Genomic DNA, 72,089 nt, shown 5'->3' on the forward strand with positions numbered 1-72,089 from the left:
CTTTTCCCATATAGGTCATTACGGAGTATTGAATAGAGTTCCCTGTGCTATACAGTAGGTTCTTATTAGTTATCTATTTTACATACGGTAGTGTGTGCATGTCAATGCCAATCTCCCAATTTATTCCGCCCCCCCCCTTCTCCCTGGTAACCATAAGATTGTTTTCTACACTTGTGACTCTATTTCAGTTTTGCAAATAAGTCCATTTGTACCACTTTTTTTTTAGATTCCACATATAAGCGATATCCTATTCAACAAAATACTAGCAAACTGAATCCAACAACACATTAAAAGGGTCATACACCATGATCAAGTGGTATTTATCCCAGGGACGCAAAGATTTTTCAGTATATGCAAATCGATCAGTGTGGTACGCCACATTAACAAACTAAATAAAAACCATATGACCGTCTCAATAGATGCAGAAAAAGCTTTTGACAAAATTCAACACTCATTTATGATAAAAACTCTCTAGAAAGTGGGCAGTGAAGGAACCTACCTAAACATAATAAAGGCCATATAGGACAAACCTACAGCTAACATCATACTTAATGGTGAAAAGCTGAAAGCATTTCCTCTAAGTTCAGGAACAAGACAAGAATGTCCATTCTCGCCACTTCTATTCAACATAGTTTTGGAAGTTCTAGCCACGGCAATCAGAGAAGAAAAAGAAATAAAAGGAATCCAAACGGAAAAAGAAGTAAAACTAGCACTGTTTGCAGATGACATGATACTATACATAGAGAATCCTGAAGACAATACCAGAAAACTACTAAAACACATCGGTGAATTTGGTAAAGCTGCAGGATACAAAATTAATGCGCAGAAATCTCTTGCATTCCTATACACTAACAACAAAAGGCCAGAAAGAGAAATTCAGGAAACAATCCCATTTACCATCACGTGAAAAAGAATAAAATACCTAGGAATAAACCTACCTAAGGAGACAAAAGACCTGTATGCAGAAAACTACAAGGTGCTGACGAAAGAAATCTTTTCCTTTTAAATGGAAACAGCCTATGCCACTGCCTGCTTGAGAACCCTCATTGATTAGAAAAGAAAACTTTTCTCTCTCCTGTCTTTCAAAAGCCATAGCAAGGCTAAATGAGGTGGGGGAGGGGTGCAGAAGGGAAAAAATGGGAATTTCAACACACTCTGCTTAGGAAAGCCTCTCTGCATCCTTTAATCTATTTGCCCTTAAACAGCAGGGGAAAACTATGCATTTACATGAGTAAACAGCTACTTTCATTTCAAATAGGGGTTTAATCTGTTTACTTAAAGGATTTAAAGCAAATAATTCAAAAAGTCTTCCAAGATGCCAGCCATCATTTCTTCCCTTTAAAGGAAAGACTGGGCAAATTTTGGAGTATGGGTGAAAATTAGTTTAATTAGGTAATTAAAGGGCAAACATTGCAGGATATGAATATTTAATACAGCACCAGGCTAGATCCCTTCCCATGAAGTGGACAGGCACTGAGTTTCCAAAACTCCTTGTTTCTCCCCTACACACATACACAACACACAACACACATACACACACGCACAAACATCTTATGCATCATACCCTAGGTGCTAAATGAACTATAGTAACTCCTGGGTTTTAGCATTTTTTTCACTTTGATGTAAATTAGGTATGTGTATGCAGAGAAGGATACAGAAAATATTTAGGTGAAAGGAGTGTCTCCTGTGATTAATATTCATGTCCAAAATGAGCAGCACGGACCACGTGGAGGAGTATTGCCATCTTTCTGAGTTATTTGCTTAATCCAGTGTTCAAGAGAAACACACGAGAGGATCCTTTTTCAGATCAGTTACTTTGTTATCTTTTCAAAATATGTTTTTTATAAGTAGAGTTGACATTCTCTGAATCTGTATAAATATTTAATATAGAGCAAATTCACAAGGGAAGTAGGAAGGCTGACTCACTGACCTACCTGTAAATAGGGCTCCTGTCTCTGTAACCCCACGTGGCGCTATGTGCAACCCAGAGCCTGGCTCAGAGGAAAGATGAGCAGATGTCCTAGGTGATGTAACAGTGTTGGGCCCCAGCCACCATGCTGTGAGGAAGCCCAGACACACGGAGGTGCTCCAAGGCGAGGAGTTTTGGAAACTGGGTGCCTGTCCACTTCGTGGGAAGGGATCTAGCCTGGTGCTGTATTAAATATTCATATCCTGCCGAGACTCTAGCCACCAGCCAACATCAACAGTCAGGCACCTGAGTGAGCGAGCTTTCAGGTGGTACCAGCCCCAGCCTTCAAGCCGCCTCAGCAGAGAAGAAATGACCACTGCCCAAACTGCAAATTCCTGAGCAAAACGTGTTGTCGTTTTAAGCCACGAAGTAGTGCATCATTTGTTATGCAGCCATAATAACTGGAACAGATTTTGTAACTCTTGAACCTCTTGACTGTGCTTGTTTCTCCACTTAGAATATACCTATGGGTGGCTGTGTTAGTGCTCCCCTTACCCCCACCAAAGGAGAACAGGTGGCACAAGACTGCTTTACCCTAGGCGTGTCCTAGATTCGCCCTTCGTACACCGTAAAACTCGGTAGAATCCTTAGGAAAAAATGTGCTTCCCATCGGCAACTCCTGTTAATAGAGTGGTTGGTGTTCTCAGTAAGCCAAACATATTTCCTCAAGGCTTAGATGTTGCAAACCAAAAGGATAAGCAGGATAAGAGAAAACTATTCCTATGCAGATAACCCTGATTTAGCAAAGGTCAATCCTTCATAAATCTGCGATGGGGGTTTTGTCCCTGCTCTGCCTCACAGCCCGGGAAGAATCCTGGAAGCCACCGGCTCAGGAGACAATGGGAGGCAGTGGGGTACCCATCCCCACCACCATCGTGCCCCTGACTCACAAGCACACATACCCAACCCTGCGTCCCCACAGCTGTTCAGCAAGGATTCTGTCTGATGCCAGTTCTTCCCATGGCCCCTATTGCCTGATGCCCTGAGTTTGGGGAACAGGAACAAGGGGTCAGGCATAGAGTGTCTGGGAGCTTTGAAATGGAAGTAGTTTTCTACAATAAAAGCTGAAGAGGATCCCAAGCACCGGTGTGTCCTTGGAACTCAGAACACACTTCCTTATGGAAACGAGCGAGTTATTTATAAGTAAACTTTTGGAGCACAATGAAGTCACAGGCTGGGGGCTTAGCTGCATCTCTCGCTCTCCCCTGGGAAGGTGAAGGATATCAAGCTTTTACATCACGTCGTATTTATTATATGATATCTTATCACACGTGTCAATGTAAGCTCCTTGAGGGGATGCTCATATGACAGCCATCTCTGTGTCCCCATAGATGCAAACGCTGGCCCTGGAACATAGCAGGTGCTCGACTAATGTTTAAGAAAGGAAGGAAGATGGCAATAGCTATGAGAGACCCAATGAAACCTATTAAACCCTTCCTGCATAGAAACTTCTACCAAGCAGAAGCTTCCAAACTATAAGCCAGTGGTGCATGTGTCACTTCGATAAGTGGCATCTTTGCAAAGTGGTGAGTGGGAGAGGTCCTGTCAGTCTCCAGTTTCCATCACGATCATGCTTTCCTCCAGCCAGGACCATGATCCCATGAAGAGCCCAACCCCAGTGGCAGCAAGGCTGGCACGTAGCTACAGAGCAGACATTAGAGCATTTACGTGGGTCCAGCTATTAAACTAATTTATAGTATCCAACAATTATTTCTTAAATTACCCATAAGCTCATCCTTTCCAGGAGAGCAAAATGATCTTACTTATAGTGTGTGTGTACGGTTGAAAGGTCGGGGTGGGGGGGACGGGGATGGTTGATGGAGAGAGGAGTGTAGAACCTAAAATTAAATTTTGACAACCTCACAATCCAGATGTTTCCCTCTGCATCCTTATTCCCAGGAGCAGAGGTCTTTGTTGTCAGGTCACACCCCTCAGCCCATCACTGATTCCAGCCACAACTTCAGGGCACAGCTCTGGGGATCCTCAGCCGGTGTGTACCTTCTGCTCTGGGGCTTCCCAGGAGCATACAGAGTGATAGAGGGTACTACAGTCCCCAGGGCAACCTTCGGCCGATGGAGAAGTGCTCCAGCCACCTGTCCTTCAGGCAGAAACCGGAGGCCCTGGTGGGGCTGAGCCGTGCTTGCTAACAACAGCCCCCCTGCTCAGGCACCCTCATTGGCTCTTCCTTCTGTCCTGCCTCAGTCTCCCCGGCCCTCCTGCCTGCTTCCTGGGATCACAGCCCAAATAACTCTCTGTACCCAAATCCTGGTGTCAGGCTCTACTTTCAGGTAACCAAACTAAGACCAGCCCTAAGTCTGAGAGGGTCAGAAAATGGCACCAAAATGAGAAACCATGAAACAAACAAGTGTGTACAAGAAAAATTATGAGTCTGTATCCAGCTCAGTCAGCTAACACTTTTCTGCGGAAATGTCCAAAGTATGTGGCATGAAAATGTTGATCAAAATCATCTTTACTCACATTATTGAGCATTTACTATGTGCCTTGCTGTACATCCACACATGGATGACCGCATTTCAGCCTCCCAACAACCCTAAAGAATATTTTATATTATGCTTCTTTGGGCAGTATTGACCTTCGGATCTTTTATTTACTATCTCATCAGGTCTGGCCCTGTAGTAGGCTCTACTCGGCACTCCACTAGTGTTTGGAGTCTTCCAAAGTGGGAGGAAGACCAGACCTCAGAACGCTCAGCTTCTAACTCAACTGGACAAGCTGCTCACACGACGGCAGATGGTGAAAGGCACTCAGGTTGGGTCCCAGCTCTGCACTTACTTACTATCTGTCCTCAGGCAAGATTTTTAGCCTCGCTACGCTTCAGTTTCCTTATATAAAAATGAGCATAACAATGGTATCTTCCCACTAGGAGGCTATGAGGATTAAATGAGCAAATGCATGAAAAGTTCTTAAAGGATCTGGCATGTAGCAAGAAAACGTTTTCCTAACTGTGTCATTTGGACCAAGAAGACCAGGGATGCCCTTTTAGCAATGAGATTCATAGCAGCAGGGCCTGGGGATCAAGCAGCCACAAGAATCCCACCGCCAGCTCCATGAGAGAAACTTTCAGAAGACACTGGGGATGCCCGTACCATGTAGAACTTCCCCAGGAACTGCATCAGCCTCTAGGGAGAGCACAGGTCCAGGGAGCGACGTTTACATCTTGTGCCTTGGAACACGGTGGGTTAAAGGAAGAAGTTTACAATTCAAGGACGACTCATCCATCTCACTACAAATAACTCAATTTCATTTCTTTTTATGGCTGAGTAATATTCCATTGTATATATGTGCCACATCTTCTTTAACCATTCATCTGTCGATGGACACGTAGGTTGCTTCCATGTCCTGGCTATTGTAAATAGTGTTGCAAGGAACATTGTGGCACATGACTCTTTTTGAATTATGGTTTTCTCAGGGTATATGCCCAGTAGTGGGACTGCTGGGTCATATGGTAGTTCTATTTTTAGTTTTTTAAGGAACCTCCATACTGTTCTCCATAGTGGCTGTATCAATTTACATTCCCACCAACAGTGCAAGAGGGTTCCCTTTTCTCCGCACCCTCTCCAGCATTTGTTGTTTGTAGATTTTCTGATGATGCCCATTCTAACTGGTGTGAGGTGATACCTCATTGTAGTTTTGATTTGTATTTCTCTAATAATTAGTGATGTTGAGCAGCTCTTCATGTGCTTCTTGGCCATCTGTATGTCTTCTTTGGAGAAATGTCTATTTAGGTCTTCTGCCCATTTTTGGATGGGGTTGTTTGTTTTTTTGATATTGAGCTGTGTGAGCTGCTTGTATATTTTAGAGTCTGTTATACAAAGTGAAGTAAGTCAGAAAGAGAAAAACAAATACCGTATGCTAACACATATGTGTGGAATCTAAAAAAAAAAAATGGTTCTGATGAAGCTAGGGGCAGGACAGGAATAAGGACACAGACATAGAGAATGGACTTGAGGACACAGGGAGGGGGAAAGTGAAGCTGGGATGAAGTGAGAGAGTGGCATGGACATATACACACTACCAAATGTAAAACAGATAGCTAGTGGGAAGCAGCTGCATAGCACAGGGAGATCAGCTCGGTGCTTTGTGACCACCTAGAGGGGTGGGATAGGGAGACGCAAGAGGGAGGGGATATGGGGATATATGTATACGTATAGCTGATTCACTTTGTTATACAGCAGAAATTAACACAACATTGTAAAGCAATTATACTCCAATAAAGATGTGAAAAAAAAAAAAGCACTAATCATCAACCAGTTAGGAAGTAGGTGTTCCCTCCTGAGAACAAGAAGTAAAAGACAAGGGGGCTGTAACAGATGGGGGCGAGCGCTTACATGGAGAGGTCACCCAGACTGAGGTGGCCAACTCCAGCTGTGTCCTCTCACGACAGGCAGAGAAGGCGGGTCCGTGGAGAGACACAGGGAACCAGAGCAGACACAGAGAGAAAAAACATGCCACATGGCTGCAGGAAAAGAGGCAGAGAGCCGAGATGGAGACAGAGACATAGAGACAGAGGAGGAGTAGCTGTTACGGCCCCTGCGAGTTTCCTAGTTCCATCTGGCTCTGCGGCTCCCCTTTTCCCTGAGCTGTCACTGTGTCCCTTCGATAAACTCCACTTGACATAAGAGCGCGTTTGTTCTGCTTGTGTTCTGTTCCTTACAACGAAAGAGCTGTGACAGGAACACTGCTGTAGAGCCAATGCTCATCCCGGGGCCAGACACAGTAGGATCTGGACAAATATTTCTGAACTGGATGAATTGAGTAAACGCATTCGATGGCCATACTTACTGACTAATCTGCGGCCTTCTTCAAGCTTCTAGAAACAAGGGCATTGCCCTTTTCAGTTTCTTACTTTGTTAGTATCACTATCATTTTTGGATACTAGGATGACAAAATAAAATGTTACAGTGCAAAAGGAGGAAGCATCTGATCCTAATTCATAAAGATGCATTTGGTAGAAGACAGACCATTCCAGCTCACTTACTATATTTAGTGCTCCCTCATCCCAGTGAAATTTTCTTTTGAACGAACTTGCCAAATATTTGACTCTCTAGGACTGTGTATAAAAAACACATTGGCAACACCTTCAAAGCTGAGGAACTACTGTTCCTGTTCAAGAAAATTCGCTCCGAAGGGATGGCTGCTTTCAGACAGGTAAATTCTCCTGACCCTTTCAGAAGCTAGAGAAGCTTTTATAAAGTGCCTAAGGAAAGTGGAAATCAAGGGCAGAGCCATCTTTCAGGAAAAGATTTGGGCTTCAACATGGTCTAGAGACACTTAGAAGTAAACGCCAATATGTTCCCCAGATTAATATATGTTCAACTGTGATTCATATAAAAGAGCAGAAAATCTCAAGTGACCAGGAATTTGTGGACTTCAGCTATTTCCTGAGTCCAACAGATGAAAAACCTCCACAACTGAGCTCTGGATCCTCGTCTTCTCTGGACAGCACCGCCTCGCTGTTGCTAAGGAGATCTCGGAAGGAGGAGATGTCAGCCCCCCCTGGACGGGGAGCTCAGCCCTCCCCTGATTTCAAGAGAAATCCCAGCATCGAAAGCCTTTTTATCTAAGTTCAAGCGATGACAATCACAACAATAATAACAGTAACAGTACTGATGAAAGGCTCATATAACACTTAACTACCTTGTTATGTGCTGCTGTCAGCCAGTCGACAGTGATTGGAATGCCTGGGACGCTCACCTGGGCTGGACCACTCTCACAGACATCGCCCCAACAAGAGCCACCCTCCTGGTTCTATCACACCTGCAACAACCACCAGGGAAGTTTTTTTGTTTGTTTGTGTTTTAAATAGGGATGCATATTTAAAGCAGTCTACTTTACTTTTTTTTTTAAGACAGGGGCCAAGTTGATTGAAACTTATTTATTTATTTGGCCACACAGCATGTGGGATCCTAGCTCCCCGACCAGGGATGGAACCCGTGTCCCCTGCAGTGGAAGCACAGATTCTTAACCACCGGACCGCCAGGCAAGTCCAAGGGAAGTTTGCAAAGACAAGGTTTATTACTCACAGATCCTGGGGGGTACGCGGTACATCCAGGGCCACTCAGTGAGGTCACAAGGAGAGAGAGAGGGAGCGAAAGAACAGACCTGGCATCCTGCCTTTATTGAGGTCAAGGGTGGAATGCCTAGGGTTTCGTGGGTACACTCTATTGGTGAATTTAAAAAATAAGAGCAGGGATTAAAGCACAGGAAGGGGAAATCAGGGCTTCAAGTGGTCACTTATCTGGGTCACCCAGGCTTCCTGAAAGGGGAGCTTCCTGGTGGGGGGGGGTCACATGCCTCCTTATCCAGCTGTGTAGCTGGCGATGTGGCTATTGCGATGGATGTCTTTCAAGGGGATTCCTTAGCAACCAAAAGTCTAATGTCAGGGGCTGAGTTTACGATCAAAAGAGCTCATTGCCAGGCACTTAGACTGCATATCTGCCAGGACTGACGGCTCTCACAAAACCTCCGTGAAAAACCACGGGAAACTTCCCCATTTCGTGGAGCTGCACAAGGAGAACCTCTTAGTCTAGGAAATGGAAGGAGGGGGTTCGGTGGGTTCACTTTACTTTAAGGGGCAGTTTGCACTGACCCCTCAGCTTCCTAATAACCAGCTTCCACACTGCGCCTCTTCCCTCAGCCTACAGATGATTCCATGCGACAGTAGCAGCTGAGGATCCACATCCGAGTCTCGGCTCCGGTGCCGATAACTCAGAGAGGCCACTGCAAGAAGCCAGACTCTGTCCTGCCAGCACGTGCTCCCAAGGTCCTCTCAAGTGGGCCTGACTTGGAACCTTCCGGAAAGGGAGAAGGCTCTTCTGGAGTTCAGGTCAGCTTGGTTGAACAGCTCCAAGGGCCATGGTGGCCTGCTCCAGGACGAATCCTTGGACGAAATGGTCCCAGCTCAGTGGGAATGAGCTGCATCCTTCTGGAACCAGCTGGAGGCCGCTCATGCTAAGGACCCAGCCCTGGGCTGCATTTGTGGGTAGAACCCGCTTCTTATCCTAGAGATCACTGACCGTTGGGGACCCTGTCTACTGCATAAAGGGCCTGCCTTCACTGGCTTGTCTGGGCCCTTTGGCATCATCCAGCTGGCCTGCCCTTGAGCTTGTCTTTGAGCCCAACTCACATCAGGCCTTGGACAAACCTGTAAAATGAACGGGAAAAACGCTGGGGGTTGGTGGGAAACAGTGGACACGGGGAAGTAGAGGCAAATGGCCGTGACACAAGACCTCACACGTGGCAAGAGCCCAGGAGACAGCACCAGCATTTAGGTGTCACCCCCGCGCTCAAACACCAGCCAGGGCTCTGCATTCAGCATAACGCTCTGCACCAAAGTCCCAGCGATTAAAGCTTAAATGGCCCCAGGTCGGGAGAGGTTTTCTAGACTAATCAGTTCTATGTCCTGGAGAGTCAACAGTGGTGCCCTTTTCCCTGTTCCCTGACGTAGCAATCACTGCAGCCTTCCTTCAATCCATAATGTTCTTCAACTTCAAACAGCTGGTTTATAAAATTGCAGCCAAGGTAGTTTTTCTCACCACTGAATGTCTCCCTCTTGCTCCGTTCTCCTCTCCTCCCTCACCTTGCTTCCTGTAAAGCATGGAACGGGGTCATGGGTGGGCGTGCGTATGGGGAGGGCAGGGGGACCTTGGCTTCCAGGAGCCCCGGACCAGTGCTGCCCGGTTCTCCCTTTGTCCCTTTTAAAACCCCTCCCGGACATGAGTGGAAGAGAAGGGATGGAGGGCTGTTGAGACCAGGCTTCTCTCTCCTGGAAACCCCAAGGCTTCCCCAGAGCCCAGCCCCCTGCGGCTTCCCCTTGCTGCTGTAACAGGTCTCTCCCCATCCTCCTGGTCTCCTCCTCAACCTCATCATCAGGGGCTGAGTTGTGTGCTCCCAAATCCATATGTTGAAGTCCTAACCCCCAGTACCGCAGAATGTGACCTTATTTGGAGATGGAGCCTTTTTTTTTTTGTCTGTGTTGGGCCTTCGTTGCCTCGTGCAGGCTTTCTCTAGTTGCGGTGAGCGGGGGCTACTCTTCGTTGAGGTGCACGGGCTTCTCACTGTGGTGGCTTCTCTTGTTGTGAAGCATGGGCTCTAGGCACGCGGGCTTCAGTAGTTGCAGTGATGGGCTCAGTAGTTGTGGCTCGCGGGCTCCAGAGCGCAGTCTCAGTAGTGAGGGTATAACGGACTTAGTTGCTCCGCGGCATGTGGGATCTTCCCAGACCAGGGCTCGAACCCATGTCCCTGGCATTGGCAGGCAGATTCTTAGCCACTGTGCCACCAGGGAAGTCCCTGGAGATGTAGCCTTTAAAGAGGTAATTAAGGTAGAATGAGGTCAGATGGGGGGCCCTAATCCAATCTGACTGGTGTCATAAGAAGAGGAAATTAGGACACAGACACAGAGACGACCATGTGGGGACACAGGGAGGAGACGGCCATCCGCAAGCCAAGGAAAGAGGCATCTGGAGAAACCAACCCTTCTGACACCTTGATATTGGACTTCCAGCCTCCAGACTGGGAGGGAATCAATTTCTGTTGTTTAACCTGCCCAGTCTGTGGCATTTTGTTACTGCAGCCAGAGCAAACTCACACACTCATAATTCTGACCTCGGATGGCTGAGGAGGAGATGGGTTTCCCCGAAACCAACCTATCCCGAGGCTGGTAAACAGCACTAAGAGCCCTTTCCCCGCTTAAAATGAGATGGAAATACAGAGTTAAAGACAGTTAGGGGCTTCTGGGATGTTCCGAAAGCACTAGCCCCTTGCTCTTCCCGCTGATTTGTTCTGCTCGGAATCAGGAGGGGGCGCCCCAGCCTCTACATGGGAAACCATTTACCCCAGAGAGAGTGGCAGGCGCAGAATTGTCGCTGGGAATCCAACCCTGCCACACCCATCAGCCCCAAGTAGATGAGAACACCTAGCGAAGCAGCCTTTCCTAAGGCATATTCCACAAGCTTCAAGAGAAATTTGAAGAATAGGTCAAATTATTCACATTCCTGTCCTTTCAAAACGCATCTTACTCCTACCTACTGGCCGCCTTCTCCTTCTTTCCTCCCCTACATGCAGAAAAATTCCTGGGAGCCTCTTGAACGCATTTGTGCATTTCACCTCAGTCCCTTTCCTGGGTAACTCATTCCATATGTATGTTGCCCTCTGTGAGAAGGAGCTCTGTCTGAGTTCTCTGTTTACTCTGAGTTTCCTAATTTTATGACCAATTTCCTAACAATAAGGTCAATTAGACCATGGGATCCTGTCCAAGGAGAGTGACAGAGTCCCGGTCAGGGTCCAGCCCAGCTTTGCCCAGACAAAGCACTGGGGAATTTGGTACAGAAGATGCAGTGGGGGTAGCCTGAGCCGGCCGGCTGCATGATCTAATTCTGCAGATATTTTTCCATCACTCAGTTCTATGATGCTGAGTAGATTCTCTACAATAAAATGACTGTTTTGCCATCTTCAACAAAAGCAAACTAAGCTGCTTCTTTTTCCATCGTGAGAATCTTACAAAGGAACAAATCACAGCTGATTAATAGATGCATTTTAACGATTACTGTGGGTCTTTTTTCATTATTGGGGTAATACCTGGCAAGGGCTTACTTCATGCTTCAAACTGATGGATTTCAGGAAAAAGGCAACATGAAGAATAAACCAATACAATTTTAATGGATCAGATGCCCATTTACCAAAAACCACAATTCTCGGATCCACGTTTCTATTAAAGCAGACTTTCATTTGGTGCTACGGATTTGACTAAACCCAGCATTTTTCTAAACCAGAGAAATCTTATGACCAGCAATAAATTTTCTCCAAGAGATCATTTTCCAATCAGTTCCATTACAGCAAACCTAGGCCATTACACTTACCTCCAAAACATAAAATTACATATATTAGCGTATACCAATGAATTTTTAATTTTTTGCCTGTTAGTTCAAACCACATGAAATATTTCTGCAACCGGATATTTTTATTGAGACCAAAGCATACATATTCCAAACAATGCATTTCTATTCAGATTCTTCTGAAGCCTAATCAAAAAAGTTTGTATTATCTGTTATCAATAAGTTATTATTCAAACCATCTTTTTACTTGATTCTACTCACTCTTTAATCCACTTGGCCAGCTTCTGCCATACCTTGCATATCTTTTCCACTGAGATTTCAGAGTATAGCTTATTGACATTGTCATTATTTCGTAGATTGTAAAATGTACAAGTCTCAGAATTTTGGAACTGGGCAAGGCTTAGGAAGAATTTCACTTTCAAAGACCACAAATTTAGGGTTTTCTCTTAGTTTTCTCTGATGGCATTTCTTTCAAGGATAATGGTCTCAACAACTCCTGGTGAGCTTTTTAGGGCAAAAAGCAATTTAACTGTAGTGAGAGGAAGCATATAAAAAGGCAAGTTAGAGATCATCCTTTGGACGAGTTGGACTTGACCAAGCTTTTAGAACACACGTACACAGGTTCCAAGCTGACACCTTGATCAGGTTGATTCTAGCCCTGACACCTCCTGTTCCAACAGCTTCCTTGAACTTGTCACTTCTGCCACGACTGAGGACAATACCTCAAAGACTCTGCTTTCAGCTCCTAACTTGCCCCATCTTGGCTTAAGGCTGGAATGTAGGCCCCTACATTCCTGGTAACAGCCATCTCATAACCCCAGCTCTCCTGCTTGAGTTCCAGCCGGGAGCAAGCCCAGCTGCTAGCCTCTCACTTTCCAGCCAGATGCAGTCCCTTCCCAGAATGCACCTTTGGCCTGGAGCTCCCCTCGCCCAACCCTAGTCACCAGTTTCAGGCCCAAATCAGAAGTAGAACAGAACCACCTAAATCAACTATTTTGGTTTTCTGGTCTTTAGGGCTTTTTTCTGTATCTTCTCCTCTTCTATATGTTTAATAGCTACTTGTCAAAATCTGTAAGACCTAATTGCAGACATATTCTGATTCTGCATGATTCCCTGACCTCTGGTCTGTGTCTCCTGGAAATGCAGAGTCCTGAGGGCTCAAGTTACGTGGTCCACCATGACCGCTGGTTGGCTGGTCCAGGCCTGGACTCTGCCCCAGCACCTCTTCCCAGCTGACAGCCCTTCACTGTCCATCCCTGTGGCGTTCAAACCACCACCCACCCACACACACGTCTGACTTGGAAGCCCTCTGCATAGCCCCAAAGTATCTGAGCTGGTATTTTTCAAGGCCCCATTCTACAAGACCACACTTTCAGACATGAGATCTCTCCCTTAGGGCACGAGAATTTGTGGCTACTAGAAAAATCACCTCAAATTACACTGATGGGGATTTTGGAGGGAAGAATGTTTTCATTACACGGCAGGTATGAATCTCCATGCATAAACTCAGATATGCTGGAAATACCTTTCCTTTATTTCTTTTAAATCCATCTAGTTTCTGAACCTGAGTCCCCTATCCCGCCTGACTGGCAATACATTTAATCTCAGACGTTCTTTCTTAGGACTTCCCCCATGAACCCCCAGACCCAGGTCAATACCAAGGCTTTGGGAAGAGAAGGGGACCAGATGAATTGTCCTCTCTTTGGTCATCTTCTCACAACAGGGCGTGGCTGACACACCATCATCCCTGAACTTGTGGTTCCTGAAGGTGTGAGGACTCTCAGAACAATGGGGTTTAGTGTCTGGGTCCCTGTCTCATTTGACAGCTCACTACCTTCTGCACATCTCCCAAGGAGAACCCAGAACCACCTTAGAAACTCACAGACCTCCTCCTTCTCTCCAGCCCTTGATTCAATTTAGCAAAAGAGAAAACCCTTTTTCTAGCCAACCCCACCCTCTTCAGCTGGTTGAGGTTTTTCAAGACAAAAACAAAAGCCTGGAAGCCCAAAGTCTGCCTCTGCTGGCCCTTAACTAGAGGCCCTGGAATTACGAGCCTCTGCCAGTTAGAAAGGTGGAGAAAAAAAAGGGGGACAGAAACATGAATTTATATCTCAAAGTATTATCCAACCTCTTTAGTGTTACTGAATTTAACAATATTTTATTGAAATATACATACATTTTTTATAGTCAATCCAGACAATCCTTGCAGGAGCCCAAAAGAAACATAAATAATCATTAAAATGCAAAATTTGGCTTCTTTACAGGAATGCAGCGCAGAACTAAATATGCTTTGTATCTGCCACTTAAATAGCTGGAAATAAGGAAAAGACATGGAGACTAATGCGGACTAAATAAATAAAGCCGTGCAGACAAAAAGTAACAAAACAGATTTCATTCTCTTTCAATAGGGATATTTTTCTGAAAGGATGACATGCAGAAAAGCTTTGTGGAAGAGCCCTCCGTAGGGTCCCAAAGGAACCCAATTTTGGGGAAAATCAAAAAGATTGCCCGAACGAGCCTGGAAGCAGAGTCTCCCAGAGCCTCCAGAAAGGAGCACAGTCAAGCCATCACCTTCACTTCAGCCTCGTAAGAACCTAAGCTGAAAATGTAGCCACCCCAGGCCTGGATGCTGTCCTAAAGAACCATGAGCTGGTAACAGGTGTCATTTTGAGCCTCTAAGTTTATGGCAATATGTCATGTAGCAATAAAATAGTCATTAAAGTCTTAATTCTGATGAAAGGAAAAATGGTAAAATTAAAAAGGAATTTTTAATAAAAATAAAAAGTTATCCTCTCTCCCACATCATTTTCTAAACAAATAAAAGAGGCATTGCTGTAAAAAAAAAAAAAAATCCAATCTTAATTGAGTTTAGCTTTCTTTAGAGACTTCACCATGAACATTCACTTTTTAGAGTCCTTTGGCCTTTGGAAGTATGTGTATTTTGACCAAAGTAATATAGCAATAAAAGTCAACATTCTGCCTTTTTTTTTTGCGCATGATTTTCTAAGCTTGTAAAGTGAAGGGTCACATTTGTATGAAGCAGCCTGGTACCACCCAGAGTAAGGTAGAGAACAGTTTAAATGGCCGACCCATGGGAATGGTTCTGCTGTTCCTGTAGGACCCTCCTTCTTCAGGCATCCCAGTTCAGAACTGTATGGCATCTCGTGCTTTAAATGTATGAATCCCTGTTGAAATGACACCCCAGTCTGTCTGGAAGTGGAAGTTCAAACCACAGCCTGCATTCCATCTACTGTTCTACCGGAAGCTGAATGAGAGAGCTCTGTGACCCGTCCACTTTGGTGAAGAGCATAGAAAACAGAAGAGAAATACCCTGGCCATGAATGTGTGTGCTTTGAAGAATTTTTCACCCAGAAAGGCTGCTGGGGTGGAGATGACAGCTCCAGCAGCGTAAGTCAGCTGCCCGTTTCCAGATGATCACCTTCTGTCCACGTATCCACCAGCTGCCGACTGGTAGGTAGTTTTGAGCTGCCCTGAAAGGAATCTCCCCCCAAGATCGAGAAATAAACACTGGTTTTCCTAGGATCTATATGTCACACAGATGGGAAGCAATATTGAAAATATATCTATGAAAAATGGCTTCCATACCTCCGGAGGCAATTCTAAAAGCTAAGACTTGGTTCTGTTATATAAGATGAGACAGCGCAATAAATCAACATGTGTGGTAAATTCAATATACTTATTGATATTCATGGGAATGTAAGGATGTGTCTTAAATAAATGAATGTCTCCTTTCATTTCTGGTTGCATGAGGGAAGGAAGGAAAGAGGGAGGGAGGGGTGGAAATTCGGGGATGGGAAGAGAAGGGGAGGGCGTGATTCCCTCCCAGCTCTGCTTCTAGGACATCTCCTGGACCAGGTAGGGTCCTTTCTCTGCAGGCCCTGTGCTCCCCGCTAGGCTGTGCTCCCCCACCTCTGCCCTTGTCCCACTTCATTTTTAACATTCGTCAAATTGTCCATTCACCCTGATGCGCTGTGAGGTGTGTGAGAACGAGAGGTTGGATTTGCACGGTCATCTTTGTGGGTCCAGGAGGAAAGCAGGATCTTCACCTGGCTTGGGTCCTCCCAGAAAGCAGGCCCTGGGGCAAGAATGTGCATGCAAGGAGTTTGTCTGGGAGGTGATCCCAGGAACTGGGGGTAGGGGAGGGATACAGGGAAATACAGGGCGAGGAAGAGCTCAAGCTATGACTGTCTTAAACTAGGGCTCAGTCCCCTGGGAGCCAAGGCAGAACATGTCTCCTGCCACCTGCGGGGCGAGGAAGCTGGGTACTCAGCCACACCTCCCTCCATCATTAGTCCCAGGCCCCTCCCGCAGGACACGGGTTCCAGCACAGCCAGCCCACCCTGCCACCAGGGCAGAGCCCAGGAGCACACGCTCTCATACGGGAAGGATGCTCTCTGGCTGAGGGAATATGGACCAGGCTCCAACAGCCTCAAGGGACATTTGTTGAAAGAATATAGTGTGAATGAGGAAAATTCTTTCTTGTATTCCAATTCACTTTTTAATATTACGGTCTGTTATGTTGTATAGGTCGCTTTGATATTTTTTCTTCATTTTCTTAACTGAGGTATCATATGATAAAGAGCCCCAATGTTAGATACCCAGCTCGACTTTAGTCCACATAAGCTCCAATGAACTCCTCCTTGGGTCAAAATACCAAACATTCCCATCACCCAGATAGGCTCCCACCCCTCTTTTCCTAGTCAACACCAAATCCACCCAGAAATAACCACCATTCTGACGTCTGTCATCATAGATGACTCTTGGCTCTTCTTAAAATTTCTGTAAAGGGGTTTATTCAACACATTCTCCTTGGTATCTGATTTCTTTCACTCCACACACTCCCTGGCTACATCTATGCTGTTGTGAGTTCCAGTTAGTTGTGTGTGTGTGTGTGTGTGTGCGCACATGTGTGCATCATTGCTGGGCAGTGTTCAGGCAACTCCATCTTGGAGTCAAAACTGAATAAATGAGTGAGTCCCTGAGTCACTTCCAACCCTATCTTCTGTGACGCCTCGTGACATGGTCCCAGCTCCTGGAAGCCCTGCCACAAGGAATCCTCACTCCCACTGCCCCACAGCTCGGTATCAGGGGACTTATACTGTCCTCCAGGTCCAAGGAGCATTCCACCAACCCCCGTGTGGGAGCGGCATCCACCCAGTGGCCTCCTTGGCATCTCCTGCCTTCAAGCCTGCGGGTGTCCATTTGGCTTCTGAAGTTGGCCTCACGGCCCATGAAATGATGAGCCCCACCCCTGGGCACTCTGTTTTGGTGTCTAAGGTCAATGACGTGGGGTGTAACAGCGGCCACCACTACAGAAACGTTACTCCTTAGTTCTGCTTCTTCTAAGTGAGCTCACGCCCTCCTTGCTCTTGAAAGATTCTTCCAGGTGGATGTGTGGAAAATCTGCCTCCATCAGTGAAATTACTGAAGGCTGATGGGAACAGGGAGGCAGGAGGTTGGGAAAAGAGAGCCCTGGGCTGGTGAGGATGAGGCAGGAAAGGACACCATGGACCACTCCATTCCTCCGGTCCCCCAGCCCTGTTTTGACGCACTGCAGATGTCTCAGACGTCTTGTCAGGGGCAAGGGATGCTAGAATGAGTTAACAACCAAACTAAAAAGCAAAGAATCTTGGGCTGGGAGAGAATGTCATGTAGGCTGTCCTGACTATAGGATTTAACCCTCCGAGTCACTTTAACAGACTTCCTTCCGTCTCCTTCCCACCCCCCCTCTGCCAGCTAAGGTTAAAGCTTGTTTAATTAGCTGACAGGGCACTTGTCAGAGGAGGGATCAGGGGAGTGGCGGCGCTGTGGAGGCCAGTGCGGGGCTGGCTTGATCCCGATCTTCGCACAGACCACGTGTTCTATCATCGCGGGGACTCACGGTGATCATCTGGTCCGAGTCACTTCACGTTTTATTGTTTCCTTATGATGATTATTCAGTTCATTGTACTTGAGAATATTAATGTTTTCTATTTTGTATGTATATTTTAATTCTTGGCTTTCATCTCTATATTTGGGTTTGTTTTAAAAGTGCAGTTTAAAAAAATTAAATCAACCAAAAATTTGCCAGACCTTTTAAATGTGGTCCCCGCTGCATTTTTGAAGTTGTGACTTTAAGGCTGAGAAATTTTTTCTGGGGAATGAGAGTTCATCTTGAAAGGGAACAAGGTGAGGCTCCAGATGGCAATCCACCAGGCAGGGGGCGGTGAGGCCGAGCCCGTGCTCAGATGGCGGCACACCCGTCTCCGCCTCAGAAACAAGCTGCTTCTGGTTAACCCCTTAGGCGAACAGACATCGGCTGGCTTCCACTTAGACAGTCACTGCAGCCCCGGGGCATGGATAGGGACCTGCTCCTGTTATCACCGCTTGATCAGGCAAGATACTAAAGCTAAGAGAGGTTAGGGGACTTGCTTGAGGTCACACAGCAGAAAAACAAAGGGTGTGGGAGGAGGCACCTTACCAGGTCTGGAATCCAGAGCTTCCAGTTCAGAGTTTGATAATCCATTCATTACTATCAGCCTCCTTCCTTTGAGAATATTAGTCCAGGGGAGTATTTGTACTGTCTAAATCACTAACTACAGGCTATGTGGACAGGTTTCCAAGACGTAAACCAGTACTGTGCTGTTTCCCCAGGAGTAATTCACAGTTTTCAGCGACCACTGATACCGGATATATGGACAGACATCTGCTGGACAGACTTCCCCCTTCCTCCACCACCTCATGCACTTAATCTGCCTTAGAGTCAGTTACTCCTGAAAATTTCTTTAATACTAAAGAGCTGCCCTCTTCCATCAGATGGGAAGTAACCCTTGCTCCAGCACCAGGGTTACTCAGCTTCCATTATCACCTGGCACACTGTTAGGTACGCAAATTCCTGGGTCCCATCCCAGCGCTATGGAATCAGAATTTCTGGGGGTGCTCTCCAGGCATCTGCATTTTAACCAGCTCTCCAGGTGACCCTGATGTCTGCTAAATTTTGAAACAGTACTTTGCACTCAGGAGGTGCTTTTTTCACATGTGGAAAGATGTGACCCCTCAGCTAGGAGGGCTCCTTACGTTTGGATACAAACTTCCCAGGCTAAGATATGGCCATGTTGAAATTCCCAGGTTGGATTAACACGGATGGAATAAAAATACAGAAATGGTATCAGGAATAATGAAAAGCATACAGCTTAAAATAATCGCTGGAATACTTGGGATTCTTGATAGAAATTACAGGAGGGAAAGAACTTTTGAAAAGCTAATAAGAACAAGAAGAGAATACTAAATTCTGGGGAAACACTGCAGAGAACTGAGATTTTTCAATAACATGCCGACTAACCTTAATTAATGTTCAAAGGGGCCACCAGCCCTCTCACGCCACTCACCCGCACCTTCGCCTTACAGTTCGTTAGCGCCTTTCCACCTGTGCTCTCAGGGTCTTTTCCCCTTTCTGGTAAAAATCTTTGGATAGACACAAACTATCAGCTACCACATTGAGATAAAATGCAATGTACTTTTTTTTAATACTCCATGTTTCATTTAAACATTTTAATGCCGTATGTGTAAGATAGAACCTCCAGAACCTCCAAGAACCTCCATGGTTCTTGGTTTTTATGTTATGAATCTTAATACTTACACAGCTATGTTTATCATTCTGCCAGTTTCTAAAGTACACAATCTTATTGCTTGTTTTAACATTGGGGCTGATTTTGGAAACATATGAAACTGAATTCATAAGAGGGAATTTCTCTGGCTGTCCTGGAATCTGCTGGATTCCACTTTCTCACTCTGCAATACTTCTCAAAATCATCTAGAAATAAAAAAAACTGAATGTATCTTAAAATTGGCAGTCCTGTTCTTGGTTTGGCTTTATCGCCAGGAATGGGGCAAAGAACATTTGCGCTGCAAACTGACTTCCCCAGACCCTGACTCCAGAGCGGGTTAGAAAAATTCTAAGCATCTCTTAACTCTAGAACACCAGTCTTGGACACAGGAGATCTGGTGACTGGTTCTGACTCTGCCACTCATTAGCTAACCCTTTGTGTCTTGTTCTCATCTGGAAAATGGGAATAATATAGGCTCTGAATACCTCGTGATTTTCTTGTGAAACTCAAATTATTTTTTAAATGACATAATGTGTATGAAAGCTCTATAGACTGAAATATTTCTCTGATTTCTGCAGGTGTTATCACTGTATTATTATTATTACTGTCATTATCATTACTACTACTACTATTCCTTCATCCAGGAGCACTCTCTGGAAGATATCTTTCTAGATATGAACTTACTTTTTTAGTATGAGATCAGAATTTGATACCTGGCGTCTATGATCTGTTCTTTATCGAGGAGTCTCTTCTTTTGACTGTTAAGGGAAGCAGGTGAGGAAGGCTATGTAGATGCCGCCACCATGTCAAGAGTATCCACAGTCCCGAGCATGCAGCCTGATTTTCACTGAAAGCTCATGACACCTGCCTATGGGGGCTTTCTCTGGCCACCAGAGTTCAGGGTAGACTGGACATCTGGGGACTTAATGCCCCAGGAATATCCTCACCTGATGACAGATGGAAATTGGAGGATAAATACCCCATTGCCCTTGCCCCTCAGGTGGGGACAAATCTCAGGTATGTCCTACACAGTCTCCCAAAAAGGTCTCCAGGGCTTCCCTGGTGGCGCAGTGCTTGAGAGTCCGCCTGCCGATGCAGGGGACACGGGTTCGTGCCCCGGTCCGGGAGGATCCCACATGCCGCGGAGCGGCTGGGCCCGTGAGCCATGGCCGCTGAGCCTGCGCGTCCAGAGCCTGTGCTCCGCCACGGGAGAGACCACAACAGTGAGAGGCCCGGGTACCGCAAAAAAAAAAAAAAAAAAAAAAAGTCTCCCGTGGGACTGAGCCCCAGGTGCCCACAGTGGTCACCTGTTCGTTACTGGACTGCCCACCTTCCTGTCCTGGCTCACTCCCCACCCGCACCCAGTGAACCTTGATTCGTAGAAGTTTCCAGTGGCTTGAAAGTACTGGTGAAAGTGAGACACCAGTCTAAACGGTAAGACTGATGTTCCCGGAGCACAGGTACCGAAGCACGTCTTATCCCGGCACTGATCTCAGCCCCTGACTCTGCTCAGCCCCGCTTCTCTGAGGTGAGGACAGAGCAGAGTCGGATCCCAGGCTTCCCGTTCCCTCCCTGCCAGCTCTCCTGCATCATCTTTGTCACTGCCGCCCCACTGTCATCTAAGTTCCTTCAAAGAGAATATAAAATTCTTAAGCATCTGTCACCACAGTCCCTTGCAGTAAGAAATGGAAGGTGTGGCTTCTTTGAAAGAAAAATGACAAGACAGCTTGTGGTGTCCCCCAAGGTGTTGGCAGATGGGAGACAGATTCACTCAGGGCCACAGATGGAAAAGCCTGTCTGCCTGGCCAACACTGTTTCTAATAAGTTGTAATCACTGTTGATGCTTTCAGGATGCAGTGCTCAGCCCGAAAACCAGTCCCCTTACAGCCCCGGTTTAGGTGGAGGCCCTGGGCCACCCGAGCAAACACCACGACAATGGAATCCCGCCCAACGTCGGGCAGCCAGCCTTTCATCTGTCCCTAGGAGTGACAAGGAGGCCTGGCTTCCTTCGGCTGGGGGTGGCAGCTGAGGACCTGGGGCTTGTTTGTAGAACTTACTTAGGAAACCGATACCCTCCAAAGTGCCCCTTCATTCCGAGGTCACTGGAGTCGGCACAGGTAAAAGGATTGCTCTGGTGGGGCTGGTCCCCACCATTGTCTGCACAAGCCCACGCTGAATGGGGTAACTTAACCCCCAAAGAGATAACCAACCGCTGTGTGTGTGCTCACATTCACAACTGGAAATTCCCATGAAGTACCGGGGTGGTTTTCCGGGACTTTTGTTTCACTAACGCTTTAGCAGCAGAATGTGAGGTAGTTCTGGACCAAAGAGGTGAGGCTGTAGAAGGAGATGTCCAGGGTCCCCTCTCCACCCCCCCCCGCCCCCATGTCCTTGTCCCAACCGGATCCACCAGGGGAGTCTGCGTGGAGGGGCCGCGTGGAGGGGCCACGTGAATGCAACGCTCACGTCTCCCAGATGCCTTTGTTCAATTGTGAATTCGACTTTAAATTCTCAGCATGTTTTCTTTAAAGAAAAACATCTTAGAAACCCCAAAGACCAGAGAGAAGGAATTTTGAGGCTGTGATGCATTTTGTGATTTCTGTTTGGGGATGGGGCAGGCCATGAAATGACCAACCCGACGTCTGACCCATGTCTTTGCTCTGCTCAGGACTTTGAGGGTTTCAGGCATCCACCCTCCAACACCACCACCACCAGCAGCCAGCCCAAAAGCCCAAAAGAATAAAACTCTCCTACTCTTCGCCTGGACATTCTCAGGCTGATTTTAGCCCCAATTCCCCTATATTAATAGAATCTCATTTACTATGTTTCGGAAATAGGGACATAGAAGAATGCAAAGGTTATTCATAATCTCACCATCCAAATAACCCTTGTTGACAATTAAAACTCTTTTAAAATAATATACCGTACACATGGTGAGACAATTCAAATATTATGGAAGGTAAAAATAACTTTAAATAAAATCAACATTCACCCCAAAGGTAACCACTGCTAACATTGCCTAGGGTTTCCTTCCAAACCGGAAACAGAAATGCATATAGGATCAAAACGTACGTGATGTATACAGGAAAAAAAAAATGAAGAATATAACATTCTCACTATTTTAATTCTTACCGTTTTCACTTAATTGGGTGAGTTTGCCACATCTACTGCCCATGGGTCTACCTCACTCTTTTTTCTTTTTTTTAGACTTTTTTTTTTTTTGGCTGTGCCACACCGCAGGCAGGATCCTAGTTCCCCGACCAGGGATCGAACCCATGCCTCCTGCAGTAGAAGCACAGAGTCTTAACCACTGGACCACCAAGGAAGTCCCTACCTCACTCTTTTTAATGGTCCATTCTAAGGATGCATCACAGCTGCCCTGTCCACTCCCGAATGAGATGCTGGGAAGAACTACATGAACGTAGGCAGGAGTCAGCCACTCCCCGCCTCAGCGTCCTCCTCTACAATGAGTGGATACATGGAAAGCACTTAAAAGGATGTAGGATGCGTAGTAAGCCATTACTATTATTAGCTATCAGCGTGGTTTCTCGTTAGAAAAATTTTAGATAAATATTAGCTATATTGTCAGTGCCCTTTCCAATTAGACTTTTAAGGTAAGTTTCCAAAATGCCGACAAAAAGTACACCAACGAGACAGCCCACCTTATAGTTTTGAATCAGACCCTTCAGAACATTTACAAAGGCTGAAACGTCTACGGCCCATGGTGGTGATGGAGTTATGTTTTCTAAAACACAAGAGAATTCCCCAAATGAAGCCACAGCTTGAGTTTTGCTTTATGAAACAGCAGACAATATCAAGGGACAAGTGACTGAGGAGAAATAGATAGGAACACCATAGCCAGTTGACAATGCAAGGAAAACTGTGGTGGGCAGAATGTAATTACCTGAGCTGGAACTTGGCCAGAGTGTCTATTTGCCCAGCAGAAGGAAATTAGACCAGATGTTTGGGGGAAAATATTTAGTTTTGGCCAACATTTCCCAAGATACTCTTTCCATCAGCAGCAAGGTCATTATATCCAGGCATTAAAAAGAACCATAGAAGGTTAAGGCTTAAAGGAACAAACCCTAAGACATCAGTTAGTTCAGCCTCTCATTCTACAAATGAGAGATGCACCGACCCCTCAAGTGACAAAGTCAGTTAGCAGACAATCCAGGGTCAGCTGAAATGTCTCAACGCCCAAACCAGCGTTCACTCCATCGCATTACACTGGCTTATTTGAATAGAGTCCTAGGATACCCATTAGTACTCAAAAACAGCAAGACATATGTGAACTGGAAATAATTGAAAGTTTTAAAATTAGGTCCTATTAGTCATGTCATACGAATATTTAAGGACCTCAGAGATCGGGACATTTTTATTGTTCTTGGAGGGGAATGATTTACTCTGCTTTGTGTCCTAGGGTTCCTCCCCTGAGGAGGAGGCGAAATGATGGGGTTCGAGGACTCCATCCTTCCCTGCCCCCCACTTTGACCTCAGCAATATTGCTTCTGCAACATTTTGTATGTTAAATGGTTGTACATAAAAGGTATTGATGTAAGTTTCCACTGCTAAAACAAAAAATGTTAGTGTCATTTTTTTTGGCACAAAAGCCCAATGCTGTATAATTTTTAACATTTTATTTGGGGATTTGGGTGATACAAGAAATGCAGCAGATGTCTAAGTACGCCAAGCTTTGAGAGAGTGGTTTCCCCCCACCCCATTTTTTTCATCACCAAAGGGACCCAGCACTTCTAAAAAGTCATTTGTTAGGCATCCACATGATTTATTTAGATCCAGCCAATAAGGAGAGAGACACCGGAAACTGACAAGCTTTTCACGTGAATGTACCGCTCTTATCTCCACAGTGTCGTTGGCACATGCAGCTGTTCAAAGTATGCCTTGGGACTTTTTTTTTTTTGGTAATAATTTCTTAAAGTCGGACAAAAAAGAAGATGGAAAAACTCTAGAGATCCATTGTAAAACTATATGACCGTACTTAACACTATCGAACTGTACAGATGTTGGGGGTTTTTTGGCAATTAAATTTTTCACGAAAATTTAAAAGGAGACGTGTGCCCTTCTTCAGTCCTTCCTCCTTCCTGTCAGCTGGAATGCAGATGCGATAGCTGATGCTCCAGCAGCCATCTTAGACCATGCAGTGGAAGCCACATGCTGAAGATGGTGGAGCATCAAGGGTCTGTGTAGAGAAACCTAGTCTCTGACATTAAGGGCACCATGCCAACCCTGCATGGCCTACTTCTGGATCTCTTTTATGTAATAGAAAAATAAATTTCTATTATGTATAATTAAAAAGAGATTGCCAAAGGAGGTATTTGCATCACATGTATCAAACATATCATGAAACTGAGGCTGTAGTCCCAAATCATTTTTATCTTATTTATTTTACTAGAATGTTCTAACTGGGCTATGATACAGAGCACTGCTTCTCAAAGTGTGGTCCTGGGACCAAGATCACAGCATCACCTGGGACTTGTTAGAAATGCCCCCAAGTGCCCAGACTTAGACCTGCTCAGTGCTGGGTCTGGTGAGCTGTATTTTAGCCATCTGTCCAGGGAATTCAGATTTCTAGGAACGAAAGAGAACCATTCATCTAGAGGTAACACTAAGTAGTCCTGTTTGTACAGTGCTAGGGCTAAGAGCAGGGGTCTTAGCCTGCTCCTAAACTCTTAAAACTCTTTAAAACTCTTTTAAAATAATATACCGTACACATGGTGAGACAATTCAAATATTATGGAAGGTAAAAATAACTTTAAATAAAATCAACATTCACCCCAAAGGTAACCACTGCTAACATTGCCTAGGGTTGGAATCTCTTGTCTACCACTTAATAGCTCTGAAGCCCAGAAAAGGAGCTTCGCCTCTTCAAGCCTCAATTTTCCCAACCATAAGATGGAGAAGAATGAAAAATACCTCTATCCTAAGGTTATTGAGAAGATGCAGTAGGGTAATTTGCATAAAGCTCTGAATCGGTAAGCATTTACTGCTAAATGCAAGGTCAGTAAGCATACCTTGTTACTGTTTCATGCCATGTGAAGTCTCATGGCCTGATCACAAACAAGTACGATAACCAAGTTGAAGAACAATAGGTGAATGTCGGGAATTTCTTTGGAGAAAAGGAATGAACAGAACGGAAATTGTGCTGAAGTCACTTGCCAAGAAAAAACAACAAATTGGAAAAACAATAACAGTATTACTACTAATAGAAAGCATTTGTTAAATGCTTACCACGTGCCAGATGCTGTTCTAACCACTTTGCACCTTGAACGCATTAAATCCCCCTAAGGACACTCTGAGGCATGTGCTATAATTATGTTTGTTTTACAGATGAGGAAACAGGAACAGAGAAGTTAAGCAATGAGGGCAAGGTCACACAGCCAGGCAGAGGTAAAGTCAGATTCCATCACAGGAATTTGGCTCTAAACCCCATGTTCTTAACCTTGGCCCTTGCATTCCCAGGTATATTTCTGCTTCTGTTCAGGTGTGGCATAAATAGAATGGTGGCCTCTAACCCAGGTTAGAATAAAGGGAAAGTTCAGTTTATCGGTTTTTATTGAGCACTTACCATATATGAGTGCCTTAGTCTGGAGCCTGCTAGAAGCATCTTGGAGACCAGGATTTGAGAATAGCTTGGGGGTGGGGGTGGGGTGGGGGAGGAGTTGTTCAGGGAACACCTACAGGGAAAGAGGGAGTAAATACAGGGAAGGGGAAGCAGGCTGCAAAGCCAGCTCTGAAGGTGGGCAGCTGGAACTCTGTCCCACAGGAGCAACCCTGCAAAACCCCCTCTGGGAATTATCCCACCCAAAGGGGAGAGAGAGCTGGCATATTTCAACCTAACTCCTGGGAGATATTGAATGAGGGCTGCCCCTGAGGGTATTAATCCTTTAACCACGTCCAACATCTTGACAGCTGCCCAAAAGCAGAGCGGATTTTCAAGATTTTTTTTTTTTAAAGCTCCAAGCTAAAGTTGTTTCTTTGCAAAGGAACCTTATCCAGGTCAGTAGTTTCACCCTGGAATCCTCGGAATTCTCAAGACTTCTTAAAACACAGATTTCTGGCCCCATCCCCAGAGTTTGGGACTGAATAGGTCTGGGTGGGACCTGATACTTTGCATTTCTAACAAATTTCAGGGGAGCATACTGCTGGTTGGAACACACTGGTTGGTCGCAGCCAGGAGGGATTGCCACAGGCTCCTGAGGAAGTCACTACAAATTGTGTGTCTTTGTGTTTGTGTAACGGGAATATTTGAAAAAGAAATTATAAATCACTCAAAGGCATACTTTAATCCTGGAACTTCAAGCTAAGTCATAGAAATGGGCATCTCTCCGCCCTCCACCAGCTGATCTTGGTCAGGCACAAGTGGGGACACCCGTCTTTTTTTGTGTCCCCAAGGAACACATTAATCCCCTCGGTTCTCATAGATATCTCTTACGGAACCTGAAATCATTCAATGTCTAAGTAAAACGATATGTTTGCATTTCAAAACTGATTGTTGTTTGTTTTCCTTTTTAGAGGAGAAATTGTAAACTGCTTGTTCACTTGCAAAGAGTCATCAAGCACTCATTCCAATGTTAGGTGATCCTGAAAGCCCCGCTTTTCTGAGAAACCAGCCCCTGAGCCCACGGCTTATGCAGACTCTGCTAAGATTACAGAGGACTCACGTAAAACCATAATCTATATTTTGATGAGACTGGAAATTATCAAAAAAAAATCTTATGGTTTGCTGAATAGTATACAGAGAAATCATCTTAAATTACCAATTTCCAGAATCAACAAGGTATCACTTTACTAATCTAAAAAAGCCCATCGAGTTTTAGTAACTTAATAAGTCACTGAGAGCTGCTCCTGGTGACTTGACTTCCTGGCTCAGAAATGAGGTTTGGTTAATGACACATCATCTCTCAAACTTGTCTACTGCTTGGCTTTGGATATCAGCCAAAGACCCAGAATTAAGAAGCTGTCATTCCTGAATAAAAGGTCACAATACAAAACATTTTATTTCATTATATGGACATTTTGAAACAATCGCTCAAGATTTGAAACCAATTAGAATAGTTCTATTGCCTCTGTATTATTTTTCTGCATTACTACTAAAAATGAAATTCCACACGTTACCAGTTGCTAAAAATCGAATACCAGCAATAAATATACTCAAGAAAGTAGAGAAATTTTTCCTCTCAATCCTCAGACTTTCTTGCAGGTTTATTTGAAGGCCACTTAAGACTGTTGACAGTTAAGGGCACTAAATGACTTTTTCCCTTTGACTAGATGAGCTTAGTTTAGCAATTACAATAACTTTTATTACTTCACATTGTTATTAGAAATATTGTGGCGCGTTATCCTATACCTAAAAGATTAATTATTGTTGATTTGAACAAAAATACATCATTCTTAACTGAAAGCTGTGCTGTTTTTTAATCCCTGAATTCTCATTTTAAAAGGCGGAAAAAGGGCTTCCCTGGTGGCGCAGTGGTTGAGAGTCCGCCTGCCGATGCAGGGGATACGGGTTCGTGCCCCGGTCTGGGAAGATCCCACATGCCACGGAGCGGCTGGGCCCGTGAGCCATGGCCGCTAAGCCTGCGTGTCCAGAGCCTGTGCTGCGCAACGGGTGAGGCCACAACAGTGAGAGGCCCGCATACCGCAAAAAAAAAAAAAAGGTGGAAAAAATCACAGCAGTTTGGTAATTTGCTTAATTTGATTTGACTCACTGTCCTTTAAAGCCAAACATAAGTTTTTCCCAAATGAAAGTTTTAGATCTATATTAAACCAGTGCTGTAATTTTATGAAATTACTCATATAGGTAAGAAATTTCCTTTTCATCAGATAAGCTCCACATTCCTGTATCTGATTTTCCTAAGATGCTCATAAAAATTAAAAACACTCCTTTTCTGAGAATACTTGGTTGCCCCAATGTCCTTGCTTATTTACAGAGAAATAGATTTTGTTTCAAAACTATAAATCTATGTAGCTATGTAAACAGAAGAAACTCACGGTCATCCTACACACTCATCTGATGCAAACGGATGGAACTAATAATGTGATATAATAAAAAATATCGTTTACCCTCAACAATGTTGCCTGCATAATGTTACCCCATTCCGGTATTCATTTAGTGTGCTTCAGTGCTAGTTTTCTACCACTGGCAGGAGGCTTCATGACAATGGACTGATTCTGTTTAGAACATGGTATGTGCTGTGTGTCAAGTTACTCTGGGACTCCCTGTAGGATAATGAAAGCTAAGCAGAAAGAACAAAAACAATCTTCTTAGATGGAAGCTTTGCTGTTGACATGCATGTGTTCATGGCGGTTTCTTAAGAGGTAACTTTACTTCCATGTAATTCTTCTGCATAAATATCACAGAAGAAGTATCTAAGGAAATTCCTAGACACTTGCTACCTGTCTATATAGAGCAATTTTGTCTTTCAGAACCTTGAAGAACTCTGTGATGGTCAGAATCCTCCCACTTACTACTGTGGAAGACAAAAGTGAATAGGACTATGTGAAAAATTAGACGTAGAACTTACTTCAGATCCAAGATCACAGAGCAAATAAGGAATACAAATCGATGCATTCAAAACATGATTATCTTTTAAAGTTGAATGCGCACTTGCTACGGAATCCAGAAATCCCAATCCTGAGTGTTTGCCCAAGGGAAATGAAAACTTATGCTCACACTAAAACCTATAAGCCAACAGTTATAGCAGCTTTACTCGTAATTGCCAAAAACTGGAGACAACCCAAATGCCCTTCAATGGACACATGGGTAAGTGGTGTGGTCCATGTATACCACAGGATGCTACTCAGCAGTAAAAGAAATGAACCGCTGATGTTCAGAATAGCATGGCCAGCCACAGTGACTTCCGGTGGGTGAAGAAGCCAGACTTAAAAGACTACGTACTGTACGATTCCGTTTAGTTTTCCACTTTCCATTTAGGAAGAGGTTAGAGTAAAGGCACAGACAATACCTCAACAGTCGCCCAGGGTTGGAGCGGAGGGAAGTATTGTCTACCACGAGGGGGACAGGGGAATGTTGGATGATGGTGGGATTGTGCTACGTGTGGATTGTGGTGAAGGTTACATGTTTACGCATTTGTCAAAACTCACAAAACTATACCCTAAAAGAGTGAATGTAACTGTATGTAAATTATACCTACGTTTCATAAGGCTTCATTTTTTTTTAAAGCAGTTTTAGGTTCAGAGGAAAACTGAGAGGAAGGTGCGGAGATTTCCCTACGTCCCTACACAGCCTCGCCTCCTTCACAGCCACTTCCCCATTAACAACATCCCCCCACCAGGGGGCACATTTGTGACAATGAAAGAACCTATACTGGCGCACCATTCTGGCCCAGAGTCCATAGTTTACATTAGCGTTGTACATTCTATGTTTGAACAAATTGATAATGACAAGTATCTACCATTATAGTATCACACAGAGTAGTTTCACTGCCCTAAGAAACCTCTATGCTCTGACTACATTTCTTAAAATTATTATTCTCCTCCAATGAAAAAAGTTTGCTTGCTCCAGGAAGCCCCCATGTGCCTTTCTGTTCCTCCTTAACCTTGGAGAATGTTGACAATCAGAGCATTTTCAAGGTTTTCATTCAATCACTACCCCTATTCTAGAACGTTTACAGAACCCATTCTAGACATTTATTAGAACAGGACCTATTTCCTCTGCAATATGTCTAAAAATGTCTAAAATATGTCCCGCCTTGCTCAGCATCTTCAACAAGAGAGAGCTGACCTCTCCCCAAAGCCCAAAGAGGAACCTGATTCATCTCAATGTGCCTGGAACCCCCAAGTTATTCCACGCACTGCTTTCCAGCCACAGCCTCTTCAACATGTCCTGCTGAATGTTGGAACCTACTCATGAGACTTTGTGCAGTCTTTCATCCAAGTAATTTCATGGTCTTCCAGCCACATCTCTTCATACTTTTTATGAAAGTATCTTGAGATGTCTTCAAATTCCTTCTTGACCTACTAATAAAATGTAGGTTCAAACACTGGCTTTCCTCCTTCTAGTGGAGTGATTTAGGCAACACACTTAACCGCTATGTACCTCAGTTTGATCATCACTAAAGTAAGGATACAAATAGTTTTTGTTTTGGGGTTTTTTTTTGTTTGTCTGTTTGGTTGGTTGGTTGGTTAGGTTTTTTTTTTTTGGCTATGCCATGCAGCATGCGGGATCTTAGTTCCCTGACTGGGGATAGAACCTACACCCCCTGCCGTGAAGCACAGAGCCTTAACCACTGGACCTCCAGGGAAGTCTCAAGAATGTCATAAGGTTTAACTGATAAAATCCACATAAAGCACTTAAAACAGGGCCTGATGTGTAGTAGTGATTGGGGAAGAGCTTCCTGATCTTTTACAAAAGGGAGAGAGGCCAGTTTAAACTGACCTGCTTGTAACGGCCCCGTGTTGACTCCTTGAATTTGCAAAACTGCCTTCTAAGAGCCCAGGGACCAAAGATCAGCCCATTTGCCTTTTTCATTCTTCCCTCACCTCTCTTCTTATCCGTGATCCCTCAAAAGTGGCCAAAACCAGTGGTTTTGTTTTCATGAGTCCTTAGTTCCAGGATGTAGATTGCCTGATTTCAGGGAATGAAACACATCAGGGGGTTAAAGATTTGGACTCCACACGTCTCTGATAACATTCGTTCCATGCTTTCCTGCCAAAGTCATGAGCAAACACACACAATAATGGTTACGAAACATAATGAAAAGAAAGAAAATATTCCTTCTGAATGGAGCAGATATATGAAAATACATTGAAGCCCTCTGTGCTATTAGAATTAATGTTCCTTGAAAAAGTAGGTTAAAATATAAATAAAATCTTTCAAATATTATATATATATTATATTATATATATATTATATATATATTATATATAATATATATTTTATATAATATATATATATATCTTAAAAAAAAAAAAGAGGGCCAAAGCCTATTCCTGAGAATGGATCAGCTGATTAGAGTTGAAATTTTTCCTTTTTTCCAAAAACCATGCCCACATGCATTCTCTAGTCAAGCTTTTATTTTTTTAAAGTGCAGTGAGACATTGGAGACACTTGTTAAATTATCAGAGTGCAAAAAAGTTGATAAACTTTTGTAACACCCCAAGATAAACTTGGGGTGTTATCTTGCATACCTCTAAATCAACAATTTCTAAGTGACTTGCCTTCATAAATTCTTTTTCAAAAGTGTGAAGTGTGGTTTTCTTTCATTTTCACACTTGTGTTTCTTTGATTTTCACACTGTTTATTCAAAGTATACAAGTACAATAAGAAGTACAAAAAGCCTAAAGAGATTTGGAAACAGACCCAAGGACTCCCCACAGGTACAGAACTTAACTGAAGGTGGAAGGCCTGTTAGAAGTTCTAGAACTATGTTGTCTATTATGGCAGCCACTGGCACATGGGTTACGTACATTTCAACTAACTAAAATTAAATAGAATGTAAAGTTCAGCCCCTCAGTCTCACTAGGCACACTTCAAGTGCTCGATATTCAGACAAGACGAATGGCTTCCACATGGGACAGCGAAAATACAGAGCATTTCCACCATCACAGAAAGTTCTTTTAGACAACACTGGTCAAGAAAGTGGTCTTCAGGGCATGTGCATTTGCAGGGCCTTTGGCATTGGGCAGTATGTATTTCACGGGGGATGGAGATGGTCAATTAATGCAGAGACTCAATTAAGAAGAGATCATTTATGAAAGTTTCCCTTACACCTAAGAATTAGGTATTGGAAAATGTGGTCGAATGTGGGTTCTTGATTAGATTTGTCAAGAAGACACAGGAGCCAAACTGAAAAGGCTTTTACTGGCCTATAGCAGGACAGTTTGGACACCAAAAGGAATAAGAGATGCATTGAATTGATACACATCAAATACAAAAAAATCACTGAGCACGTAATGTTAAAACAAAAATCAAAAAGAAACCTCACTGTTACGATTGGAAATTGCTAAGGCAAGACCTCATTACTTTGAAAATTGATAAGGCAATAAAGCAAGAATTATGCTGTCTTTCTTGTATTTCAAGGTAACCATATAGTTAATGAGAGAAAGTTCTCCTTCATAGGAGAATTCCAGCTGACAGACAGAATTAGGACATCAGTGTTTTGCAGCCCTGCATGAAATAACGGATCTAAGCAGTGTTGTGTTTGTAAATGTTTGACACGGGAAAGGGGGGAGGAAAGGCTTGCTTTGCCACATTGGCCAATTTCTGGGGTGTAAATACTGCACTGTGGCTGATTTCAAACTGCCAGCATGATGTCTCTCAACCACAGTTGGGAAGAGATGTGGCCAATCGGCTCTTGTGAACTGGTATGAGCCAGTGTAAAGAGGTCTGAGCCGGCAGACTACTGGGTCTAAGTAACAATCCTCAGTGGATGATGTTTGATAGAATATGATAAAGAACTTTTTGCGGAAGCATCTGGCTGACAACCCCTAACAAGCATTCTAAGCCTCATCTTGCAGGGACCACCCCAGGCCCCACCGCTGCAACCCTTAATCTAATCAAGCTTCCAGACTTACCTCCCAGTTTACAGGAAATACCAGGAATAGAGAAACAAATTACACATCACCACAAGGAAGAAACCAAATCCAGGAAGTAGGACATGCTCCAGCTCAAAAGCTCCAGTATATCTAACAACCATCAGGAAAAAAATAAAGAAGAAGGAGAAGAAGAAGAAGAAGAAAGAAGGAGAAGAAGAAGAAAACAGAAGAGAAAAGAAAGGGATAAACAGAGAAGGAGATGTTAATAAAAGATACGGGTTATAACCAGATATAATGCAATATGTGATTCAAAGAAATCAACTGAGTAACAAATTGCTGAATTTTAGTATGAATGGATACTAGATGATATTAGAAATTATTGTTAACATTTTAGGTTTAATGCTGGTGTGATAATTAGATTTTTGAAAAGCCCTTATCAATTAAAGATGTATATATACTGAAGTATTTATGGGTGAAATTATATGACATGTGAGATTTGCTCTAAAATACTCCAATAAAAATAAAATATGGAGGAGGGAAAAAAAGTTGAAACATACTGGCCAATGATGATAATTTTTAAAGATGGATTATGGATACATGTGGGTTCAATATACTAGCTAATTTTGTGTGTGTTTCCAAGACCATTAAAAATAATTTAAATAAACTTTCCTATTAAACATTGGAAAGATAAAACAAAAAATGTTTTCAGAATAAGAAGTAAGTTTGGCATTCTCTATATGGTGAGACAGGTTATGGGGGTGGTAATTACCTCCTTTGTATTTTTTTGCATTTTCCAAGATGTCTGTAATAAACATTTATTACTCTTGAATCAGGCACTTCCAAATACATTTAATATTTTAAATCCAAGGGGAAAAAATCGGTTTGGCGGATGAGCTATTTAATGGCAAATATCTCTTCCAACTAAAAAATGATTAATGATGTTAATGTGATAAACAAACAAAAATTATTTAGATCTTCCCAAATTTTCTTCTAAGACATTCCGGCATTTGATGAGGAAATCCATGGTGTTTTAGTTTCTAATTTTCTAAAACGTTGGGGAAATACAATGATCCAAAAGTCACTATTTATAATAGTTTCCTAATGTTTCCAAGACCAACATGGCTCCCTCTGAGAGCAGTGCGCAAGGCCGCCAGGTGGAAAGACCAGGACCCTGACCTTTGTGCTCCAGCAGATTCATGCCCTCTCCACAACTTCCACTTCCTTCTCCATCTTCCCCTGTTCCCTCCAGTGTTTCTCCTTCCATTCTCAACTTGACTCTGTGGAACCACTGGATTGGATTGGGAGAACGGGTTCAAATCCCAGCTTGGCCGCTAAGAAAACCCTGGGCTGCAGCAAACTGAGTGCGTTCAACTCCGATACGTTCTCTTGCCAACATTTGCTGAGCTACAGAAATGCTGCTGGCGAGTACTTTGCATTCTGATGGTATGGGAGACTTAAGGTTTCCCAATCATGAAGGTACAAAATTTAAATCTTGAGGCATTAGGTAAGATTATACCATGAATGAATGCATGAATATAGGGACACTAGGGAACTATTTGGTAATTTACAAATCATGTAAATTATGTCACACATGAATTATAAATTATGAAATGGTTTCCTGTTAACTGAAGATTTAGCATTGCTCCCAGAAAAACTTACCTTCCTCCATCGGAATGATTTTCTCCCTGCAGACCCTGGCTAATGTTTTATATCATTTGCTACCCACCTGCACTGTCTGGGCGTCTGTGTGTGCATCACTAATGACTCTAGAAGCATTGCTTATGCCCGGCAACAAGTATGGGTTCAATTAAATAGCAGTAACTGGTTTTGTGGTGTAGCTAAGAGAAATTAAAACTTTAAAAATATGCCAAGGCAAACATTTTCATAAGCGAATGCAGACACATCTTTGTAGTGGTGAAAATAGCACAGAATAAATTAAAACAGTCCTCATAAATCAAGTGAGCTGGTTCCAGATTTGATGATGGTATTTACTAAGCAGAAATTGCATTTGCGTTAACTTATCCACCCATCACAATGAGGTCTGGGCGGTGGGTATGAATCTTCACATGCCAACAGGTGTGCAAGAAATATGCGTTTTGTGCCCAAGCGGTAAGAAAAAGCCTGACTTCCTTTGCAGAACAGGAAAAAGCACACACACACGCAAATTAATATCTCAGTAAATTAGCCTTCTATATTAGCCCTCCAAGGTTTAAAGTCATTTCTCGACACCTTTCACTGTGCTGGATTGTACCTGCCAGATTTAACGTAACAACCCACGGCTGAAAGAGAGGCAGGAACTGCTGTAATCATGGGTCATCCTTATGCCTGGGAGTGAAGGGGATTTTAGTGTTTTGTGTAACACTTTATGTAAAACTCAAGATCTGTTCAACAAACATTTATGAGCACCTACTACTTACACACCATGTTCGGTACTGGGTAAAACTAGTGAGCAATAAACTATACTAATAAAAGTCATCATTTGCATAAGTCTTTATAATTTACAAAGAGATTTTGGGTTGTTTTGGGGTTTGTTTTTACTTTTTACAAAGAATTTTTATTTAGATTTATGTACATGTTTACCATTTTATATTTTATTATTTCTTTCTACATATTAAATTATCTTAAAATTATTTTCTTAATTCTTGAATAGTATAGTTTATGGTACACTGTGCCTAACAGGATGTTTGGGGGCCATATAGATAGCAATTCCTTCTAATTTTCTAAAATGTTGGGGAAATACAATGACCCAAAAGAAAATACAAAAGAAAAATTAAATAAAATTATTTACATGAAAAGAAAAAAACTAGTGAGCTACACAGACCTATTCCTGCCCTAAAGGATGGAGCCAATGGCCTTGTGGGCAACAGACCAGAGGATGAATATTTAACTTCAAATTCTGCTAAGTGCTGGGGGCGAGGAGGGACCAGTGTGCCAGGATAGAGGAAAAACGGGGTGGAAATGCACCTCGGAAAGAGTGTTCAGGGAAGCCCCCCCTCAAGGGAGAGACATTTAGGTGGAAGTTGAGAAGGAGGCAGCTGACCCAGGTATGAAGGGAACAGCATTGGAGACAAGGGAACAACATTGGAGACAGGGGAACAGCACATGAGCTGGTAAACAGCACAGAAGATGGATGTGCTCAAATGGCAGAAAGAAGCCTGGCGCAGTTGGAGAGCAGTGACAAAACAGAGAGGGGATGTGGGGAGGTCTCAGGGGCAGCCAGAGCCCGTTCACAAGTCACCAGGGCTTTAGGGTGAGATTGGGGTTTTACTGTAAGGGAACAAGCAGCCACTGATACATCCCAAACAGGGTGACATGATCCGACCTGTGCTTCTAGAAGCCCACTCTGGTTGTTTAGATGGACAGTAGATCAAGCAGGGTCAGGACACCAGCAGGAAGCCCAGGCTGGTGGCAGTGGACCAGGCAAGGGAGAGGCAGGCCTGGCCTGGAGAGCTGGGGCGGCGTTGGAGGGCAGGAGACGGGTCTGAGAAGCGGCAACAGGATGGTGGGACTTGCCCATTAACTGGAGGCGGGGATGAGGGAGAGGGGGATGAACGACGGCTTGTTTTCTATGGCAAACTTTATGAATTTCCACGTCCTCTGTAGCCAAAACCTGGAAGCAACTCAAACGTCCATCAATAAGAGAATGTCTATTTATGTAGTTTTATATGCATTAGGAAAATAGCATATTTATCCAATAGAACACTACTCAACGATAAAAAGAAATGAGCTTCTGCTCAGCTCAACACGGATGGGTCTGAAGACCATTCCACTGAACAAAAGAAGCCAGGCACAGAGGACACATATCTGTGCCCCCATGTCTATGAGGTTCTAGAAAAGGCAAAATTAGCCCACGGTGCAGAAATCACAAGAGTGGTTGCTCCTTGGGTGTGGATGGAAGGGAGGTCCCTGGGAGGATGTTCTGTAGCTCATTAGGCGTGTAGGCAACACAGGTGTCCGCCTCTGTCACGTTGACAGAAGCGTGCCTTTAACACGTGCGCGTTGCATCGTGTGTGAATGATACCTCAATAAAAAGAGATTATTTTAAAAACATAAAAGAATGCTTATTAGATTTTTTGCTATGCAGAAGCTAAAAAAGATTCAAAGTAAAAAGTAAAACTAATCAAAATAGCTATTGTCATTTCTCCTCCTTGGTAATTTAACATCAATAATTAAAATAATACATGTGGGCGGAAAAAAACCTTGTCCTTCTATATCCTAAGTCTCACCTGTTTCTATAAAGTGTGCAAGGCCAGTCTTGTGGTCTAAATTTTACAAGATTCAGAGATGGCAAGTGAGCTGCTCAGGATACTGAGATGTGCTCACACCTGGCCCCGCGTATGGAGGTACAACCTTTCAAGGTAGCAGGTGTTGAAGGTGGGGGAACCCAGGTTCCCATAGATGAAGTGAGCTTGTAGTGAAGAGGTTGAGGGGTGATCCCTTCTTCAGCCTCAACCCCAAGGCATCCTAGAGCGGCATCCTTTACCTGTCTTTCCTGCCCCCTCCCCAGCTGGTGAAGGCTGGGCGTGGACAATTCCAAGGAGTGGGAAAAAGGAGTGGAAAGGGTCTGGGCTTTCAGGGAGGTGCAGCTGCTGATGTAAAGAGGCGTGCATGTGATGCCTGGCTGGGCAGCGTCTGGCGCCTGTGTTGTACGTTCCCTCCCCTCCCCCTTCCCACTTCACTTCCCAAATCAATGCCGACATCACATCCTGGTCTCTGAGTCTGCCCCTTGGGAGCCCAAACTTAAACATCCTTAAATTGTCCAAGCTCGTTACAATTCCAAAGTCAATCTTTTATTGGTCCTAAATACAGTGTGGTCCATAATACAATAAAGTCATAGAAAGAGAGCAGAGTAAAGGAAAGAGTGCGGTCGTTCCGTAAAGGCTGGGGTAACACCGGTTACCTGTACAAATGCCCACGAAAGGTGGACCACAGCCCGGAGCTCAGCGTTAGAGGAGACAAATGCTGCTATGACGTTCCTGGTCACCAGAAATATTTTTTTTAAGAAAACCAACTAGCAGCTCTGGAGAAAAACATTTTTTTCTGCCAGGAACAAGGAGTTTCTCCTGCTGAGCGCCATAAAAGGGAGCCTGTGTGGACAGAGCCCAAGCCTTGGCCAGCACGCAGGGCCAGCTGTGTCCACCGCAGCCCTCAATCACCCAGGCAGAACGCCACGCGGGGCCCCCGGCTCCCCACCACCCAGAGCCAGGGAGTCTCACCGCGTGACCGTCCAATGCAAGCCCAGCTAGGGAGAGATGGTAGGCTCACACAAGTGGTGGTTTTCAAACTGGGTTCCCTTTGTCCACCTGGGGAGGCCATGGTGTGGCTGATACCATGAGCCAGCAGAGCTCTTCTGCCAGCAGCTCTGCCTAGATCAGTTTGTGTGTTAGGTGTGACATCATGTCCCATTGGAAGAAAGGACTGTGTCAGTTAGAAATTCGTGACCAGGACCAATATGCAGGAGGCGTCCCCGTCCTTCTCAGCCTCGCTTTGGGTGAATTAGGCAGCTCAGTTCAAGGCTGTGCCCTGTGGAGGCACCTGGAGAAAGCACCTCAGAACATAGAGACCCAGCCCTGGCCCCTCCCCTGGCGTGTCCTCAGTGGTTTCACCCCAGGACCTGGCAGAGAGACCGACCCCCCAGCACCTGGACGTGGCTGTTTCCAACAAGCAGTAAGATTCCTGGAGTCACCTAGAAACACGCTCTGCAGATGAGTCCCTCTGAGAAGCCCCTAAATACTCCCAAGAACCCCGGGGACACACTTTACGAGAAGCCACGAGGCCAGCAGAACCCACCTGCACCGTGTGTCTGTCCTGCTGCGTCACGGCCCAGGTGGGACCCTCTCCAGGCACCTGTGTCCCCTGGGCTCTGAACTTCTCCTCCCTGACTCCACACGTCACTTCTCTTCTTCCACCCAAACTTCTGAGCTCTGTGAAGCTCCTCTCTAAGGCACGATTCCCTCTTATCCACAGCCCTTCACCCATCGCCCCCGCTGGTCCTCTGGAACCTGGCTCCTGCTTACAGGTGAACTTTCCCTGGAGCCCTCCCGAGGACTGTGCACCCATGAGCCTCATCTATCTGAGAGTCAGGAAGCAAGAGCAGCCATCTCTTTCCCAAGCATCATGTCTAAGACCTGACTGCTCCCACTTTGCGCCCATACTGCTCCTTCCGGACTCCCTGTCCCTGGTTGAAGACCCTGGCAGCACCTAGCTATACGCTCTCAGCCAACTGGGGCAGTTTCCGTCCCAGCTGAAGGCTTCCTGCCCCTTTCTTGAGAATACACTCCAGCCAGCGGACTACCTTGACCTTACAGCGCAGGACAGGTGCAGGCAGTAGACGCCCCACAGCAAGGCACAGCCAATGACCCATGAGAGTGGGGCCCTCACCCCTTGGTGAGCCCAGGCTCGAGCCTCAGTGCAACCCATTCATTAGTGGACCCTTCACTTCTCTCCCTGCTCCTCCTGGTGTCCCTGGGAACATCCCCCAAATGAGCCACCTGAACCCGGCTCCTTGACTCAGGGTCTGCTTCTAGGGAACCCCCCAAAATGGATGGGGCAGCTCCCACACTTCACCCAGCCCTACACTGGTCTTCCCGCTACCCACCCAGGCCCCTGCACGAAGGACTTTGTACTGAACCCTCTGTCCCTCCTTCTGCCCATGGCCCGCGTCCCCTTGGTGACACTGCATCACTGGGACCACAAGCCCTACCTTGCACCCTCAGATGCTGGGCCGCCCTCTCCATCCCCCTTGGACATGCTTTCCCCGGCTTCCCTGGGATCTTGGCATCCCGAGATGACATGAAATTCACCTTCACGCTCACACTCTCACCAGATCCCTTTTCCTCTCCACTTTCTCACTGGGCCACACCCACTTGGCTTTTCTCCTTCCTCGCTGAGATTTCAGCATACCCAACCCAAGCAGGGCTTCCTCCCTGGCCCCTGTAACCTCACAGCCCGTCCCGTCCACCACACCTGCTCCTTTACACTGTGGGTGCTCAGCTGTCCATCAATCCACCTCCCACCAGCTGGACCCAAACCCAGGCTGCGGCCCTGCTGACAAAGTGACACCATCCAGCAGGCTGGGACCACTATTAATTCACGGCGTCCAGCCTCAACCCAGCCCTCGATGCTGCCCAGGGATGCCTTTATGTTTCTCTACTTGACTCACTTCCTGTAAATAATTGGCTGGTTTGGAAGTTCTCCTCTCCACTCAATCCCAGGACACCACCGCCCACCTCTCTCCCAGCAGGTAGCAAGCCCTTCAGAGAAAAAGAGCCTTCAGATGCAAACCTGCCAACTTCCTGTCCCAACACAGCTGTCCGCAGCAGCCCTCTCATCCCAGCATTTCACAGCGTCTTCCGAGCACCTTTTAGGAAACAGGCATGTCCAGATCCTCCTCCAGGCCGGCTCTCCCTCCTTTTTGTCCCAGCACCGAACCCTGGACAGCTCCACCCACGTGGTCCACGCGCCTCCAGCTCAACGGACGCAGAGTGAACTGATTATCCTTCCACCCCAACTTGACTCCATCTGCCCTGTAGCCAAAACCGGAAACTCAGGAGTGATCTTTGATCTCACTCCCCCCCTCTCCCACCCATCTACCAACCCCGCGCCTGCTGATCTTACTTCCCAAAGAATCTTGAACCACCTTCTCAGTCTCCCAACTTGACCCGTTCCCATCGGGACCTGTGGGATGATCTTTCCAAAACAAAGGAATCTGGTCAGAGAAGCTAGCAGAGGGGCTTGAAGTGTTTCCTCTAAGAAGTTCTGGATAGGGAGAGGGGTTTCCTGAAGTAGAAAAAGAGGGAGAAGGGAGGAAGAATCCCCTTCTGAGCACCACACAGGGCCAGCGTCCCCAGATTCTAAGCCGTAAAGCATAATTTTGCCTGAAGACCTCCCAAGCAGTTGCTATGCACTGGCCACCATCACCATAAAACCTTGTAATTTGCTAGCGAGTGTTCTGAGAGCATGTGCTACATGGCAAGAGATGCAGCGAGGGTGTCATGCGGGAAAACCCATGCATTGAGATTAGGGCAAACTTCCGTTCAAATCTTGCTTATGCACTTTGTTTGCAGAGCCTGATTCCCCAGCTTAAGGGAAGTGATCCCTCCCAGCATCAGATGAGAGGATCCCTGGGCAATGCCTCGCACAGGACCTGGCACGGACTGGAAACAATCGATAAACACTGTTCCCCTCCCTCCTCCCTCTGCGATGCTGTTAAAACAATGTAGATTGTATTTATAACCGACTTGGCTGTTCTCCCATATGTTTTCTTATGGTTTTATTCACTCACATGATCCTTCAATAAAACCGAGGGCTACAAACAAAGCTGTCTCCATTTTAAAGGGGTGTGTCGTATATCTGTATATACATCCATGATCACATGAATATACATCGGGTTCCTTGATAGTTTTCAAAGTCCAGATGGGACACATAGGCCTCCCCTCCACACACACATAAAAAATGTAACACATTCATATTCTAGTATCACAAAAGGAACACATGACCATGTGGATCCAGGAAGTCAAATGATTTCCGACAACCGTGTGCCACATTACAGACGCACTTCTGCCAGACAGCGGATGTGCAGGCTAATGATACACAACATTATATTGACTTGACAAATCAAGTGGCGAGCAGTGAGACTAGAAAAGATGTCGATGGTATTCATAATTTAACAAGAGAGTCTGCCTTTGTGTAGGGTCCTGATTTTTCTCCCATCTCCCCACCTGGACAAACAGGAGGCTGGGATACTGGCCCAAAGCTGGGCATAGGGGATGGGGGCACTGACCTTGTGATGGTTCACTTTGTGTCTCAACTTGGTTAGGCCCTGGTAACCGGCTGCTTGGTCAAACACCAGTCTAGATATTGCTGTGATAGGCATTTACATGAGTATGCTTTGAGCAAAGCAGATTACCTACCATAATGTGAGTGGGTCTTATCTAATCGTTTGGAGGCCTTACGAGAGAAGACTGAGGTCCTCCTGGAAGATGAAGGAATTCTGCCTCCATTCAGACCCAAGCCTGCCAGGTTTCCCTACAAACTTCAGACCTGCAGTTCTCTACAACTGCGTGAGCCGATCTTTAAAATAAATCTCTCTCAAGCAAACTAAACGTCCATCAGCAGATGAATGGTTAAAGAAAATGTGGTATACCCACCCTGGATTGGAACTAGAAGCACAACCAGCTTTATTCCAGGAGAACTGAGTCATACTGAAGTGGGTGAGGAGAAAGCCCGAAAGGGAGGCTCAGGAAGATTGCGTGTTTTGTGTTTTGATGTGTTTTGTGTTTTGATCCTTGAGCTTCCCTTACTTTTAGCCCCAAGATTCTTGGCAGACTGTCCTCAAATGATGGTGAAGAGAATCACCATAGTCCTAGGTACCCCGCCCAGCATATACACACATTACCCATCATCCCAGTTTCCATGCATCCTCTCAGTGAATGCCCAGAGGCATCATGCAGTGTCTTCAGAATCAGTTCACTCACAGAGCACTGGGTTACCTCGTATAATACTCTACTAATTATCAGTAATGTCGTAGAGTCCCCAAGTAGGGCGATGATCTTAAGGGGAGTTTATATCCTTTTATTAGAGGACCTGCTTATTCTCACTATCTCCAGCAATTCAAAAGCTTCCTTCTGATCTTATTTTCACTCTTTTATCCCCATCTCCAGGGATATATTAGCCAGGGTTCTGCTGCATACTGCTGAGTAACAAACAAGCCCCAAATCTCATTGCTTACAAGAGCAAACATTTATTCCACACACACATGTGCATTTCATCAGTGGTGCAGCTGACCTGGGTCGGACTCCAGGTTTCGTGAACGGTCCAGGCTGCTCCACGGCTCTTCATACCAGGAGACAAGCTGACGGGGCAGTGGCTACACAGGGCCTGCTCTCCTCACAGTGGAGGCTGAGGCTCGGAAGGCAGAGCAGAACTATGCAATGTAGACATGGCTCCTGTCATTGCTGCCCTCACTTCATTGGCAAAGGAAGTTTCACAAGGGAATGGAGTCAGGGAGTGGGGTGGCATGTCCCGTCTGCCCACTCTAGAGGGAAGTACTGCTAAGTCTCCAGGCCTGGAGCATGGATGGAAACCCTATTACAGGAAGGAAAGGAGAATCCTGAATGATAACCCAGTCCACCACAGGGATGGGTTGTTATTGAAACATGTTGTTGAATTTATCCTAGGCTTGGTCTTGAGGACATTGTTCACTACATCCTTCTCTGTGAGCACCACAGGAGAAATTTCTCTCTGATCTACTTCTGGCATATGATTATTTTCATTTTATAGACACTCTGCACTCTGCACGGGCTGCTGGGAACTTTCAGCCCACTTCTAGCAACTGTGCACGATGCTGGCTTACCTCGGACTTCCTCTCAGTGTTTCTACCTTTATTTTCCCTTCAGCCTAATTTATCACTTTCTTGTCCTTCTGTTTTACCTCTGTATTTTTGTTGTGGGCCATTTTCTTTTCTCTTTTTTTCTTTTTGGTGAATTTATAGTCATTTATGCATCCAACAAATACGTTTTTAAAATTTCTTTCTGTGACTAAGTAATAGACACATATTTAGGAAATTTAAACTATACAAATGGCATGCAGAGCATAAGTGAATTTTTCTCCTACCCCATCTCCACCCATGCAATCCCCCCTGCTTCCAAAAGTAGCCACTGTACCATATACAAATTGTGTGCATGAGCGTCTTATCTGTTGGAAGAATTCCAGTGGAACTTCTGGGACAAGGATGTCTTTTAAATTTTGAAAGATATTGCCCAATTGTTTTCCCCAAATGCTTGTACTAGTTTGCACTCTGGTTTAGGAGTATATGGGATACCTATTTACCCACAATCTCACCAGCACTGTGTATTATCACAGACCACCCTCAACCTATTTTCAAAGTTTTGACCTCTGCCCGATTAATAAGTGAAAATCTTTTAAAACCATTTGTATTTTTTTTCTGTTCATATCCTTTGGAAACACATTTCTTATTGAGTTATAAGAGCTCTTTGTATATTAAAGAAAGATAGCATATCATTTTTGCAGCTTCAAAGCCTTTTTGAAATGGAATAAACAGATAGATACATGTGTAGGCACGTAAAATAGATAACGACCACTGAAAACACATACTTGGGAAAGCCTGGGCTGGTCCTCGGGTCCTAGCAAGAAATCTTGATTTTCTCATGCTTCTGTCTCCCTCCTCACCTTGAAGCCATACATTTTGGTATTTTGTTCCCTCCCAGGCAAGACAGACCTCCTTATTCAGTAAGTGGAAATGGGGTTAGTGAACTCTCCATGGGGGAAGCAGGTTCTTCCACAGCTGTCTGGCAAAGTGTACATTTCCGAGTATATGTCAAATATCCTGGATAAATGTTGCATTTTTATCAATCAGAACCTAAGCACACAGACTCCATAGGAAGCCGAACAGCATGTCTCTAGGTAATGTGTATCTGCAATCAGTTTGTGCTGCTCCAGAAAGGCCAGCCTCAATGTGCTAGTAGGAGAAGGGAGAAAACGTTTTGAATGTGGGCATGCAAATGCCAAACTCACATCTGCCTGCCATCCTGGCTCCAATCACATCCAAGTGTCAGTGTGGCCATGGCCAATTCACTTGAAACCCACTATGTTTCCAACCTCACATTAGTAAGAAAACAATGTTTCCAGTCCTTCCCCAGTTTCCCTTTGGAGGGGTTTTGTTATTGCTGTTGTTTTTCAAAAAAAAGAACTGTCTCTTGCACTGACTTGGCTTGTAGACCACAGCTGTCCTGAAGCTGGTCCTCCCAGCCGTGGTTTGCATTTGTGCAAGTTCAGAAATCTTCAGGCCTCCTCCATGCTCCCCAAAATCTAAATCACCCTTGGTGCTGTAAAATGAAACAACCACCTTCAGAAGTAAAAAAGAGCATTCTTCAAGTTTGCTGCTATTTTTAACTATTTACAAATAAGTTAGGTCTGTTTAAAACAGACAGCATCTACCACTTCAAATATCTGAGCAAATTAGGAATGGGCTGTCAACAGCGTTAAACTCCACACACAAATCAGTTTCAGTGGATTGCGTTCTGGGGGAAAGAACTGTGTTTTGCATCTAAGACCTGAATGTTGCTGACAAACTGTGATAATGCCAAATAACCATATCTCCTGCGTTTTCCGTTTTCTAGCCATTCATTTTCTTTACGTTATTTATTTACTTATTCATACACACCTCGCACAAGAAAAAATTTTAGATTGGCGTTGTAGAATATCCATAACCAGGATTAAAGGATCTTGCCAGTGCATTGCAAGGTTTTCTGACCGTTTTTTAATGAATGTAATAACCTACTTTTTTGTTCCTAGAACAATAAGAAGTTCTTTTTGTAGGTTAAACTCAACAAATGTCAAATCGCATTTCACAGCGTCCAAACAGAGCTCAACAAACATGGTGGTAGATGGTACTGTGTCATCTGGCTCATCCTTAAGTGGATGCAGGCGTGGATAGGTCCCTCCTCTGTCAGGGGCAATAACTATGTGGAATATGGGCTACAAAAGCAATGTGTCGTACCCTGTGTTTAGGTTTTTTATTGAATAGAAAAAGTGAAGTTGTAGTTTCCACCTTCATACCTGAAAGGGACATCAGGAAAATAATATAGAAGAGTCCAAATTGTTTAGACAGGTAGTAGACTATAAAAGCAAAATTACTGTTGCCTTTTGGGGATCCTGAAAATTCGGTTAAATCTTTTTTTGTAATGTTCTCATTACTTTAAAAATCAAATACAGAGCCATTCATGGAATTATATATATATATATATATATATACACATACACATATATATTTCATAAAATTAAATTCAAGAAATAGAATTCATTTCATGAAAACATATGAATATGTATATTAAAGTACTAGAATATATATATATATATATATATATATATATAATATATATTCAAAGGCAAGCTCTCCTATATATACCAATTATCTTTTGGCAACAGAAGAGCGACATTTTTTTTCCCTTAACTAAGATTTAAAACTAGACTTCACCTGTCAGAAATTCAATGGCACATGTAATATGTTCACAGAAAGCCATGAATGTTGGTTGGTTTCCAAACAAATTCATTAACATTAGGTGAAACTAGGAAATGGGTTTTTGTGGTTAAGAAATATGTATATATCTAGCATTGCTAATGCTCTGGGCATTGGTCATTAGATTTTAAAGTTGAAAGGGGCTTCAGGAGTCATCTTGAACAACCCTTTCCTGTTAGCAAACCGGTCTATATTTGAAAATTCCATGTTTAAAAAAAAATGAATTTAATGTTCAGCCCTTAAGACCCTACATTCAGAAAGAAGACCTGGGACTCTAGTTACTACAGCAGTGACCCAAGGGTCAGAGACCACATGGCATTTGTTTCTCACCTGCTGTTCTTCAAGGGCCCCATCTTTAAAGGGACTCACACCCACAGCCAGAGCCTTGAGCCACCAAAGGAAACCCGAGCAAGACTGGCCCCAGAGCCTCGCCCTCCTCCCCCGTCCCCCCACCCCTCCACCCCTATTTCCTCTGCTTCTTGCCCATTTACTGCCGCCCATCTGATCCCAGGCTCTCGGCGTTTCTCATGCATCCTTTCAGTGTTTGATCCTGGCCAAGTCCCTGGGACCCAGCCGCTATGCAGGGGCTGGTGTCACTACACACCACACCTGCCTGCTATTCCAGCCTGCCAGGCACTCAAGCCTGAACCTAGGACTCTACCTGGCTGCCCCTCCTCCCTCAGCAACCCCCAACACACACACACACACACATGCACAAACACGCACGCGCGCGCACACACACACACACACACACACTCATGAAACCCGCTAGTCATGACCCCTCCAAGATATTCCCAGCTCCATCTTCCCCATCCACACTGCACAGGAAGAATTCTTCAGAGCTACTCAAATGTAATCATTATCTCACAGGCACAGAAAACAAACTTATGTTTACCAAAGTGAAGGGGAGAGGGATAAATTAAGGGTTTGGGATTAACAGATATACACTACTATATATAAAATAGATAAACAACAAGGACCTACTCCATAGCACAGGGAACTATATTCAATATCTTGTAATAACTTATAATGGAAAAGAATCTGAAAATATGTATATATTCTGTATATATTATATATATATATATATATACAGAATCATTGAATCACTTTGCTGTACACTTGAAACTAACACATCATTGTATATCAACTATACTTCAATTTAAAAAAAGTTTTTTAATGTAGGGATTACCATTTCCCTATAATTCTAAGGAATCCAAGAGCAATTTCCTCTCACTGCCAGGCTCTATTTGTTAGGTACATTACAACTCCCAAACTGTCACCTGGGAAAATTCTTGATGTGCCCAATTTTCTTGTAATGAACAAAACATTGTAGATTTGCATGACATAAAAACACCTTCCTTGTGCATTTTTTATACCCTGCGATGGGGGTGGCACACAAAGCTGCAGGATTTCTTGAGGACGTTTCTTGGAATTCTTAAGACTGAACCCCAGGCTGCTTGAATTGGAATTTTTTTTTTTTTTTTTTTTTTTTTTTTGCGGTACACATGCCTCTCACTGTTGTGGCCTCTCCATTGCGGAGCACAGGCTCCGGACGCGCAGGCTCAGCGGCCATGGCTCACGGGCCCAGCCGCTCTGCGGCATGTGGGATCTTCCCGGACCGGGGCACGAACTTGCGTCCCCTGCATCGGCAGGCGGACTCCCAACGACTGCGCCACCAGGGAAGCCCTTGAATTGGAATTTTAATACACTGGGCTGGGTGGTGCGATGCCACCTGAGTGGCCAGGAAAGCAAGATTCACTTTGACCCTCCTGTGCTGACATTGCATAGTCACCCCATGTAGGGAGCTGCATTCCCTGCTCACAATCCTTGTTCTTTGCCGCCCTTGATTTGTGAGTGGACTTTACTTTCTCACCCAACGGGTGTCAGGCTTGGCCAAGTTGTGCAGAAATGACAGCGTGCCAGTTCAGAGCCAGGTCTTAGAAGACATCGCACGTCAACCACGAGAAGACTATGCCCTGGGTCATCACTGGCCCTGGGTGGGAGGCAGATGCAGGAAGTCTGAAACCACCCACAGCTTGAAGCTAAGTTCTTCTCACTGATCTGCAGTCCCACGATTAAGAAGAAATTAATCGTTTCTGCTTTATGTAGCTGAGATGTCAATAATGTGTATTACAGAGCGCCACGCAGCTGGTATCTGACTCCTCACCCTGCCAGAAGCTAAGAGTGACATGGATCTGCTCGGTCTGTGATGGAGGGAGAATTGTGCTTTCGGCTCCACCAGCAGCCTTGTCAGTTTACCTGACTTGACGTTTCTTATGAACAAGAAGATTGCACGGGAGCATTGCCAGCCTTTGAAGAGAGATCGCTCCATACCGCTCATGTCTAAGAACCTACTGGTGAGGAGATGACAGATGAACAAACTTACAAACGAATGTGGGGAATGGGGGCGGGGGGATGGTCCTTGGTTACCATCCTCTCTTGGTTGAGAGAGCTGAATATTTCTCCACTATGGCCCTTGTAGCTCCAGGGTTTGGGATTCATATGTGCTCCTCTTCCCCCCAAAAAGACTTCATGGGAAATAGAGACATTAGGCTTCATACAGTGTTTTTATAGCTCTGTGTGAAACCCAAGTTATCCTAGCAGCTTTTGGATAAATTGTCTCACTGGCTGGATGTAAATCTAGATGATCTGGGCCAGAGAGAAATCTGGAAACAGGCCCGATGGCTCTTGCCCTTCTACTCTGCCATGGACTCAAGTGTGGTTTCCGAAAAGCTCTCTCTCATCTCACGTTCGCCATGAAAGCCTCTTTGGTCAGAGCTGGAGGTGCAGAGTTGGCTGTACCTCTCGGAGTGTTGTTTCCTGGGGGTCACACTTAGTGACCTGATTAAAGAAATTGCTTGCAAGCAGTTTTCTGGCAGAACATGGTCTGGGGCAATGGCAAGAAGAGCTTTAGAAAAGACCATCTTTGGAGCTCGAGGGGGTTTGGCAAGACCATGTCCCAGCAGGAGCGCCTTTGCTTCCGCGAAATACTTGGAGACCATACAATGTCGTTGGCTCCCACAGATGTTTATGTAGTGCTGACTTCAGATATAAATGCCTCTCACTTTTCTAAACGCTCCTATGTCATTTTAGGATATGCTCGCTGCCATTTTCAATCTTCTTCCAGCTTTTAAAATGAAAAAAGAGGAAACTAAGACTTTGCAGACATGAAAAATGAGAATAGAGGGTATTTCTTGAGCACCTATTAGGTACCCAGCACTGCCTTGTGTTTTTATACCTCATGGAGTCCACACAAAAAAAAACCAAGGAAGTAGACACGAATATTAGCTCCATTTTTCCAGTAAGAAAAGTGGGCTGAGAAAAGTTCAACAGCTGGAGGTGGTGTTGGTATGTTAAGGTCCTTGTCAATCTAACGTCAGGGTTGGTTCCCTTAACTGCTGCTTTGAGTTAGAAGCGTGTCCGTGAATTGCGGAGTGCTGGCCTGTTAATACCCATCCATCACGAGAGGAGTAGTAAGAAACCAACCCAAGACAGGCCACCCTGTGCAAGTGTTGGCGGTGACCCAGAAAGCCAATGATCCAAGCATCAATTAATTGATGAATCCATTAATCAATCCATTAATCTATCTATTAATCAACAAGGAGCTGAGTAACTTCTGTATGAAAGATTCTGGCAACTGTAGGCACATTCCTAACAAGGGTGTCACAGCCCCAGCCTGCAAGAAACTTACGTGTAATAGTAAGAATTTATAAATAGCACAAAAATAACCCCTAGGAGTTACAAATTATAAAACAACACTTTTAAAAAAAGATTTTAACTTTTCTGGTAGAAATATTAAAACTATGGTTTATGGAGAAGAAATTAAACAAAGTCCAATCAATTGCTGAGGTGGCTTTAACACTTAAATTTGTGTCCCTTAAACCAACTTGTCAACAGCAGTAAGGGTTTCAAATCTAAATATAAATAAACAGGCAGTGCTGCCCAAACACCAGCACAGTTAGAGCAACTTACAGTAACGCTTCAGGGTTCTCTGTGCAGAAATAATACCCCTTCCTGGCATCCCAATGGGGTACACCTGCAGGAGAGCTTCACCTGGTGTTGCAACCTACAACCGAATGTCTTTTCAGTATTGCAGGACAGAATAGAAACGTATTAATGAAAACAAGTGGCTGTACATATTTTTCTTCCTTCAGAGTACTCTGTACAATAAATGCTGTGTATGAAAGTGTTAGATTGATGTTATAAATGAAACTTTGTAAGATTCATGTGATCATACTGTTTAAAAAAGTCGTATTTTAGATATAATGCCTGAAACCATTGAAAAAAAAGAATTTATAAATAGATCTATGTTTGATATTGTGGGGTTTTTTAAATTTTCTTATCTGTTAGAAGAACATTGCAAAATATTTACAGATGAAAACATATCTGAAATTAGCTTCAAAATAGTCCAGGGGAAGAGTGATGAAGCGGGATGACAAATATATAAGGGCTCGTCTCACTATTCTCTCTATCTTTATAAATGTTTTAATAGTTCCACAAGGAAACATTATCTAAAAATCTTATCATCTCATGAGTAGGTCTAATGGTTCTTTAGAAATGAGTTGAATTAAGGAAAAGCAAGTTAATATTTTTAAAATAGAACCAATTTAAATGGACAAATAAAAACTGATCAATTCAGAAACAACTTGTTTGTATGATAAACTGAAAATAATGTCTAGTTTCATATAATTTTGATTACAGAATCACAATATGATTTTCCCTCAATTCTAAGAAAATCAAATGGTATTGGGATCTGCAACAAGAAAGTTCTGCTCAGGCACCAGGCCAAGTAACCTAAGACCCCAGACATTCTTCATATTAGGATGACATGGTAAATCCAAAAAGGGGAATGTTTGGGTCCAATTTGGGCCCAGAAATAGGCAACTGTGGGACCACCCAGGGGCTGGCAAGTAACTCCCAAAGAGAGCTTCCAGGTGGCATCAAAAGAAGGAACAAAGAAAAGAAGGGCTTAGGATTTTCTTGTAAGTATGTGAATGCAAGCTTGTGTTTGGAATACTGAGACCCAGGGAACCAAAATGTCATCTGGCTGGAGGAATAAGATAAATAACATAAAACTTCAATAAATAACTCAAGGCCAGATAAGACACACAAAAAGGTGTGGAGGAAACGCTCCCATTTGTTGAGAATGAGAAGAGGACATCAGTGATCTCCAGCCCTGACCCCAGAGAAGACATCACACAAAACGGAGCAGTAAAGGGAGGTCTTGACAAAGGTGAAGTATTGTGATCACTGGAAATGAGGAAGGGGGAGATTTCCAGGCTCAGGGAACTGCCTACACAAAGGTCCAGAAGGATCAGAGTGCAGAGACCCCTCAAAAAATAAAGATTAGTTGGTGAGGATGTGGAGACTAGGGAACCCTCCCACATTTGGTGGGAATGTAAATTGGTGCAGCCATTAGGGAAAACAGTATGGAAGTTCCTAGAAAACTAAAAATAGAGCTACCATACGGTCTGGCAATCTCACTCATGGGTATATACCTGGAGAAAACTCTAATTCAAAAAGATACACGCACCCCAATGTTCATAGCAGCACTATTTACAATAACCAAGACATGGAAATAACCCAAGTGCCCATGAACAGATGAATAGATAAAGAAGATGTGGTACATATTTACAATGGAATACTACTCAGCCTTAAGAAAGAACGAAATACTGCTATTTACAGCAACATGGATAGACCTGAAGAATATTATGCTTAGTGAGATAAGTCAGACAGAGAAAGACAAATACTGTAATGATATCACTTATATGTGGAATCTAAAAAATAATACAGATGAGTGTATATACAAAACAGAAACATACTCACAGACATAGAAAAGAAACTTATGGTTACCAAAGCGGGGAGGGAAGAGGGGAAGGACAAATTAGGGGTATGGGATTAACAGATACAAACTACTATATGCAAAATAGATAAGCAACAAGGATATATTGTATAGCACAGGGGATTATACTCATTATCTTGTAATAACCCATAATGGAATATAATCTGAAAAAATACTGAATCACTATGCTGTACACCTGAAACTAACACAATATTGTAAATCAACTATACTTCAATTAAAAAACTTGCCTAATAGAAAAGAAGGAAAGAAAGAAAGAAAGGAGGGAAGGAAGGAAAGAAGGGAGGAAGGGAGGAAGGAAGGAAGGAGGGAAAGAAGGAAGGAAGGAAGAAGGGAAGGAAGGAAGGAAGAAGGGAAAGAAGGAAGGAAAGAAGGAAGAGATAGATAGATAAATAGAGTCAGTGTGTTAGGTGAAGGATGTGTGAAGAAAGCTGGTCTGACATCCAGAAGTTGGTACGCTCTTCTGTAGGCAGTAGGGAGCCACTGCAATGACCTGTATTTCAGGAAGGCAATGCTGGTGGCTACCTGAGATTAAGTTGGAGAAGAGAGATACGACTGAAAACAGGTGGCCTAAATGGATGAGAGGACGCAGTGGGGGTCCGAAGGCTGTGATAGATGCACCTGAGATTCTAGAAGGACAGGCTGGCCAATGGGATGGTTCCAGCAGGGAAGGACTGCTGACAGGGCAGGATAGGGCGCTAATTCTCAGGCCATGTTCAGCACCCTCCTCCAGTGTGCATCTCCCTGATGGGAGGCAGCCTCTGATTTAAAAGGCTCTGCAGAACCTCCTGGGTCTAACCCCACCCACTCTCCTACCAAGGAGCGTCATGGCCAGGACATGCACACTTGAGGAGCTCCAGGACTAGCCTTCGAAACAAACCTCCCCGCTCCACTGGGAGTGGATTATGTCGCTGACCCTTTTGTGTTTAGAATGTTCTTGATACCCTATTTTTCCTGACTAAAGGGAGCCTGTTCTATAGCTTGAGCAGGACGATCGGGCTCTGGGGTAAATCATGAGATTTCCTCATAAATCCAACTTGATCCAACCATATGAAAGATGGACTGACGACTTTTCAAGGTTTTGTCCCCTTCTTAGCATGAAGCCATGGTTATGTGTGTTGGACATTTGGGCGTCCAACTGCAGGGGTGGAGACCAGTGAGGGCTTGGGCTGACAGGGCAGTGCGGGGATGCCACCAAATCCCAACCGAGGAGAAGCTGGGAAGGATCAACCGTCAGAGAAATCTTGTACACAAATTCTCTCCCTTCCAGAACAGGCAACCACCATCCCACGGGGGCCTGTAGCCAGGACTTCTGTGTCTGCATTCCCAGGGGTCTGGGTGAGAGCTTGAGGCAGGATCCTGGGGGGAACTTTCTCCTTGGTAGCCTATTTGGAGAAGTGCATTAATCCAGAAACTATAAACAAGCAGGAACGACAGGGGTAAGGATAAAGCAGGGCTGAGGCTGAAGCATGCTTCGAACTTGGTAAAGGAACACTGAATTCTGAGATAGGGGAGCTGCAGGACGCAGTGAGAAATGGGCTACCAGGGTCTCTCCAATGGGTGGTGGCAAAACCTACATTAGAAAACTCGGCATTTCCAAGTGACTTCAAACGACTTGGTTTTTTTAAAAATAATTTTAAAAGTTTTAAAACAGTTTCTAAACAGTCACAGGAAATAAACTATTTAAATGAAACAGACAGGTACCTTGGTTTCAACTTTCTGCTTCTCCTATTAGTACTTTAGTATTTGTCTAATTTACTGCATATCTGGCTCCATGTGTGTGGTGGAGCTACTGGTAGTATTTAGGTGACTTTCATGATAAAATAGTATTTTTTAAAATCCCCTCCATCTTCACATGATACCAGGAAAGCGAGTATCATTTCCTCGTTTCTCAATTCCATTCCCTGTGGAAGGTGTTTCCAGGGCGTTAAGTCGTGCCCCAGCCCTTCTCTCATTCACTACGATGTAGGCTGTGATAGGAAATAGATGAGGAAGGTGAACAGTGAAAGGTCGCAGTGCATTTGGGGCTGGAAATGCTTATGCTGTGATTTTAGCATTAACAGAAACAAAAATACAGTTTAAAGTAAAAAGCATAATTTTTTAAAAAATCAGAGTAATTAACTCTATTTTGTGTGTCAGTTCAGGAAAAGACTTCCCCACTCTGACTTGTGGGGAGCCGTCAACTAGACCTGGGGGTCTTCTATTTTACCGTGTCTGTTTCTCATAAACTGACATGTCACTAGCACTCTCGTCACCACACGAGAGAATATTCAGTTTGAATTCTACTTTTCTACACCATGTGGACTATCATGGAATTCTAGAAATCTGTTTATAATTTAATCTGGGTATAGATTACACTGAGATGAGACCTGAAATGTCTCTAGTAACCATTGTCAACAAATTGATTCTTGTACCAATAGCTGGCGTACAAGCCAGAGAACCAACTGCCTAGGACGAAACTCTCAGAAATCACATCATGTGGGCTTTCCCTGTGAAAGAGGAGAGATTTTTGAACCACACCAGACTGACCTGTCCAGGTCACTATTGCTGTCACCCTATCACCTCTGAGCCAAATTAATCCAATGTCTCCCGATGCCTGTGTCTTCTGGAAAAGGACCCAGGATCCTGCCTAGAACATTTTCCTCCACTGTGATGGGAGTGGCCTCCACTATCCCAGTCCCAGCTGCCTTCTCTCCTCTCGGACTTTGCTGTCTTTGGTGATAAGGAAAGTGAAGAGCTGCCTTCGTTCACTGTCTGATGGATTTTCCCCCTTCCTCCCTGCTCTCCCGCCTCTCCCTGTCCTCGGTGTTCAGAGACACACACACACACACACACACACACACACACAATCCATAACACACATACACACTCACATTCACACACATACATACTCCCATGCTCACAGACACACGCATACACACATATACACACTCACACATACACACTCACACAATCACATATACACTCACACATACTCACATGCACACATTCTCATGCACTCACACTCACACACATACACTCACACATACACATACACACACACATACACAAACTCACAATCACATACACATATTCATACTCACACACATTCACATACACACAGTCACACACTCACATACACACACACACACACACACACACTGGCAAGCCCACAGGCTGTGTCCCAGTGGGAAGTGCACATTTAAGCCTCTGAGACCCTGCCCTCCTCTGTGCCCCCCCCCTTTGCCCTTTTTGCCTCTCTTATCTAATTTCTGCTCCTTTTCCTTCTTCTCCTTAAAACCTGTGAAAACACCAGAATGTCCCTACTGCCTGGACTGCACTCAGGGGTTTCTACACACCACAGACACCCTGCATTCTCCTCCACCCCACCACCTTGCCCCCCCAAAATCTGAGCTGGGCTTTAGATATCTTTATATTCTACACATATGGTTCAACATCACTGGAGATGCATTAAAATAACAGAAATAAAATATATAATATAAAACAGATAGAAAATATGTAAATTATATAAATACATAAATTCTAAACCCACAGAGAGAGGAAAAATGTAATGAGAAAAATAAATCATGAAACTTTACTCCATCTAATCAGTGGCAATAAAGGAGGGAAAAGAAGCATAGAAAATTGTGTCAAAGAGAAATTCAGAAGTAGGATGAGAATAGGCAAGTTCAAACATATCAATAATCACAATATACAAGAATGGATGTATCATCAATCAAGTGGAACTTGTGAGACTGAAATAAAACAAGAAACAAAAACCAGCTCTGCACTTTTCACAAGCCATACAACTTAAGCTAAGGACATGAAAAGGCCAAAGAAAAGGATGGAAAAATAAGAGCCAGGTAAATATTAATTACAAATAAGCTGGACAAATTATGTTAAAATCAGACAAAATGGAGTTAAATACAAAAAGCATTAAGAGGGAAAGAGAAAGCCAGATCATAAAAAAAGTCCACATCTTCAAAAAGCTAGGATGATTCTAAACTTGAATGCACCTAAAAAAGCAGCCTCAAAATGTATAAAGCAAAACTTGATAAAAACCAAAATGAGACATTGACTTAGGAAAATAGTAGAAAATTTCAAATTACTGCTCTCAATTAGGGATATGGCAAACTGAACAAAATAAGGCATTAAAGATTTAGCAATTAAACAAATTTGAAGCTGCTATACAGTCAATATGGTGAACTTATTGGTATAAAATTACAATGAGGAGGAGAAAGAGAAAAGATAAAGAGGGGCAAGCAGATGAAAATAAAAAGAACTACTTGAAGATTTAAAACATTGATCCAAATAGCTAATGCAAAATCAAGTTATAAACTCTACAGTCTTTACTAATAAACCATGAAATATTTGATATCAAGGTGTATGGGATGATGACTAAGGTGTACTCAAAGGGAAACTTACAGAACTACTGCATTTATATAACAAGGAGAAAGACTAAAGATAAATTATCTAAACCTTTAACTCAAGAAGCTAGAAAAACATCAAAATAAACCTACACGTAGTAGGTATTTGAAATAGTAAACCGAATAAAGTAGAATTAAGCCAAAAGCCGCTTATTTGAAAACCAATAAAATAGGCAAAGTCTTGGAAAATCTGATTAAGAAATTGGAAGTGAAGAAACAAATAGTTAAGTTTAGGAATAAGAAAGGAAATATAACATAGTAAAGGAGACATTTTAGTTATTAAAATTGGCTTAAGAAAGGGTAAGCTGTGACAAAGTGAGAGAGAGGCATGGACATATATACACTACCAAACGTAAGGTAGGTAGCTAGTGGGAAGCAGCCGCATAGCACAGGGAGATCAGCTCAGTGCTTTGTGACCACCTAGAGGGGTGGGATAGGGAGGGTGGGAGGGAGGGAGAGGCAAGAGGGAAGAGATATGGGAACATATGTATATATATAACTGATTCATTTTGTTGTAAAGCAGAAACTAACACACCATTGTAAAGCAATTATACGCCAATAAAGATGTTAAAAAAAAAATTGGCTTAAGAGAAAGTTAAAAAGTAGGTGAGGAACCTTAGAAGAAATCACAAAGGCAGTCAAGCTTTATTTTTAAAAGGAAAAAAAAAGAAAGACAAGGCCTAGATTTTATGGGTGAAGTTCCACAGAACATTAAAGAAACAGATCCTACAGTACAGGAGTTGTTCAGGAGGACAGAAAGAAATGAAAAGGGACCCAGTTCATTTTACTACAATAAACAATGTTATCCAATTCAGGGAAAGACAACTCCAGAAAATAATATACTCTTCTCTCCTATGAATATACAGGGGAAAAAATCTTTATTTAATATTATTAAATTGAATTCAACAATATGTATTTAAAAATAATATATCCTGGGTTTCCCTGGTGGCGCAGTGGTTGAGAGTCCGCCTGCTGATGCAGGGGACACGGGTTCGTGCCCCGGTCTGGGAAGATCCCACATGCCGCGGAGCAGCTGGGCCCATGAGCCATGGCTGCTGAGCCTGCGCGTCCAGAGCCTGTGCTCCGCAACGGGAGAGGCCACAGCAGTGAGAGGCCTGCATACCACACACAAAAAAAATAATAATATATCCTAATAAGGACTATATTAGGAATGCAAGATCAATACAAAATTATAAAAATCTATGTATGTTAATAATTGCATTAATATATTATATTTGAAAAAGAATATGATAATCTCAATAGAGGTCAAAAATGATTTGATAAATTCAAAAGCAATTTTTGTTTTAAAAATGTTTAGCAAATTAGACATCAAAGAAAACATGCTAACTGCCATTCACTAGCAATCCCCAACAAGCATCGTGCTTAATGGTGACACATTCAAAGGACAAGGCTGACTACTCCCACCTTAACCACTCAGCATCCCGTTGGAAAAAGAGACACTGTCAAATAATAGGAAAACTGTTATTTTCTGTGCATGATATAATTATATAGAGAATCCGAAATTAATTGGCAATTTTTTGCATCTAAGTGAAAGTTGAGAAGAGCGACTGAATGTGAAGATCAACATACCCAAATCATCTAGGTTCTTACCTACAAGCCAAACAAACAAACAAACAGAAAGAAAGAAAATGAAATAGAATAGAGAATCCAATCCACAATGGCAACACCAACTTATAAGTGTCCAGAAATAGAAATAAACAAGAAAATTCAAATCCTACAAGAAGAAAATGATAAAATTTTACTAAAGGTCATAAAAGGAAGACCTGAATAAACAGAGAAATGGGCTGAGGTCTGACAAAGACCACGAAGCTAATGAGGTTTAAGCCACTTAGAGATGAAGCCCCAGATCTCAGTGTGAGCTCCCATCCAACAGGTCACTCAGGGATTCGAGCCCCTTCCATCTTGTGGTTCCCTCTATTAGGTATCTATTGCTTACTGCTGCATAACAGGTTACCCCCAAATTTAGTGGCTTAAAACAACAATTATTATTATTCGTTTCCGTGGGGGAAGAAATTTGAGAGCAGCTTAGCTGGGTGGTTTTGCTCAGTCTCTTGTGAGGCTGCAGTTAACACGTCAGCCAGGGCTGCATCATCTGAAGGCTGGACCGGGGCTGGAGTACCACTTATAAGAAGGCTCCATTACACGATTGAGGGTTTGTGCTGGGGGTCCACATGAGGTCTCAGCTCTCCACTGCATGGACCTTCCGTGGAAATGCTCAGTGTCCTGGTGACAGAGCAGCTGGCTCCCACCAGAGGGAGTGACCCAAGAAAGGGCAAGACAGAAGCTGCATGACATTTATGACCTGGCCTCGGAAGTCCCACTGCCACTTCCATAATACCTATTGGTGACACACTGTATGTGGGAGGTGTGAACCCCAGGAGGTGAGATCCCTGGAGGCCATAGTGGATTTTGGCCACCACACCCCCATCTTCAAAACGTGACATCCAAGGTTGCTACAGAAATGGAAGAGAGCCTGCAGAGTGGCTCAGAAGGCTTTAGGGGCCAGGCCCGGAAGCGGCCAACATCGCTCCTGTTCACACTCTTTAGGCACATGACCCCACCTAACCCCGAGGGAGGCTCAGATGTGAGGTCCGGCTGTGTGACCCAGAAGAAGACATGGGTTTGCTCATCAACTCACACTTTGGCTGCAGCTGCGTAATTCAGAGATCACAGTAACAATGAGTAAATGAGAGAGACTGGGTTCCCTGTTCAGCATCAAGTTGATAGAGAATCACAGAAGCAAGTGCAAGCCCGGATCTGCTCGGATGCAGGCAGACACAGATGCTTAATAGGATGAGGATTTTACAACAGACTTGGGAACACAAACTTGTCAACATCCAACCATCAGATAAAGCATGGGCCACCCTCACAGCTGTGGTGGAAGGTTAAGGAAACCACCGTGGGGACAGGGATTGTGAAGAGGGGTCTTCCAGGGGTAATGAGCCTTTTGTCTTGACTCACCAGCCAGGCCTTTGTGGAAGGGAAGGTAATTGAGGTATCTTGGGCTGGAATAGATTTAAATGAGAGGAAAATGAGATAAAAGACAGTCCAGATTGAGGGTGAACAAGGACCCTAAAGTCATGGCCAGGAGAGGCCTGAGTGACTGATACAGAAGGTGAGCAGGTGGAGAGTGGGATTGGGTGGGTGAATAGGGTGGGCCTTGAACGTATGCTGGCACACCCAGATGTCCACGCTTGGGAGTTTACAGGAGGAGGTGGCCACGCTCTGCCCTGTGAGTCACAAACAGGCAGTGGGTGAGGATGGACACGATGGGATGAGTGGCCTGCACAGAGAGACCAGTCAGGGATTTTCTGGGAACAGGTAAGGAGGAGAGGTGGGAAGGGTCCAGCCCTGGGGATGCCACCCCCAAGGCCACTATGGGCAGTTGACAATGACTCACCAGCTTGGTTCCCACATTCACATAGGCAAAGACCCATGGTTGCACCTGGTCCTGCACTGTTAGGAGCTTCATTTTTCCCAAATACTTTTTGTCATAAGACCCAGAGTTTTTGAGAGGGAGGTGTTCTTGCTTTTTGTTTTTCGGAGGAAACCGGAATGAAACGTCAGGCTTGAACGAAGCCCTTCCCTCCCTCTAGTGAGAAGATCACTGAGGATGCCCGTGCAACGTCTCGAATTTGCATAACCACAAGGTGGCAGTTTTCCATCTGAAGTCCTTCATCCTGTCATGGACGATGACGAGGTGGTCATAATAATAAGGACATCAAGAGTGCCACCCAACCCCCAAACTTACCACAAGCCGCTCTGGACACTGGGCTGGCCCTTCACGTGAATTCCCCATCTCTTATAGTCTCTGTGAATAAAAATTACAACTAGTAAGTACTCTCACCACCTCAGTCTGCAAGGTCGTGTGGCGGAGCCTCAGACCCCGGGCTATGGGGGGAGACTGCAAAGCTCAGAATCCAGCCTCGGTTTTGTCCCCTGTGATGTGAGAAGAATAACATGTGCCTCATAAGACCGCTGTGAGCTTGTAATTAATCAATGCTCGTGATGAACTTACAGCATGTCACCCACTGCTGTGGTCTAGAGAACAGCTGGGTTCCAGGTCCAGTGTAAGCCTCGCCCACACACGTGTTCACTGACTTCTCACCAACTCTTCTACGGGCCCAGAGAAGCTTCATAGAATGCTGTGGTCCCAGCCGCCCTGCTGGGATTCTCACCAGCTCGGACCGAGAACAAATCGTGCTCCTCTGTTGCTTGGACGGACTCTACAAGGAATAATGAAATGACTGTGAAATTGATTCAGAAAAAACCTCCCTCATGGACTCTTTGAGGGTCAATGTAGTTGCACAGTACTGTAGGTCACATTTCAAAAAAGAAAAATGAAACATTTTTGTGTTCAAAGATCTTGAATTTGAACAGGAATGTAAGTTAATACTGCAAGGCAGAAAGAAATCACTCCTGTAACAGTGGTACAGAGATGTACTTGGAGGGACCGAGGGAGGGGCAGGGACGCGGGTGGGCATGAGGGAGGCGGCCTGGTGCACGTGACATCTGAGTTAGACCCTGAAGGCTGAGTCAGGACTTTGAGAGGCACTGGGGTAAAGTCATTCCAGAGTAAGAGAACAGCTTGAGAGAAAAAACAACAAACAAACAAAACTCTAGTCCTGGAATTTGACGTGTGTTTCAGATGTCAAGTCTGGTGTGGTTAGGAGAAGTGGCACGTATCCCAGGAATACTAGCTCTTCACAATAGGAATAAGAGCTGCCATTCTGTAAGGGTGAAAAAGAAGTCCCATAACCAAATACGCTGGGGAACAGTGAGTGAAGCAAAATTAAACAGATTTCTTTATTTCAGAACTTCTCCGAGTCTAGAATGTGCTGACGCTGATGTACCTTTAGAATATCCAAGAGTGGGACAAAGTGGGCAGTGCTGTCCAAGTTTTCACCCCGAAACCCTTAAGCAGAGGAGCATCCCAAGGCGCCCACACTCCTTGGAATACACTTTGGAATATGCATAGATATACAGACAAGGTAGTAAAAGAGACTAGAAAAGAAGTAAAACTAGGACATGTCAGCCCACATCATTGAAACTTGTATTTGTAGATGATGGAGGAGGCTTCAAAGATTTCAGGCCACAGGGGGGTGGAGGGGACATGATCAAACTCATCACTTAAAAAGACTGTTCTGGAAGCATGAATGGGGTGGTGGGTGGTGAGTGGAAAGAGTCATGAGACTTTGGAAAGTTGAAATGAGGGACAATGTGGATGTGAAGCAGCGATTCGGGGTGGGCTCCTTTGGGAAGACTCAAAGGACAGGGTTAGGCAATTTGGGTGAGGAGTCAGAAGTGGAAAATGGGGAGAAGGAACAGCACGCAGCTCAGAAGTGTGTGGCTTGCTTTTCGTTGAAGGAAATGATGCTGAAGAAGGGGAAGGTGTGGGGCTTTGGGGTGGGATGCAAGGGAGAATTATGGAGAGAAAATAATGAACTAAGTTCAGGGCACACTGAGTTTGAGGTTCCCATAGGGCGTCCGGGTGCAGTTACTGTTGATTATTGTAAAGAGTGCTAGGAAAATCCATTTGCGGTTTTGTAGAGCTGGGCTAGCCGTTTAAGAATTGTCAGCTCACAAGTGGTGGGTGAAAAGACAGAGGAGGATGAAGGACCTCATTAAGTATGTAGAGAAAGAAGAAACTCTTGACAGTCTCCTGGCCAGTGTCCTGGGACCCTTTAAACTTCTGCTTTCAGCCACCAGAGTTCTATTTCTCTTCATCATCCCCTGCTGATGAGCGCCCAGTTCTCCGCTCCCATCTCTACCTCATCTCTGCAGAAGCTGGCCTTGGGACGAGTTCTCCCAGCAGCTCTTGGCTAGCTCCTCTGCAGATGGGCCCTCCAGTCATCGTCCGCTCACCTGCTCAGCACAGGAGACCTTACTCTTGGGGTTGAGCCCACAAAGGCAGCCCTGGCAAGACCAGAGATGAAGTCCTCTATCTTGATTTGGGCTCCCCCAAAGCAGATCCTGAGACAAGGACTCCCATATATAGGTTATCAGGGAGGTGATCAGGGGAGTGGGGAACTGACGGAAGAGTACGCAGCTAGTAAAGGGTTGCGTAAATAAAATGGAAAAGTTTTTTTGTGGTCAACTGCGTCTCAGTCCCACCGGGGAGCCGTGGAGTACTGTACACGGAGCACCTCACGGTTGACCATCATGAGGGGCAGCTGTGTATTGATCCACCAGCTGCCGTCCACCATTGTCCAAGGACTACTTCCTGATGTATTAACTGCCCAGAATTTACAGCTTGCGTGTGTCCAGGCCAACATGCTCTTAAGTCCCGGAAAAGTTCAGAAAGAATGGCAGAGTTCCCAGTAAGAAGACATCGGTTCATAAGGTTATCAGAGACAAGCACCGGGGAGGTAAAGGCAGGGCACCACAGCGTCAGCTGCAGCCGCTAATAACAGAAGAAACAGTCTGTCCAGCTGGAGATAGAATCTTTGGGAAGGGAAAAGAAGTTTCTCTCTTGGGAAGCTGGCCAATACCATCCCAAAGGAGAAACCCGAGTCAAATGTGCTTATTTCATACAGTTAGCAGTATATTTTAATGATCCCAAAAGTTCAGCAGTCAGCACTGGCACCAAATTTCTCTTGTGCTCACCCTCGTTTTCTATACACAGGTCAAAGAACCCTCAGCCTCGAATAAAAACATGATTGGTCAAAATTGTTTCAAATGTCAAATACACATCCCAAAAATGAAAACCAATCAAACCGAGGCTTAGAGAAAGTATGTGTATGTCGGACTTACCCTATAAATTACTTTTAGCTTTGATTAAATTCCCTTCTCTCTAACAAGTTTCTGGACTATCAATTATTATAATGGACAGGGCTGCTGGACTTCTAAGGGAGCCTTAGTAATTGCATTCAAATGTATTCTTTCAAAACATGCCCAGGACCTGGCATTTGAATGCCAGCCTGGAGGAGCAGAAAGGCTTGAGGAAGACTGAACACAAAGAAACGGTCAGCCAGCTGGTCGACCAACAAGCCTGATTCATGACAGGGTGTGTTTAATATTCAAATACACAACCTGGGTAAACTTAATTTCCATGGAGGTGATGTTTACCAAATAGAACCCTGCACTTTTCTGAATTCTGGGAAATGAATATACAGCTGTAGAATCTTGTAACCCATGTTATCTCAAGCACCTTTGGGCTATCATTCGCTTTAGTGAAATAAACGGGCAGCCACAGAGACAGCAAGAAGAAAACCAGCCCTTGCTGAGTTTATTCCAAGTCAAAAATTTAAGTGAAAATAAGTCAACGTTACCTTTTCCCAATCTCAACAGGGTGCTGAAGTTTTTGGCTTCGCTTCTGGTATTTACTGCTCTCTGAAAATTTGTCTCCAGAGTAATATTTTTACAACTACAGATTCTCCATAAAAAATAAATTTTGGACATCAGCTTGCACTAAGGCAAAAAAAAAAAAATTATTTGGAAAACTAGCCCTAAGAAAAAAGGAGCTGCCTCTCCTATAAAATGGTAATAATACCTGTTGTAAAGATTAAATACATTAACAGCACCGACTCCACGGCCTGTTGCAGGATAGGAGTTGAACAAATTTCACTCACTTTTCTCAGGTCCCCTAAGGAGCTGTAAGGCCCAGTGTAAGGAACATCTTCTCTCTGAATTGAGGACTTCTGTATCAGCCAGGGTTCACTGAGGGGTCGCGAGCCTCACGAGTGACATGGAATAAGGGATACATTAAAGGGACTAGATCTAGTGTAATGTGGGAGCTGGTGGAAAAGTCTAGAGAGGCCATTGCTCCTGCATCTGGTGGTGGGCTTGAGGGCATCCTGTTAACAGAGGGGGTCATCTGGAAGAAAAGCTGGACATGCAGAAAAAACCCATGAGGACACGCTGGAGCCAACATTGCTTCTCACTATCTCCGGCATTGAGGACACAGGCGACCTTCTGAAGAAACTGGTACCTTCATCACAGAGCTGCACCCATGCGGCCCAGGACTCGGAGGAGCTAAAGGAGGAGATGGGTGGGAGCTGGGGGAGCCCACCAGGTGAGCCTGCACACCTGTGAGTTGTCCAAGGGCTGCTACTGCCCTTCCTTTTTTTTTTTTTTTTTCAGTACACGGGCCTCTCACCGTTGTGGTCTCTCCCGTTGCAGAACACAGGCTCCGGACGCGCAGGCTCAGCGGCCATGGCTCACGGGCCCAGCCGCTTCGCGGCACGTGGGATCTTCCCGGACCGGGGCACGAACCCGTGTCCCCTGCATCGGCAGGCGGACTCTCAACCACCAGGGAAGCCCCGCTACTGCCCTTCTGCCTTCTGGTCTCACACAACCAGAAACTAAAACTATGCATGGGAGGGAGTCCTGGGAAACGTAGTTCTGGGTCAGTCACGCTGACGGGATAGGAAGCCATCATAACTTCCCTGTGTAATGGCTCAATGTGCCTGCCCCTGGGGGATGCTGGGAAGATTAAACAAGACATCGCATATGACATCCATCCCCCTGTAGATTTCAAGTCAACGCACAAACTTGAGTTCCCCATCATCCTCCATACAACGTCCATCTCCACAGAGATTTACAGCACACGACAACCCCCGGCCTAACAGCTTTAACGATCTGTCCATAAGTGAAAAGCCATTAACTCTTAACTTTTTTCTTTAATATTAAATGGGGGGGGGGGGATACAATGCAATCTATCCCAATCCAAGTTAAAAAGAAGTTACAAATAGAAAAATATATCACTTGAACAACAAAGATAACTTTACCTAACTAACAACAATGTGAAAATGACAAATTGAGTTTATACATAAAATGTAAAATGATAGAGATTTATTACTCTTATTCCCCTTCATTTTTTCTTGCACATTTTCTTCACTAATTTTTCAGCTTTGGGGGATAGAATGGTTATCTCACACAAACTGCTCTAAAGAGTAAATGCTTGGTGCAGAGAAACCCAGGGCAGAATGAAGGCTGAGCAGGAAAGCCCTTCAAAGTGCATGAGAATGGCACACACATCCAAGAGACCCGACACTTAATGAACATGCTGCTGCTTCACCCCTTGCCCAGGGTGAATGCAGGAACCAAAACTTTGTGGGCTCACCAAATACGGTACTCAGTTCAAATTTTTCCTGCGTAATGTTCTTGGGCTAGTGACTGTGGTATTGAGTAAGTTGATGAGTGTACTCATTTGCCTGAAACTGTAGTGTCAAAAAAATGTCTTCTTGTAGTATATCTTATATTTATTGAGTACATTTTGGAGTAAGAAGCTTAATATTTTTTTAAGTGGGGAAAAAAACCCTAGAATGTGATATCATTTTTCAAGAGCTCTTATGGTAAAAAGTTGACATCTGTACAGTCATTATGTGAAGGAAGCCTGTATAAGATCTTTCCCCTACATACCTCATTCAATTCTCAGAACCCCCGTTTGTACTGTTAGAAAAGTGTTCTGTATTCAGAAATCTGACCAGCAAGCAAAAGAGGTTGATGAGTGTGGCAGACCCTGTGAGCTGCATCTTCAGTCTCAATTCTCCCAATTTGATATGGTACAGCATTGTGCTTGGACACTCAGCCTCCCAGACTCTCTTGCAGCTCGGGGTGGCCACGTGACTCAGCTCTGTCCAGTTAGACATAAGCAGAAATAAGCCATTTGGAGCTTCCAGGGAAGTATAGTTTTCCAGATAATTGGGTTCAGATTCAGCTGATTTTTACTGTTTCCCCTTCCTTCTCTCCCTGCCTGGAATGCAGTCTCAGTGCCTAAAGAGGCAGGGCCCATCCTGTGACACTGAGGGCAAAAGTCCCCAACTTAAGGTGTAGAACATAAAAAAGGAGAGGGCTGAGCATTGACACTGAGGAGACCACCCTGGCCCTGGACCACCCACCTCTGCCTTCCTGCTGCTTGAGAAAGTCCTGCTCTTATTTGCATTTTCTCTTCATACCACTGGATGTAGTCCCTAATTATTACAGTAAACAAATTCTTTGAGATTGCACTTTGTATTACCAATGTTCCACATATTACAAACAGGGTTTATTGTTTTAAAAAAGTAAACTGGCTCTATAATAATGTGAAAAAATGCCTTACTCTAAACAAAAATATCAATTTTAAGAAATATGCGTAAAAATAAGAAAGATCTTAAGCCTGAATTAGCAATTATTTTATTTTCATTTCTCCAAAAGAGAGGCTTTGAAAACGTTCCTTTTAACCTGAGTGAAAATTTCATTTCATGTTAATGTTAAAAAAATATGATAATGACCTCCAGATCAGATAGGTCATGGTTATGGGATTTCTTTGTTGGTTCATTTACTGATCCATTATTTATTTGTACATAGAATCTTCAAAACAAACAAACAAGAAAACCCAGTTTGCAGTGAAAGGTGGATATACAATGGTGACATTAAAATAGGGATTCAAAATTAATAAAACATGTTTTGAAAAAGAAAGAATAATTATAATTGAAAACTAACTCAAAAATGGTAAGCATGCTTAAACATGACATTTTGCTCTGAGCTTCCCGTAAGTCAAAGCAAAGAAACAAACATATTGAGTTACAGTGCCCCTGTTAGCTGCCAGAAGGAATTGTCCCAGCTGGTCAAAAAAGACAGTCTGTTTGCCAGCAAAACAAAACTCTGGGAAGAATCTATTGTATAGATCCTTTGATAAGGTATCTCCACTGACAGGACAGTCCTCTGCAATTTGCAAAGTATTTTTATTTTATTCTACAACAAACCAATCAAGTAGGCAAAGGAGGTATTACAATTATGCTCATTTTACAGATTAAGAAACTGAGGCTGAGAGGCTGGTGCTATCAAGGTAGCTCCATAGACAGTTGAGAAACTGGGTTTAAGGGGGTTAAAAAGAAAAAGCCTGGACAGCTGAGAAAACAGTAGTGTCAGTGTAATGAAGAAATCTTGGGGTGAAAGAGGGAGGCTGTGGGATGAGAAAACGCTCTGTCAGTCTGGGTGAGGCCGGAGTTTCCCAGCAGACACATCAGGAAAGCAGCGTTGCACCTGAGGCTGGTGCTCCGGGGAGAGACCAGGGCTGGAGAAATTAGTTAGACATCTTAAAGCAGGAGTCGTACTTAAAGTCATGTGCTTGCTGATGTCATCCAGGGAGAAAGTATGGATGAAGACCAAGGGCAGGAGTCTGAGACAGGCCAACAGGTAGCGACCTGACAGCAGATGAGGTCCCAGCACAGGAGGTGGAAGAGGGGCCAGGGACACAGAAGAAACCCAGAGGAGTGATCAGGATGCAGTTTTAGGAAGAAGAAGGTGGTCCATGAAGTCAACCGCTGCCCAGAGGTCAGGTGAGGGGTAGACATCGGCTTTGCCAAGACCAGGCCACCAGTGACCTTGATGAGAGACGAGACAGCGGACGGAGTGCTGGGGATGACAGCCCCCCGCCCAGGACAGAGAAGGGAGACAGTGCCCAGAGATGTCCCCCTGGACTTTCTGTTACAGCAAAAGCCAAGAAGTAGCATAATAGCCAAGTGTGGACTTCAAGTCAGGGAATAAGCAGAAAAAATGCAGGGAAGGGCTTTCTGGAGGAAATAGCACCCCTCTGTGAGACCGATACCAACCTCGGGGCACCAGGAACAACCGTGGCAAAGTCCAGAGGGGGACAGGAGGAGGAAACTTACCAGCTCTGTGTCTGGGAGACTGAGGTCGCCCCTGCGTTTTTTTGTTTGTTTTTTTTTTCTTAAACGTGCTGATATTTTTTTTGTTTCTCATTTTATTTCATTTTTTTAATTAATTATTTAAGACATTTTTATTGAGATATAATTTACATATAACGTGTAAGTTAAAGCATACAACATGTTGATTTGATACTTTTTTTTTACATCTTTATTGGATTATAATTGCTTTACAATGTTGTGTTAGTTTCTGCTGTAATACAAAGGGAGTCAACTAAATGTATACATATATCCCCTCCCTCTTGAGCCTCCCTCCCACCCTCCCTATCCCACTCCTCTAGGTCATCACAAAGCTCCCTGTGCTATACTGCAGCTTCCCACTAGCTATCTATTTTACACATGGTAGTGTATATACGTCAGTGCTACTCTCTCAATAGAGATGCAGACGTAGAGAACAGACTTGTGGATACAGGCAGGGAAGGGGAGGCTGGGACAAATTGAGAGAGTAGCCTTTGTGCTTTTATAAATCTGTTACATAAGGTTTGTTTTTTTTTAATTTTTATAAGCCAAGGCAGCAACGCACAGTATATTTCTCCTATCTGCCCAAAGTCAAATAGATGATACTCCAGCAACTCAGTCAGTCAATTCCTACCGCACTCCTTTTTTTACTTTTTTTTTTTGCTGTACACGGGCCTCTCACTGCTGTGGCCTCTCCCGTTGCAGAGCACAGGCTCCGGACGTGCAGGCTCAGCGGCCATGGCTTACGGGCCCAGCCACTCCGCGGCATGTGGGATCTTCCCGGACCAGGGCACGAACCCGCGTCCCCTGCATCGGCAGGTGGACTCTCAACCACTAGCGCCACCAGTGAAGCCCCACACTCCTTCCTGATCTTCTACACCTATGGCCAGCTTTCTTTGCCTCCAGATGTGGTCTACTAGTCCCCACCTCCCTCATCAGCTAAGCCACACCTTCCCAGTTCCCAGAATAACTGAGAAGACCCAAGCGTACCTCTGTGACTCTGGGCCCAGGGGGCTCCGGAGAAGGCAGGAGGTGATGGGAGAGGGGGGACAGCATTTGTATCGCGACCCTCATGCTACACCAGGTCTCCCCAATTTCACACCCAATTCTCATGGCTCCTCACGAATTGGACTTCCCAGCTCAGTTTACAGGACAAGGGCCGATGGATCTCCAAAAGGGATCCGATCTTGGGGCTATCAAGGTGAAACCAGGACAGATAGAAATCCTAAATCCTGAACCATGTACAGACTTTTACATAATCCCCGGAAGACCCCCATGTAGACAAAAGAGGTTCCAAGAGAGCTCTGCCTTGTTGAGGAAGGGAGATGCCAGGCTTCCAGGGCCCCTTGCGAGAGTAAAGGAGCATCTGGCTCCCACAATATAAAACTGCTACACTGTCTCATTTGTATCATTTACTTAGAAAAGTATGCATTGAGTTATATATATGTGTGTGTATATATATATATATATATATATATATATATATATATATAATGTACAGCTTAACAAATTGTCACAAACTGAGTACATCCATGAACCTGATCCCAGATCAAGAGACAGATTCTTCTCATTTCATTTTCAAGGACTTAATTGTATTCTATTTGAGATCCAGAATTCTTATGAGTTTGGCATTGTGTAATAGTTAAATTTTGTTCTTTGGAAATATTTATGCAGTTTTTTGTATCATTAAGGGTAAGGTTAATCATATATTCTCAAATTATTCTGGACAGTTTTGCAGTAATGTAACACAAAAGAACTCTTGGAAGTCAGAATCGGCTCATGACTGACATGAGTTTACTGTAGAAATCTTTCACCTCTCCTACATATTTGACAACTTTCCTAACAAAATTCTTGATTGTTTACTGTGATAATACTTGAGTTTTAGTCTCTCTGTTGGAAGAAATGAATAAATAAAATTGGATAAAAGTTGATTTTAAGGATGTCATGGACAGCACGGTGACTACAGCTAATAATACTGTATTGCCAATTTGAAAGTCGCTACGAGAGTAGAACTTAAAAAGCCCTCATCACAAGGAAAAAACAAAAACAACAAAAAACCTTTTGATCTATGTATGGTGACAGGTGGTAACCAGACTTCTTGTAGTCATCATTTTGCAATGTACACAAATATTGAATCATTATGTTGTCCACCTGAAACTAATGTATTGTTATATGTCAATTAGACCTCAATTTAAAAACACCTCAATACAAAGAAACTCATTAAAGCACTTTTCAAATATATAAAAATGCTTATTATAATAGAAATATAAATAATAAACCAACGATTTTTCTTTAAAAATCTGATTTTATAAGTCATCAGCTGGGTTTTAAACATGACCATTTTATAATAATATTGCATTTGAATACTTTTTAAATGTAATAGTTTTCATTACTAACAAAATGCAGTGCTTATTGTGCATCTTTTCCAGATCATATCCCTTGTGCCAGCCTTTCACTGTCTCCTCCAAAGAACTTTGTAGTGAAGTCATCTACCTGAAGCATCAAAGGCTGACCTAGAAGATCACAGGACATATATCGGGCTGGTCCCATCCATTCGGGATCATCAAAAGAGCATTGGACGCCCGATCGCACTGACCCGCTTCAACCAGTGGTCAGAAGGTCACATTCCAGGGGCCGAGGAGTCTTGACCAAAAGATAATGTAACCAGTGGTGGCCAGAGCACCAGCCCTTAAGCTGGGACGTCAGCTGCCCCCACAGTGAGCACTTTCTGCCACAAAGGAAATCCAAACAAATGTGTCCAAGGGAAAGGCTCACCCAGCAGGCACGTGAAACACTCTCTGTTCTAGTGTGGTCCTCACGCTGCACCTTTTTTTTAATTGAAGTATAGTTGATTTACAATATTGTGTAAGTTTCAGGTGTACAGCAAAGTGGTTCAGTTGTACATATATATACACACATTCTTTTTTATATTCTTTTCTATTATGGTTTATCCCAGGATATTGAATAGAGTTCCCTGTGCTATACAGTAAATCCTAGTTGTTTATCTATTTTATATATAGTATGGTGTATCTGTTAATCCCAAACTCTCAATTTATCCCTTCCCCACCCTTTCCACTTTGGTAACCATAAGTTTGTTTTCTATGTCAGTGAGTCTGTTTCTGTTCTGTAAATAAGTTCATTTGTATTATTTTTTAGATTCTACATATAAGTGATATCATATATAACATTTGTCTTTCTCTGTCTGACTTACTTCACTTAGTATGAAAAATCTCTATGTCCATCAATGTTTCTGCAAATGGCGTTATTTCAGTCTTTTTTATGGCTGAATAATATTCTATTGTGTATATATATATATATATATATATATATATATATATATATATATACCACATCTTCTTTATCCATGCATCTGTTGATGGACATTTAGGTTGCTTCCATGTAAACAGTGCTGCTATGAACATTCGGGTGCGTGTAGCTTTTCAAATTAGTTTTTGTCTTTTCTGGATATATGCCCAGATATGGATTGCTGGATGATATGGTAGTTCTATTTTTAGTTTTTTAAGGAAATTCCATACTGTTCTCCATAGTGGCTGCACCAAGTTACATTCCCAACAACGGTGTAGGAGGGTTCCCTTTTCTCCACGCCCTCTGCAACATTTATTATTTGTAGACTTATGGTGATGATGGCCATTCTGGCTGGAGTGAAGTGTAGTGTCTGCTACCTTCCTCCTGGACTGGTGGGGGACCGTCTGCCCATCTCTAGGCTCACCTTAGCAAGGTCTACCCTACACACTGCTACATCCCATGAAGCCAGGGGACCAGGGCCTCCTGTAGGGCACTGCAGGAGGCCCAGGCCAATGAATGTTGTCAGTGAATGGATGAATGAATGAATGAAAACTACTGTGTTGATTCTGTCTAAAGCAACACTGTAAAGATGATAACTGTATTCATTATCTATTATGCATAACAAATTGCCCCAAAACTTAGTGGCTTAAAACAACAAACGTTAATTATCTCACAGGGTTTCTGAGGGTCGGGAATCCAAGAGCAGCTTAACCGGGAGGTTCTGGCTCAGGGTGTCTCATGAAGTTGCTGTCAAGCTGTCATCTGAAGGCTCAGCTAAGGCTGGGGGATCTGCATCCAGGACGGCTCCTTGTGGGGCCTGCTGCTGGGGGACCTCAGTTTCCTAGCTGACTGTCAGCAGGAAGACTCGGATTTTCCACACATGGGCCTCTCCATAGGGCAGCT

The sequence above is a fragment of the Orcinus orca genome, chromosome 16 (genome assembly GCF_937001465.1).
Source record: "Orcinus orca chromosome 16, mOrcOrc1.1, whole genome shotgun sequence".
Taxonomy (NCBI): Eukaryota; Metazoa; Chordata; class Mammalia; order Artiodactyla; family Delphinidae; genus Orcinus; species Orcinus orca.